Source organism: Lactuca virosa, chromosome 6 (genome assembly GCF_052849685.1).
Source record: "Lactuca virosa cultivar CGN04683 chromosome 6, Lactuca_virosa_CGN04683_v6, whole genome shotgun sequence".
Taxonomy (NCBI): domain Eukaryota; kingdom Viridiplantae; phylum Streptophyta; class Magnoliopsida; order Asterales; family Asteraceae; genus Lactuca; species Lactuca virosa.
Genome location: NC_136431.1, coordinates 255,748,796 through 255,820,884, shown reverse-complemented (window position 1 = coordinate 255,820,884; position 72,089 = coordinate 255,748,796). Strand labels below are relative to the sequence as shown.

Sequence of the window (72,089 nt, the reverse complement as noted above, 5' to 3'; positions counted from 1 at the left end):
CTTCCTTTTTGCCTTCCCAAGACCACATGTTGACTTAAAATGCTTTATAAAAAGATTCCCTCATTAAAATATGAATAAATGACCTTTGCGGTACCATTTTTCATGAAAAAATAGCATTTTTCGTCACCTGTTCAGCCCTTTCCGGACCCCAGAACCGCAGTCAAAAGCTGCCTACCGGAGTCTCCTTAGAAGCGTACCCGCAGCCACTTCTTAGCCATGATCCGCGGTCCTCTCAGGTCCCTATCCGCAGCCGACAGACTGCAGTCATTTGCTTATTCCGGACCGAAGCCATTAGCAGCCTCGGACCGCAGCCTCGTCCGTAGGCACTCGCTGAATTACTCTCGGACCGCAGTGGCTTCCCGGCTCGCACCGCAATGGCTTTACTTCCCTTGCACCGCATCGCCTACTGCAGCCAGCCCCATCCGCACCTAGCTCACCATCCGCGCCCAACCCTCCTTCGACCTCCCTTCTCCACCCTCCTTCAGCCTTCGACCTCCCTTCTCCACCGTCCTTCAGACCCCACCGCACCCACCTGCTTACCCTTCATCCGCAATCACCTCCCACCCAAACCACCTTCCCCCATCCGCAACCAACCATGACCCGCAACCACCCTTCTCAGACTTCGGATCCTCTCTCCAGCGCCCCCCCTTCTCCACCCTCTCTTCAGCCCCCCTTCGTCCTTCTTCTTCCTTCAGCCCCTCCCTCCTCCTCCTCCCCCCCTTCATTCCCTCCTTCTTTTTCCTCCCCTCCCCTCCTTTTCTTTCCCTTCCTTTTTTTTAAAACCCTTTTTTTTCTAGATTTTTTTTATTATTCAGATTTTTTTTTCTACATTATTTTTTTTAATTAAAAATTTTTTTTCACCAATTTTTTTTATTTAGCCATTTTTTTATTATTCAAACCAATTTTTTTTATTACGCCAATTATTTTTTTAACACCAATTTTTGCCACAACCGAACCTTGGATTGTCACATTGGTTCATTTCATGCCGATTATTATTATTGGAAGAATATTCCTACCGCAGTCGGACTTCATATTATTTTTTGTGATAGTTGCACCGCAACGGCGATTGATCAACAAAGTTGTTTCGCATTCTTCACTTTATGAGATTTTATGACTTGTCGCTCTTGATTTTTGGTTGACGAATCATGTATCTTGAGCATGTGGACTTTATTCTCTATTGAAGACCACTTCAAGTGTTCCGGCACCGCAGTTTGGATATTTGGATATATTTTTGGCACAACAGATTATTCTCAGCACAGCTTCAGCAAGTATGTCACCACCTTCTCATGACCGCAAGAGTATCTCTTTTACTCTTTCTCGTTTCTTATCGAGACCCTTCATACATCTAGGGAGAGCTTCTCTGTTAGCTCTTGGTATCCGACACTCTCCATCCGATGATTTGTTGATTTTTGATATCCGGTCATTGATTATCAAAAATAGGGAGAGAATATCATCCGGATTTGGTTATTATGATTGTTTGAGTTTGGATTTTGAAGACTTCTGAAGACGATTATTTATTTAGTGATGCGATGTGACACTTCTTTTTGGTCCTTACGGATCAAATTTTTTGTATTACTCGATGTTTTCCGATTCAGATTATTTATTATTCGGACTCTACCACAGGATGATTTTGTGTTCGCATACGGTTCAGATCTTATGGTTTCGCAAGTTTGGATTTGTGATATGTTGAAGACGAAGATTATTTTGGCAATGTGACGTGGCACTTATTTTTGGTCCTTGGATCAAATTTTCGGCATTGCTAGACCGTGTTTTTGGACTCACATTATTTTTATCCGGACTTCATTTTATGGATGCTTCACTTTTTTAGCAGGTTATTCTTTGAAGAATTTCGGTGTATTATGATTCGAGAACTCGAGATGTTTTTCAGACTTTTGAAGCCGAAGTGTTTCTTTTATTGGATCTTCTACTTGCTCATGGTGACCTCCTTCTTCGGGTGATTATGATTGGTTTGAAGATTTGGATCTTATTTTTTCTACTTCATTGGTTGTGCTTTGAAGCCGAAGACCTTCATTTCAGAGATTCATGACCAGTTTCAGACTTCACAGACACCTCAGAGTTTCAGAGACATTTCAGCACTTGATTTCATTTTATTACCACACTTGCTAGTCGGATTACTGTATTATAGCATTGTATCACTTATTGGATCTCTCATCATTTGTAAGCATTTAGGGAGAGAATGTTGGTGCATGGAAATGCTCCACAAATAATGAGTGTTTATTAGGTTGTATTTTCCCTTTATTATATTTTAGGTGTAAATACTCTCCCTCCTATATAAAGGGAGAGTTGGTCATTTATTTATAAAAGCTAGCTTATCTTTTCCTTAGTTAGAGTTACACTTTTCTCACAATGTAATCTCTAGAGAGAAAAAGTTGGTGGGTTCTCCCACCCAGGGAGAGTTTCTCTCCCACCATGATCTTCATGAATATTATTATTATTCTCTCTTGTTCTTGGTCTTTTCTTATGAACTCATAGTATGTTCATGGTGTTTATACTTACAAAAACACGATTAATATCGAGATATCCTTCTTCCGCATTCACCGTTCGTTATAAAAATGGGTCTCTACAAGCGGTCCAGATAGACTGAGGACCGGGATTCGGTCCAGTCAGACTGATGGCTCATTACGCATGCTGTATTGTTTGCTGCTATGTTTATATGATATGATATGGTTATATCTGTATGGCGTTGGTATTTTGGGGGTAACTCACTAAGCTTCCGGACTTACAGTTTCAGTTTATTGTTTCAGGTACATCAGGGGATCGCGGCAAGGCGAAGGCATGATCTTACAGCTCCTCATATGATGTTTATATTTCTAGGAATACTCTGATAAATAATATTTTAAAACAAAGTTGTAATGTTTTGATGAACTTGACATGTTTTAATAGTTTAAATTGGTTCGAAATTTCTGGGTGTTACAAGTTGGTATCAAAGCCTTGGTTTGAGTGAACTGGAGGGACACTCATGTAACTCCCGTCTCAAATCAAGGGAAGGATTTTCAAAATGATTTTTCAAAAAGGTTTTCAAAATAAATAAGGGAGGATGCAGGATGTACGATCAGCCGGAGCCAGTTAGTAGACCCCAAAATACCATACAAGTGATTTGATTATGTAATATGTTAGAACAACACGTTAGTACTAGGCTAGGGATCTTCAGAAATTGCACGATAAAATTGTCTGATTTCATGATACCTGCTAGCCTAGGGTTTCCTTTATATGAAATTGACATCATTATTGTAGTTGCTTAGTGTATGCATCACGGTTGTACATAAGAAAGATCTTATAGCCTGAGAATGTTTGATTTGGCCTTATGTTCTGTTCTTGTTTGATTGGGAGCTTAGGGAAGGATTGGATATTCGAAAGTCTATAGGGTCCAGCGTTATATATGGCTAGCATACACTAGTGCTGCAGGGTTGGTGGAAGTTTCATGAATAGGTGGGTTGAGTGAGGCCGGGAGGCCAGTTATGAGATGTTTATCATTCCTCTAGGGTGAGGATTGAGCGCTCGCCATGTTGCGTATTCAGTTAGGGCATTGTGATGATGCTCGAGACAAATATGGGTAGGTGTGGAAGGTAGTATGGGCCCGTACTACTGAAAGCACAGGACCCATACGCGTGTCAAGTAAGTCACAATCCCTAGGGTTAGTAGGGAGTTGGTTCCCAGTTATTTATATGGATTGTCTGATACCTTGTGTTATGTTTCAGAATGGTGATGACCAGGCGCTTTGTGATTAGATCCGGTTCGGAATCAGGATCAGTAGAGGGAGAGGGCGGACAGGGGGCGCCTACAGTGCCCAGGACTATCGGCCAAATGAGGTCAGATAAGATGGATGACAGGATCCGGGAGATCCTGCATGATGAGGTTGTTGCTTTGTTCCGGGCCGAGTTGCCAGAGATGTTCGGGTCTATTAAGACCGCTATGGTGGAGTATTTTAATGATCGCTACGCAGCCCTCACCAAGGCGGCTGCCGCAGCAGCTACAACAGCTGTATCGACGGTAGGGATGGGAGCCGGTCGGGCTCTTCAGTATCGGGACTTCGACAACACGAAGCCCCTACTTTTGATGGGACTCAGGACCCCATCAAAGCCATGAGGTGGCTGTATGACGTGGAGGGATGTTTCTTCACATGCTTGTGTCCTACTGACCAGAAGGTCAGATGTGCCCTGAACTTGCTAAGGTCCGGGGCAAATGACGGTGGAGGCTGATGACTGGGTCGCATTCAGACGAGAAGAGAGCTGCTGTTACTTGGGAGCAGTTCAGGGATATGTTCCTTGCTCGCTACATTCCTCGAGTCGAGCGGGAGCGGTTAGCTTAGGAGTTTCTGGAGTTGAGACAGGATCGGGAGCCGGTGATGGAGATCATCCGTATGTTCACTGAGAGGGCGATGCTCTGCCCGGAGTTTGCTTCTGAGCAAGCTCAGATCACTCGTTATCTGAGCATGCTCAAGACGGATATTCGACAGTTTGTGGCGACTCAACGTTGTGATACGCTTCTGGAGTTACAGGAGGCCGCCAGGCGGCGGGAGCTTGAGATTGAGTTACAGCTGAGAGAGCAGGGTCGGGCCCCGGCACAGACACAGCCGGCGCCAAAGTGGTCTAAGACCGCTGATTCCAGGACAGGGGGACATCAGAGCCGCACTTGTGGCAAGTGTGGAAAGGGGCACGCGGGGGTTTGTAGGTCCTGTAGCGGATGCCACAAATGCGGCCAGGAGGGGCATTTTGCAAGGGATTGTCGTCAGACGACCCCAGTTCAGGATATGAGGATCTGCTACCACTGTCATCAGGTTGGTCACGTGAAGACCAACTGTCCACAGCTTGCAGCCAGGCCGGCACAGGCTCCAGCTCCGGCTACATTGAGGATTACCGACGGGAGTCAGGGTCGAGCGATGCCCTAGAGGGCCCAGGGGCGTGCCTTCCAGCTTACTGCCAAGGAGGCCAGGGCAACACCAGATGTGGTTGCTGGTATGTTTCTATCTTTTATCTCGTTTCTATATCTGTTGTATGCTTATTTGGTGTACCTGTGATTAGGTACGTTTTTAGTGAACTCCTTCCTTCTTTGGTCTTATTTGACTCAGGGGCGATTCGGTCCTTCGTATCTCAGTCTTTTAGTAGGGAGTTCAGTACGCCAGTGGGTATGCTAGAGTGTCCGTTGCGAGTGTCTATCGCCAACGAACACGGGGTTTCTGCTTCTTCGGTTTATGGAGGGTGTGACCTGGAGATTTTCGGGGTGTCCTTTCCGATAGATTTGATTCCGATCCCCACGGGGGAGGTGTGCGTGATTGTGGGCATGGATTGGCTCAGTCGGGTCGGTGCTATGATTGATTGCGAGGGCCAGCGAGTGGTAGTTCGAACCCCAAGTGGGGGGGGGGAACTGATTGTATATGGCGAGGGCACCAGAGTGGGATCAGGGTTTTGTTCAGCTGCCAGGGCGAGACAGTACATTCAGCACGGGTGTGCGGGTTATCTAGCGTATGTGGTGGATACGCGAGTCAGGGATCAGATTTCGGTTTCCGATGTATCGGTGGTCAGGGAGTTTGCATATGTGTTTCCAGAAGAGTTGCCAGGGATACCTTCGGAGAGGCAGGTCGAGTTCAGGATCGACTTGGTGCCAGGTGCGGCCCCTATCGCTAAGGCGTCGTACCGATTGACACCACCAGAGATGCAGGAGCTGTCGTCGCAGCTAGAGGAACTGTTGGGCAAGCAGTTCATTCGACCTAGCAGTTCTCCATGGGGAGCACCGATACTTTTTGTCCGGAAAAAGGACGGTTCGCACCGGATGTGTATTGATTACCGGGAGTTGAATAAGTTAACAGTGAAGAACCGTTACCCACTCCCGAGGATAGACGATCTCTTCGATCAGTTGCAGGGCGCATCTTGGTTTTCCAAGATAGACTTGAGGTCTGGGTATCATCAGGTCAGGGTCAAAGAGGAGGACGTGGAGAAGACCGCGTTCCGAACTCGTTATGGACATTACGAGTTCGTGGTGATGCCGTTTGGGCTCACCAACGCTCCAACAGTGTTCATGGACGTGATGAATCGGGTCTGTAGACCGATGCTTGATCGCTCGGTCATAGTGTTTATAGATGATATTTTGGTGTATTCCAAGACTCAAGAACAGCATTAGGAGCATCTGCGAGAGCTGTTGGGAGTTCTGAGACGAGAACGGCTGTATGCCAAGTTCTCGAAGTGTGAGTCTTGGTTACGAGAGGTCCAATTCCTGGGACATCTCGTTAACCAGGAGGGGATTTTGGTCGATCCGGCCAAAATCGAGGCGGTTATGCAGTGGGATATTCCGAAATCTCCCTCAGATATTAGGAGTTTTCTGGTGTAACATCCAGATTCCCAAGTATCTTATTTTAAGTATTTATCTTGAGTTTTAGGGAGGGACTCGACGCGTAGGCGCTCAGACTCGCCGAGTAGGATCACGCATTTCTTGTCTGATTTAATGAAGGACTCGACGAGTCGATGCGTGGACTCGGCGAGTCCGCGCTGTTAAGTGAAACCCTAAATCCCCAGGCCTGTGCCCTATTTAAAGGCCTTTATGACCTCCATTTACGGCCACTTCATCCCAGAGAAACCCTAGAGAGAGCAGTAGGAGAGTTTGAGAGCAAGAAGAGGTTAATACATCACTTTTGGTGTAGTTTTGCTAGAAGGAAGAAGGAAACACCAATCTAGAGCGTGAAGGGGGCTTGGATCTGGGCTAATCATCTTGAGATTTCATCTCTGGAGGTATAATCCTTTCTATTTCATGTTGATATGATAGATTTCATGATTTTAGGGTTTTTACCCCCATTATATGTAAGAACTAGTGAGTAGGAGGTCTCCTTTGTGTTAATAGCATCAGATCTGGACCATGAGAGGTCCATAAAGTCACTATCCCTCAGCTTTATGCAAGCAAATGAGAGATTGGAGACTAGGTTGCCATTTTTAGAGTTATTTCTCCATTTATGACTTGATGTGGGTTGCATGCACATAAAGGTTGCACCTTTACGTGACATATGAGCACTTGAAGGGTAGATCTGATAGTTAGGGAAGCAGATCTGACCTTAGAAGGTCATTTGAGTAAGAACATGGAAGCAACTCGCCGAGTCCATAAGTGGACTCGACGAGTCGAGTCGGGGTTGCCCCGCGATTCGTGACCGGAGGAACCCGTCGAGTGGAAGGATGACTCGACGAGCCAAGAGAGGCTGGAAGGATTCAGAGGACCCGCATGGACTCGCCGAGTCGCCCTTGTGCACTCGATGAGTCGGGTCAAAGTTTGACCGTTGACTTTCGTTGACTTTAGGGTTCTGGTCAAGACTGATTTAAGAGAGTTCAGGGAAGGATAGAATGGCCTTCTACCCAATCTATAGAGATGAGGCTATGAGAGAATATTGATCGGGAATGTTATTTGAATAATAGGAGGAGGCTAGGTCGGGACGTTGAGCACGAGAGTTTATCCGACTTCATTGAGGTGAGTCTTCTCACTATACTGTACCTGGAAGGGTACCTATGTGTGACCGGAAGGTCTTATATGCTATGAGATGTATGAGCTGTATGTTGTTATGTGATATGTATGTGTTATGTATGTTATGTACGATAAGGACCAGAAGGTCAAGATGATATGGAACAGAAGGTCAAGATGATATGGACCGGAAGGTCAAGAGGTTACGGACCGGAAGGTCGATACGGGTATGTTCCTCCGGTGGAGAGGGAACGGCTGGCACAGGAGTTATTGACCCTCAAGAAGGGTACTGATTCTATTACTGTGGTTACCAGGAAGTTTCATGAGAGGGAGATGTTCTACCCTGAGCAGGTGTCTACTGAGCAGGCACGCATGAGCCGGTATTTGGGCGTTTTGAGGAGGGATATTCGGGAGTTCGTGTCGAACTCGACTTACCGGACATTTGCTGAGCTCCAGGAAAATGCCCGGAAGAGGGAGATTGAGTTGGAGACTCATGCCAGGGAGGAGGCCGAGTCTCAGAGGATGGATCGGCAGCCGGTACAGTCTCAGCCGGCAGCCAAGCGGGCAAAGTCCGCTGATACGAGATCTGGAGGCCAGAAGGGCCGCACTTATGGGAAGTGCGGAAAGGGACATGATGGGGTCTGTCGATCAGGTGCTTGCTACAAATGTGGCAAGGAGGGGCATATCGCCAAGGATTGCCCCAGCGGGTTTACGGTTTGCTTTCATTGCAACCAGACTGGCCATCGGAAGGCCGAGTGCCGCAGTTACATCACGGATCAACACAGGGATCTGGACCTGCTGCTAGGGTTACCGAGGTTCGGCCAGCGAAGGCCGAGGCACCGAAGGTTCGCGGGACAGCTTTCCAGTTGACAGCGGAGGAGGTCCGCTCAGCACCTGATGTTGTGGCTGGTATGTATTCTTTATTTATTTATGCTGAGTTGAGACATTGTGCTTATATTATGATATGTGTAGGTACTTTTCTTGTGAGTTATGTACCTGCCTTAGTGTTATTTGACTCGGGTGCGAGTCGATCATTTGTGTCGATAGCGTTTAGTCGGCACATCAGTAGCCGACGAGAGGCATTGAGACGACCTCTACGAGTTTCCATAGTTGACGAGCGAGCGGTGTATGCTACGGATGTGATTCGAGGATGTGTACTCGAGATCTTCGGTGTTGAGTTCCCGATAGATCTGGTCCCGATAGCGATGGGGGACATGTGTGTCATAGTGGGCATGGATTGGTTGAGCCGATTTGGGGCTGTTATAGACTGCGAGCGACAGTTGGTGACGATACGAGACCCTAGTGGGGGGGTACTTATGGTGTACGGAGAGGGTACCCGTTCTGGTGCAGCATTTTGTTCAGCTGCCAGAGCGAGACAGAGTTTACAGCAGGGCTGCAGCGGGTTTGTAGCCTATGTGATGGACACACGAGAGGCCGCTGGGAGGCCAAGTTCGATGGATGACGTTCCGATAGTGCGTGAGTTCCCGGATGTTTTTCCCGAGGAGTTGTCGAGTGTGCCTCCCGAGAGGCAGGTGGAGTTTCGCATCGATTTGATTCCGGGGGTAGCGCCTATCGCCAAGGCGCCTTATCGCCTTGCGCCGCGAGAGATGCAGGAGCTATCCTCGCAGCTTCAGGAGCTGCTGGGGAAGGGGTTTATTCGACCGAGTAGCTCGTCATGGGGAGCGTCGATCCTTTTTGTCAAGAAAGAGGATGGTTCACACCGGATGTGTATTGATTACCGGGAGTTGAATAAGTTGACGGTCAAGAACCGTTACCCATTACCGAGGATCGACGATTTGTTCGATCAGTTGCAGGGAGCGTCTTGGTTCTCCAAGATTGATCTGAGGTCTGGATATCATCAGATGAGAGTGCGTGATGAGGATATTCAGAAGTCGGCTTTCAGAACTCGTTATGGGCATTACGAGTTTGTGGTAATGCCTTTTGGGCTCACCAATGCACCGACAGCGTTCATGGATCTCATGAACAGGGTGTGCAGACTGATGTTGGATCGTTCGGTGATCGTGTTCATTGATGATATTCTGGTGTATTCGAGGTCTCGAGAGCAACATGAGGAGCATTTGAGGGAGACCCTCGGGGTTTTGAGATCGGAGAGGTTGTACGCCAAAATTCTCCAAGTGTGATTTCTGGTTGCGAGAGGTTCAGTTCTTGGGGCATCTCGTCAATCAGAAGGGGATATTGGTCGATCCGGCCAAGATTGAGGCAGTGATGAGTTGGGAGGTGCCGAGATCTCCCACCAAGATCAGGAGTTTTCTGGGGTTGGCCGACTACTATCGGAGATTTATCAAGGATTTCTCCAAGATCGTCGTGCCTCTCACCAGGTTGACCCGGAAGGGCGTTACTTTTTCGTGGGGTCCGAAGCAGCAGACCTCGTTTGAGACACTTCGCCAGATATTATGCGAAGCCCCGGTGTTAGCCCTCCCGGAAGGGATGGAGGATTTTGTGGTGTATTGTGACGCATCGATATCGGGGTTGAGTGCGGTGCTTATGCAGAGGGGGCATGTGATAGCATATGCATCGAGGCAGCTGAAGCCTCATGAGACGAGGTATCCCACCCACGATCTGGAGTTGGGGGCAGTGGTGTTCGCCCTCAAGATCTGGTGCCATTACCTGTATGGGGTTCGGTGTACCATATACACGGACGACAAGAGTTTAAAGTATCTGATGGATCAGCCCAACCTGAATATGCGCCAGAGGAGATGGTTGGATGTGGTAAAGGATTACGATTGTCAGATCCTGTACCACCCGGGCAAAGCTAATGTTGTAGCTGATGCGCTGACTCGTAGGGCGGAGAGTGCCCCAATTCGAGACACTTGTATGCGATTGACAGTGATGACTCTGGTGTTGGACACCATTCGGGAGGCCCAGGCAGAGGCCGTGAGACCGGAGAACCGCAAGAAAGAGCGGGTGATTGGGCAGGTACCTGAGTTTGTTACCGATAGTCGTGGGCTTATGAGCTTTCAGGGTCGGATTTGGGTGCCGTATGTAGGCGGGACGCGCACCACTTTGATGGAGGAGGCGCACCGATCGAGGTTCTTGATCCATCCCGGGGCCACTAAGATGTATTTGGACCTGAAGAAGGACTATTGGTGGCCCTGTATGAAGAGGGATGTAGCATGGTTTGTTGAGAGGTGCTTGACCTGTCGCATAATTAAGGCCGAGCACCAGCGTCTGCATGGCAACTTGTAGCCACTTGAGGTTCCCCAATGGAAGTGGGAACAGATTTCTATGGATTTCATCACCAAATTGCCGAGGACCGCGCGGGGTGTCGATGCAATTTGGGTGATCGTCGACCGGCTGACGAAGAGCACGCGTTTTCTTGCTATCAGTGAGAGCTCTTCTACTGAGAGGTTGGCAGAGTTGTATGTGAGGGAGGTGGTATCGCGGCAGGGAGTGCCGATCTCGATTGTGTCAGACCGAGATGTACATTTCACTTCCAGGTTTTGGAAGAAGTTCCATGAGGAGTTGAGTACGAGGCTGCATTTCAGTACCGCTTACCACCCACAGACGGACGGGCAGAGTGAGCGGACGATTCAGACACTCGAGGACATGCTTCGAGCATGTGTGTTGGAATTCGGAGGAAGTTGGGACACGTACTTGCCGTTGGCCGAGTTTTCCTACAACAACAGCCACCATTCGAGTATTGGTATGCCTCCCTTCGAGTTGTTGTATGGGAGGAGGTATCGGACTCCCATTTGCTGGGGAGAGGTAGGGCAGCGTGTGATGGGTAGCACTGAGGTACTGCTCCAGACGATAGAGCAGATACAGCAGGTTAGACAGAGGTTATTGACGGCTCAGAGTCGTCAGAAGAGTTATGCGGATAGGCGACGATCCGAACTTGAGTTCCAGGTGGGAGACTTCGTACTCCTGAAGGTGTCTCCTTGGAAAGGAGTGATCCGATTTAGGAAGAGGGGCAAGCTGGGGCCCCGATACATCGGTCCGTTCAGGGTGACCGCGAGGGTGCACAGGGTAGCATATCGGTTGGAGCTACTTGCGGAGCTGAGCCAGATTCATGACACCTTCCACGTATCTCAGTTGAGGAAGTGTATAGCCGACGAGTCAGCAGCGGTACCACTGGAGGATATTCAGGTAGATGCGAGCCTGAATTATGCTGAGAGGCCAATCGCGATCCGGGGTCGGAAGATCAAGGTTCTGAGGAACAAGGAAGTGTCCCTGGTTCAGGTCCACTGGCAACATCGGAAAGGGTCTGAGCTGACTTGGGAGCCGGAGTTGGAGATGCGGGAGCAGCATCCAGAGTTGTTTGCCGAGCAAGACTTCGAGGGTGAAGTCTGATTCTAGTGGGGGAGAATTGTAACATCCGGATTCCCAGGTATCTTATTTTAAGTATTTATCTTGAGTTTTAGGAAGGGACTCGGCGAGTAGGCGCTCAGACTCGCCGAGTAGGATCGTGCATTTCTTGTCTGATTTAATGAAGGAGTCGACGAGTCGATGCGTGGACTCGGCGAGTCCGCGCTGTTAAGTGAAACCCTAAATCCCCGTGCATGTGCCCTATTTAAAGGCCTTTATGGCCTCCATTTGCGGCCAGTTCATCCCAGAGAAATCCTAGAGAGAGCAGTAGGAGAGTTTGAGAGCAAGAAGAGGTTAAAACATCACTTTTGGTGTAGTTTTGCTAGAAGGAAGAAGGAAACACCAATCTAGAGCGTGAAGGGGGCTTGGATCTGGGCTAATCATCTTGAGATTTCATCTCTGGAGGTATAATCCTTTCTATTTGATGTTGATATGATAGATTTCATGATTTTAGGGTTTCTACCCCCATTATATGTAAGATCTAGTGAGTAGGAGGTCTCCTTTGTGTTAATAGCATCAGATCTGGACCATGAGAGGTCCATAAAGTCACTATCCCTCAGCTTTATGCAAGCAAATGAGAGATTGGAGACTAGGTTGCCATTTTTAGAGTTATTTCTCCATTTATGACTTGATGTGGGTTGCATGCACGTAAAGGTTGCACCTTTACGTGACATTTGAGCACTTGAAGGGTAGATCTGATAGTTACGGAAGCAGATCTGACCTTAGAAGGTCATTTGTGTAAGAACATGGAAGCAACTCGCCGAGTCCATAAGTGGACTCGACGAGTCGAGTCGGGGTTGCCCCGCGATTCGTGACCGGAGGAACCCGTCGAGTGGAAGGATGACTCGACGAGCCAAGAGAGGCTGGAAGGATTCAGAGGACCCGCATGGACTCGCCGAGTCGCCCTTGTGCACTCGACGATTCGGGTCAAAGTTTAACCGTTGACTTTCGTTGACTTTAGGGTTCTGGTCAAGACTGATTCAAGAGAGTTCAGGGAAGGGTAGAATGGCCTTCTACCCAATCTGTAGAGATGAGGCTATGAGAGAATATTGATCGGGAATGTTATTTGAATAATAGGAGGAGGCTAGGTCGGGACGTTGAGCACGAGAGTTTATCCGACTTCATTGAGGTGAGTCTTCTCACTATACTGTACCTGGAAGGGTACCTATGTGTGACCGGAAGGTCTTATATGCTATGAGATGTATGAGCTGTATGTTGTTATGTGATATGTATATGTTATGTATGTTATGTACGATAAGGACCGGAAGGTCAAGATGATATGGACCAGAAGGTCAAGATGATATGGACCGGAAGGTCAAGAGGTTACGGACCGGAAGGTCGATACGGGTAGGACCGGAAGGTCTACCGAGATTCGGGACGGAAGTCCCTTGAGACATATGGATCGGAAGATCCTACAGAGTTATGGCCTGGAAAGGCGTATGTGTTGTATGTGGTATTTTAGGGAACTCACTAAGCATTTATGCTTACAGTTGTATGTTATGTGTTTCAGGTACTAGCGAGGATCGCGGGAAGGCGCCGGCATGATCCGTACACACTTATGGATTTTATGTTATTGAGATTATGGGACATGTTTTGTTATGACACAGTGGATACATTATGTTTTGTGATTATCGTGTGATTGAAAGTATGATTTATAATTGAAAATTTGTTTTGAAAATTACGTTCTTACATATGGGTTTGGCAGGGTACTACCGGAGGTTCATACGAGATTTCTCCAAGATTGCAGTACCCCTCACTCGTCTGACGAGGAAGAGGTGGATTTCCGGTAGGGACCCTAGCAGCAGAGGGCGTTTGAGACCCTCCGTCAGCGTTTGTGTGAGGCACTAGTATTGACACTCTCGGAGGGAGTTGAGGATTTTGTGGTGTTCTGTGATGCATCCATCACAGGTTTAGGGGCGGTCCTCATGCAGAAAGGACGAGTGATCGCCTACGCGTCGCGGCAGCTGAAGCCGCATGAGACGAGATACCCTACGCATGACTTGGAGCTGGGGGCGGTGGTGTTCGCCCTCAAGATGTGGAGACATTACCTCTATGGGGTCCGCTGTACCATTTACACAGATCACAAGAGCTTGAGACATATCATGGATCAGCCGAACCTGAACATGAGGCATCGCAGGTGGCTGGATCTAGTCAAGGACTACGATTGCGAGATCCTTTACCACCCTGGTAAAGCGAATGTGGGTGCGGATGCTTTGAGCCGCAAGTCGGCTGGGTCTTCCACCCACGCGGTATGTATGAGGATAGCGGTGGATTCTCCGCTTGTGAGTTTGATCAGAGATGCCCAGGTAGACGACATGCGACTGGAGAATTGGAAGCTGGAGAGGATCAAGGGTGAGAATACCCGGTTCGTGCGGGATAGTCGGGGATTATTGACCCGATGCGGTCGGGTTTGGATTCCGATGTCTGGTGGGGTTAGGCAGACGGTCATGGAGGAGGCTCATAAGTCTCATTTCTCTATTCACCCAGGGGCCACCAAGATGTACCGGGATTTGAGTTTGAGCTATTGGTGGCCGTGCATGAAGCGAGAGATCGCTTGGTACGTCGAGAGGTGCTTGACCTATAGGATGGTCAAGGCCGAGCATCAGAGGCCGCATAGAAAGTTGTAGCCTCTAGAGATTCCCATGTGGAAATGGGAACATATCACGATGGATTTTATTACCAAGTTGCCGAGGACGGCGAAGGGGTTTGATGCTATATGGGTCATCGTGGATCGATTGACCAAGAGTGCCCACTTCTTGGCTATACGGGAGAGCTCATCGGCCGAGAAATTGTCCGAAGTGTACGTTCGCAAGATCGTGTCTCGCCATGGGGTTCCTGTTTCCATTGTCTCTGATCGGGATGTCAGGTTTACCTCCCGCTTCTGGCAAAAGTTTCATGAGGAGTTGGGCACGCGGTTGCACTTCAGAACAACATTCCACCCGCAGACAGACGGCCAGAGCGAACGGACTATTCAGACCCTCGAGGACATGTTGAGGGCATGTGTCATTGATTTCGGTGGGAGTTGGGATACTCACCTACCGCTTGCGGAGTTTGCCTACAACAACAACTATCATTCTAGCCTTGGTGCCCCGCCATTCGAGCTGTTGTACGGGCGGAGATGTCGCACCCCGGTTTGTTGGGGGGAGGTTGGCCACAGGGTAAGGGGTAGGACGGAGGTGGTCTTTCAGGCTACCGAGAAGATTCGGCAGATTAGGCAGCGGCTGCAGACCGCTCAGAGTCGGCAGAAGAGTTACGCCGACCGGCGCCGCTCCGAGTTAGAGTTTCAGGTCGGTGACATGGTTCTCCTGAAAGTCTCGCCCTGGAAAGGCGTGATTCGCTTCAGGAAGAGGGGAAAATTGGGTCCCCGATATATTGGGCCATTCAGGATCATTTCCAGGGTTGGCAAGGTGGCTTACAGACTAGAGCTGCCAGAGGAGCTTAGTTGGATACACAACACTTTCCACGTTTCGCAGCTACGAAAGTGCATTATGGATCCAGAGGAGGTGGTGCCGCTGGATGACATTCAGGTTGATGAACGCCTGAATTACGTAGAGAGGCCTGTGGCCATAATGGAGAAAAAGATGAAGATTCTGAGGAATAAGGAGATACCTTTGCTGAAGGTACAGTGGGAGCATTGGAGGGGGTCCGAGTGGACGTGGGAGACGGAGGCTGAAATGCGGGAGCATTACCCGGAGTTATTGGCTGCAGCAGACTTCGAGGACGAAGTCTAGTTCAAGTGGGGGAGAATTGTAATGCCCGGATTCTCAGGTATTGATTTAATGTGTGAGTTCTTAATTTCAAGGGCTACTCGACGAGTTGATTGCCCTACTCGTCGAGTAGCAGCGGGGTGGTCCACGTATTTTAATGACCTACTCGCCGAGTCCAAGAAGGGACTCGACGAGTAGGAGCTGGCAGATGAAACCCTAAATCTCGGGGTTTTGCACCCTATTTAAAGGATCACTGGCCTCCCCCAGCCTCCCCTTTACTGTTTCTTGTCCCTCTCAAACCCTAATCGTGTGTGTGTGTTCCATTTGTGTATTTTGAGCTTGGAAGAGGATTTTGTGGAGAAGGGAGCTTGGAGAGCAAGGATTTAGAAGCAAGGAGCTTGTGGGATCTGAAATCTACCTTATTGGGCATCTTCTGGAAGGTATAAATCGTTACCCTGACCTCATTTCATTCTAGATCCCCTCTTTGGACAATTCTAGGGTTTTCATGTTATGTTTGGAAGCTTTTCTTGTGTGCAAGCTAAGAACTGAAGTTGTAACTTCAGAACTGAGCTCCCTTAGGCTTCTTAGTCCATAAAGTTGCCAGCTTGTGCAAGAATGAGACTCTCCCAAGGTGCAAAGCTCCATTGGAAGTTAGATTGGTCATTTAGGGCCTGTAGAGCCTTGCATGTGCATAAAGTTTGCAACTTTACGTAATAAACATGCCTTAGGAGCTTGGATCTGTAATCTGGAACCTTGCCATGGCTTAAAAAGCGTTTGCATGGATGAAGGTCTGCAAGGACTCGGCGAGTTGGAGGAACAACTCGGCGAGCCCGTTGAAGATGGTCATGAACTCGACGAGTTGGATGAACAACTCGGCGAGTCCGTTGAAGATTGCCTTGAACTTGGCGAGTCGTTCGAAGACTCGACGAGTCGGCTAGGGTTTCTCCCAATTCTTGGACACGTATGAACTCGGCGAGTTAAAGGGGAACTCGACGAGCCAATCAAGGATTTCACGACTTCTCGAGTTCAGGAAGGACTCGACGAGTCGGTGAACTGTACTCGACGAGTCGAGTCAACATGGACTGTTGACTTTGACTGTGGACTTTGAATTGGACCAAGGGTTGACCAGTCGACTTTTAAGGGTATTCTGGTAATTTGGAAATTTATGAAAAAGGGTTTTATGGTAACTATAGGTGGTGGAGTTCGTGTTGGTGATCCGGGAGTTGAGCTTTCTAGTTTCAGACGTTAGTTGTGAGGTGAGTTCTCCTCACTATATCAACAGGTTCTACGACACCAAGGCCGACCCCTTATTATTTACATCCTGGGTTAGGATGGTCGTTATGTTAGTGCTATGTTATATTACATTCTGGTATATGATGATTACTATGTTATTGCTAGGCTAGATTTCATCCTGGTTTAGGATGGTTCCTATGCTAGAGATCGGTTAGATCGGAATCTTGGTTATAGGATGGTTGCCATGTTAGTGAACTGTTAGATCTGCATGTTTACTTGTTTATATGTATGTGCACATGTTTGTTGGTTTGGGGAAAGGGTTGAGGCAGATCCTGCTGTGTGCAGTAGGCCAAGACACCCCTGGCGGACCGGGTAGACTGCAGGCCCGAGTCGGGCAAATCTAGTCAGGCCGAAGGCCCAGCGAGCGGTCCGGATAGACTGAAGGCCCCGAGGAGGGTGGTCCAGACGTGCCGAGGGCTCGGAGAGCGGTCCAGATAGACTGAGGACCGGGATTCGGTCCAGTCAGACTGATGGCTCATTACACATGTTGTATTGTTTGCTGCTATGTTTATATGATATGATATGGTTATATCTGTATGGCGTTGGTATTTTGTGGGTAACGCATTAAGCTTCCGGGCTTACAGTTTCAGTTTATTGTTTCAGGTACATCAGGGGATCGCGGCAAGGCGAAGACATGATCCTACAGCTCCTCATATGATGTTTATATTTCTGGGAATACTCTGATAAATAATATTTTGAAAACAAAGTTGTAATGTTTTGATGAACTTGACATGTTTTAAAAGTTTAAATTGGTTCGAAATTTCTGGGTGTTACAATTCATATATATGTTTGACTAAATTTGATTAAAATCTCACAATCTAAGCTTTTAGATTGGAAATGAAGTATGAGTTTCTCTCCCTTAATTATAGCAAAACAACTTTTCAAACTCTGTAACTTTACGAATTGAAAATTTTCTTTTTTATAATTAACATTGCTAACTTGCAACACTTACCATAATGATTATGCTCCCACTAGCATAATAATCATTTGTTTAATAGCATAACACTTATGCTCCCACTAGCTTTGCGTGTACCCAGAAATAAGTTGGACTTCTAGAAATCAATACTTGTTGGATTTCTTACCAAAGTTCAAATTTCTTATACAAAATGCTTCGATAAGACTTTATCTAGGCTTCTCAAACTCATACACATTACATTAGATATCTCACATGTGTGTCTAAACAATTTTAGAACTTACAGCAATTAGTCTCAAATGTTTAGACCTTTTGCCATTTCTCATAATTCGAACTATGAAGAGGGATGCCGTAATCATAATCGAATTTGAGAATGAAAATATCACAAATGCTATCACCTTAAAATCTACTTAGTGAAAATGTTTCCGCACAATCATTTTCATGAAGCGGAGAGAAACCTTTGTCACTTAGATTAATGGTGTATGTGTTCCTATCCAAGTGAATTTGTCATAACCATAATCACAAGACAAGGTTACTGACAAATCCAAACTCATATGGACTGAACTTGTTCAATCTTAATTTCTTGCCACCTGGCAGCACAAGGGCCTACCATTGCTTCCAGGTTGTTATGAAAACAATTGAGAACTCATAGAACTCACATGTGTAGTCAACTTAACTGGAATGGGCACAGAAACAAGAATATGTCAACACCATAGGTTACAAACCTTAAGTCGTGTGCTAGTGATTAATAACAGGTTTATTCTTGATTAGTTCTTGAAATTTTCAAGATCTTTAAGACTGCCACTGACCTCTTGACATATAAGATTCTCTTTGTCAAGAAACATTACTTGACAAACAAATATTCAAGAGTTAGTGCTGGTTCTTATCAAGAAAAATACTTCACACAATTGGTCTTAGTTGGTGTCTGTCTTATCCAAGACATCACAACATACCAATTTCAAATATGCAGAAGTAAGAAAACATTTTTCCTATTCCACATTTGATGAGTGTGTTATAAACCTTCTTAAGATCATGTCACTCAATGTACAATCTTGGAGTATGACTCTAAGACTTGATATTGGAACAAAGTATGATTCTCCTTAATTAATTTAACCATTTCAACAATTCCCGATACCTCTTCTTAGCCATGCAAATGTACTAAGGTGTCCTTAGAGGATCAATTGTGATATGGTATTCATAATCATTAAGATGATCATAAAACACAATACTAAAGTACTCTCCTTTCCTTTCAGGTTGGAGAAACTTTTATCTTTCTGCCTAATTGATTCTTCTTATTCGTTCTGCCACATTGAATATTTTCAAAGTATCAGAATTATACTTTAACTTGTAAGCATAACCATATTTACTAAACTTTTAGTAAATCATGACGAATAGTCTTATCATTCTTTGTGGTGGACCCGACCAGTGCACAATAGACTGTACTAGATCCCCTAGTCCTTCACTTGACTCATATCTATATGTGAACAAGGAATTAGTCTCAATTTCCCAAAGACGAAGGTTCTCATTCATTACACAATACAGGTTGCATGATTTCAAGTTTCTATCCAATTGAAACTTGGGTGATGAGAATCTTTCCTTATTTGGTAAATTTTTTACACTACCACAAACGAAAGAATCAAATCCATTTTCCAATATTGCTAACAATAGAAATATACAAACATCAATTTTCACAAATGCCATTGCAGGGATATATAAAACAAGATAAAATCAAATTTTTATTTATTTATAAAACGCGGAAAACTTGTCCTTACAATGCAAATACATATGAAAACTATGTTTCTAAATTTTCCTAAGCAATCTATCATAACTCCTAAGAAGCATCTCAAAACTCTGATCATTGAATCATGCGATCGAAATCCATCTTTTCGTGATCAGACTCATCCTGTTCTTTCTTTAAGCTTCCTTTCTCTTCTTCGATCCTACAAAACATCAAAATGTAATCTGATCACATCATGTATTAAGAATCTAGAAAGAGGAACTTAGTAGAGTTGTTGGAATTACCTGAATTAGAGTGAAACATTTTGACTTTACCATCCTTGTGGTCCTTCAGGTAGCTACGGCAGCTTCGCACCCAATGCCCCTTCTCTTGACAATAAAAGCAAACGGACTCTTTCGGAATGGTACATAGGACAATCTCAGACTTAGCCTTTACCTTTCCCTTGGAAAGAGAAATCTTTTCTGGACTTCTAATGTTTACATTGTCAATGTCCATGGAAGTTTGGGAAGTAGATCTTCCAATCAAATTTGCTTGACCAGTGCGCCAAATCATTGTTAATTCAGCAGGAATTAGCAAATAGGTAAGATCGATAAGGGACATGTCGCGGTCTGTCATATAGTAATCTTTAATGAACTCACCATATGACTTAGGAAGTGACTGCAGAACCAAGTCAACAGCCTACTTCCTCGAGACAACGACTCCTAACATTCCCAGCCTGTCAATGTGTGACTTCATCTCCAAGACATGTGCACACACAGACCTTCCATCTTAGTGTTTTCTTGCCAATAGGGTTTGAGTGACCTTGAACTTTTCAAGTCTTTGAACATGTGGGTTAGGGAGAATTATTGAAGGTTGTGGAGGAAGTGAAACATGATATCCATTTCCACGATCCAATCGTGGGACATCATCTTCATAAGGAAAGCGTTTTCCAAAAGATTCGGGAAGACCATAGTTGTCAGAACTAGACACTTATAAGGGAGAAATTCAAGTTAGTTGATTTACGTCCTTAATATAACACCCAAAATGAAATATTAAGGCTAGCACCCAACACAATATTTTACAATTCGGAAGAGGGATGCCGTAATCCAATTGTAAAATATTTGAAGGTAGGTAAATGACAATTTACCAATTTCCACCATGAAAAACTAAAATGAATTTTAGGTTTTAAATGAATTGAAATTCCTAGATTCTTTTAGATTCATTGAATTTTTCAATCGCATGTTTAAATCTCGATTATGCCCTTCAAGTTTTTGACTGGGATGCCGAGGATCACAAACAAGGTGTGAATAACCATGAAAATTAGCTTGGTACACTTAATGTTTGAAATCACCTAATCAATGTGCCTGTTAACCACACACTCTACATTGATCCATGATTAACATCAAGCTACCCTTTGCCACACATTTTCAGTCCCAAATTAGTGTGACGGTTAACCACACATGCTCCACTAACGACTTAACAAGGTGCAAAGTGCAATTTCATGGGTTAGCACCAAATTCACATTTTTCCTAAGTAACTAAGATTGGGAATTTATAAAAGTTTAGTTACTTTATAATATCATTATACTTATTAATGAAGTTTAATGTCCTATCCTACCCGTTCGACTAACGACCCTCCACCAGTCACGGAAGCGGTGGGTGAGAGTGGACACCCATTAAACCACCATTTTATAGGCAGTATCCTTATACCCCCCTTATAGACCGGCTTCGTGAATTAGGCCTACTAACGGTAAGACTGACTTTTAACTTATACATATATAATATATTAGACTTTTAATTTTTATATAGTATAAGGGTGTATTTTAAACTTTTAAAATACTTGATGGTTTAATCTATTAATAAATTATACTCTTAATCTAATTAAACTTAAACCATATGATTATGATTAAACTTAACTATTATGGACTTTATTAATAGTTAATTGAACTATTCAAAAACATCAAATTAAAACTATTTAATTAATTTTAAGTTATGAACCCATGAGTTACATTTTTGAAAACTTTTCAAATTACTAGGGTTTCTATGAATTCAATGTTTCTTAATTGAGATTTTTCAACTTTTAAAACTTGACTGCAAGTTTTATAGGTCTTGAAAAACTTTTGAACTCCATAACTTAAGGAGTTAATTTGTTTTATGAAGATGAGACTTTTCAAGTTCCATAACTTATGGAACTCTTCAAAAACATTAAGATCAATTTAACTAATATTTAATTGTAACTCCTAAAAAAAACTTTTTGAGTTACAAATTTGATGACAAAATTTGTAATCCTTAAGAAACTTTTTGAGTTCCAAATTTGATGAAAAAATTTGTAACTCCTTAAAAACATTTAGATCAAATTATAAACTTATATAATAACCATTTTTATCTTTTACCAATTTGATCATAATACATCTCTTGTAGTAAGATAATTTCAAATAAAAAATTACAAATAATTAGGTTTATCATATAAACTAGTATTTATCTTAAAATTTGACAATTTATCTTTTAATTGGATGAGAATAATCACTACCATATCAGAAAAACAGATTTTATGATACAAAACAGTTTGTGGTAATGATTCTAATCCAATTGAGGCCAAAGAACCCGAAAAACTGCCAACAGATGATCCAACTCGTCGAGTTGGATAATGGACACGACGAGTTCATCACTTATGAGCATGGACTCGACGAGTTCATGTATGGACTCGCCTAGTCCTCCTGTCAGAGTGCAGTTTTTCGACTTTTCCAACTTTGAACAATTAGCTATGCATCTATATAACAGAAAATACCCATGGCTCTGATACCACTATTGGGTTTTATGTACTATAACACTCCTATGGTGCACATACAACCCTAATAGCTTTTGATCTAAGTTTTCTCTAACTATACATGCAATAAAATTTCCAAAGCATGAAGCCTACAACTAGCATACAATTTTGACATATGAATCATAAAAGTAAGTTAGAAGATTACCTCTTGTTGTAGCATGTTGAATTTGGCCTTTCAAGAGCTTAGCACCCCAAGTGTTGTGCCTCAAACAAGTCACAAACATCATGAACAATTGGAAGACAAATGAGAGAGAAGTTAGACACCAAAAATCGTCCATACTCATGTAATGTTACTCTTAGGTCCAATTTTGGCTAAAGGGGTTACACATATATAGTTTGGAATTTCTAAGGTTTAACTTGTAAACCCTAGTCAATTTACTTAAGCCTTTAAGCAATCCAATATTCCATATGATGGGCCTTATGGACTAACTCTTCATGGACTCCCACAAAGAATTAGTCCATCCTAATCAATATGGATCATTGGTCCAAACTATAAATATTACTGATTGACTTAACCAGTCCCCGTTAACTTAATTAGTCTCTTTTGATCATTGAATTAATTCCAAATCAATTCTTGATCAATACTAATTAAATAATATGATTTCTCAATTAATATATTATAATTATAATATATTAATAAATCATAAATAACCTCTTACTCAAATATCCATCCTATCAAATTGCCCTGATGAAGGCAAACCGAAATGGACCATGCTACTCTCGGGTCAAGTACATACCAATTATAGTTATGGGCTTAGACACATAATCCAACACTATTATCATCTTACTGCTGAGTCATTTGTTGCATCATTTTCCTCATCATATCGAAGAGTTCAGCAGTGGTGACCTGAGCAGTCGGATCCTGGAGTCCTGAAGATCCCAAGCTGGGAATGTTAGGAGTATCAGGCGCTTTCCTCTGACCAGGGGGTCCACTTGGAGGAGGTGGTAGGTTTTTGGTTGGAATGGAAGGAGCAGAGGATGAAGAAAGGATCGATTATGTAGACATGATCTTACGAGGATTTTGAACACCACGGCCCCACGGTGGGCGCCAAAATTGTTTTGGTCGAAAAATTACATAAGTATAAATCAACCAAATTGAATGAGAGGTTGTGATGTTCGAATTGTGAAATAGAAAAAGGTAAAAAGAATGACACGGTTGTTTACAAGGAAAGCCCTTGATCCTTGCTAAGATCTTCGGCACAAAACCTTGGGAGGTGATAATGATCACCTACCTTGATGATTTTATTAATATAAAATGACGATTACAAAGAGTATTTCACTAAGAACCAGTGAGAAAGGTTGTAGAGTAAGCTAGGAGTAAGTAGAGTGTGTCGTGTGCAAGATACATGTATCAATTTATAGTCTAAACTAGCTAACAAGATGTCTGATATTCCTGGGATTCTCTATGACCAGCTTTGTAAATGTTTATTGACTTGGTATTTTGGGTCTTTAGCATAGTTGAGACGGAACTCTATTGAGAATAAGTCTTCTTTTGACTATTTATGCACATGTGTTTGTTTATAATGATTTATACCCGTTATAAATGTTAGTAAATAATTGTAAAACCCTATTTAAAGTATCAATCGAAATCACAATAATTAGTGCGGAATCCCAATCAAGTCATTAATGTAAAATAGTTATTATGAACTAAGAACACAGTTATCAATCTTCAATGAAAACTATATTGATAATAGTCTAGTATATAAGATTCTTAAGTTGCTCTCAGTTCTCTCTTTCTCTCTCAAACTCGATCTCAGCCCCTTGGAATGACTAACTATTTCATGGCTGAAACAATAAGATATATATACCGATACCTAATTACAAAGGCCCAACCCAAACCCAACCGAAATCCTTATTAGGCCCACCGAAATCACAAGGTGATTTCGGTCCAATCAATACCGAATTCATGGAGTTTTTGGTCTTGGACCAAGAACACTAAAAGCCAACAAAAGTAAAGTATAAGCCATTAATTATGTCCTAACAATCTCCCCCTTGGTTTATAGCTTTCTTTTCTTTTCAAACTCTCTTTATTCTTGACTTTCAGCTTTTATCTTCAACTTCTTCACGACTTCAAAATGAACATATGAATTTCTACATGAATGATTTCATCTTGAATAGTTGGACTTCCTTTAAATTTTGACTTTGAATGCACATTGGGTATAGAGGCTTCTTGTATAGGTTCTTGTAATTAACACTTTCGTCTTTGAGAAACTTCAGAGATAATTATAAAGAGACCGATTCTTCTGGATCACTTCAGCAAGTTCATAGATAGCAGAAAATTGATTGAGGAGGCTTCAATGCAATTCGACACATAACTTCAAATACAGCTTCACCTTGCTTTTGGGGTAGAAAGATTTTGTTTTGAAAAATAATCTTCACTTCTTGTTCCTTCGAATGGATATTCTTTAACGATCACAAATGCGTCTTAAAAGAAACCACGACTAATAAATCCTTGTGGATCACATAGTCATAAAGACCCTTCTCACCACAGTTGTTTAAGGACCCGACCTTGGCTCAGATGGAGACTACTCGCAGTATCTGTGTGAACACGGAGGAACGCACTGCGATTTGTTGAGTATCAGAGAACTACTCGTGGCTATTTTTGATGTTAGCCCCTGCATATCCTCGAGCAAAGATCTCAATACAGTTTTTCAAGTTAACAAGTTAACTCGGCCCTTGGCGAGACGTTCAATGGTTTCTGAATCTCAGCTGAGTGTACCATTCTACTGTCACTGAGAGTTAATTAGGAATAACTCAAAAACTGTCATGTGACAAAAATATCCGAAGACATATTTCTACAGTTTAGCATGACACGAGGTTAAGGCCCTTTGGCGGGACGTTCAACGATAATCGTGCCTTGCGAGGTGCATCGCCTTAGTGCCAATAACCGTTAATTCCTTACCTGCCAAGAATGTATCCAGAAATACATTTGAGTCTCCGCAGTTTTGCATGACAAATAGATTGTCAAGACCCTGGGCGGAATGTATCCAAATGGACAGTTTGTACAGTTTCATCCCTTCAATTCCTTGTGAAAGTAGTGTGAAGTAAAATCCCGTCAATTCCTTTCAAGATCTATTTTTGCACAGAAAATTCCGACACAGTCTCCTTGAGTCTCTTCTTCTTTTGAATTCACGTTTTAAGACAAATTAAATTTTTGAGATAAAAATAAAAATAAAATAAACTTAGGACACAATAAAAATAACTAAGAATAAAATTAAAATTAAAATACGCTCAAAAATAGTAAAAATATTTTTGGATTTTTGATTTTATGATTTTTGTTTGATTTTATTTCTCCCCCTAAATTTGTGCATAGAGGAAAAATATGAACAAATTTAACAAAAACAAAAATAAAATACAAAATGTATAAAACAAAAAAACTTTTAGTCTTCAAAACGAATCATTTTAAGAAAACTCACAAGCACATCAAAACGAGCTTTTCCAAAAGGTTTTGTAAACAAATCGGCCACATTATTATTAGTGTGGATTTGTTCCAAATGAATGAGTTTACGCTCAAAACAGTCTCGTATAAAATGAACTTTAATATCTATGTGCTTGGTTTTAGAATGTTGAACTGGATTTTTAACAATTTGAATAACAACATCATTATCACATAAGATAAGAGTGTTAAGAAAATTCAAACCATAACTTGTAGTTGATATTGCATCCAGATAATCTGAGAACAGTAAGCAGATGCAGCAACATATTCAGCCTCAGTTGTTGAAGTGGACACAGTTTGCTGTTTCTTGCACTACCATGAGATCAGTCTGTCTCCCAAGAATTGACAACCAGTACTTGTTGATTTCCTGTGAATGTAACAACCTCCATAGTTGTTGTCATTAAAAGCATACAGATCAAATTCACGATTTTTGGGATACTAGAGACCCAATTTAGGTCTCCCTTTAAGGTACCTAAAATTTCATTTGACAGCAATTAAATGAGAAAGTTTAGGATTAGCCTGATGGCGCGCGCATTGACAAACTGCAAAGAGTATATCTGGTCTTCTAGCAATTAGATACATCAGAGAACCAATCATGGATCGATATAGAGTTTGATCAACCGATTCTCCATCCAGATCTGATTTCAACAGTGGTCGTTCAGCCATGGGAGTTAAAGCAATTTTAGCATCCTTGAACCCGAATTTCTCCAACATGTCATCAACATATTTTCCTTGATGCAAAAGAATGCCCGAAGAATCCTGACGCACTTGCAATACTAAAAATATCGTCATTTTGCCTAAAGAACTAATCTCAAACCTCATCTTCATGACCTTTTCAAAATCCTTGCATAATTTATCATTTGTTGACCCAAAAACAATATCATCCACATAGATTTGAACAAAAATAAGGTCCTCCTTCACTCTTTTGATGAACAGCGTCTGATCGATCGTGCCTCTTGTGCACCCATGAGTTAAAAGATGTTTTGTCAAAGTGGCATACCAAGCTTGAGGGGCTTGATGGAGACCATAAAGTGCCTTGTCCAGCTTGTACACATGATTTGGAAATGTTGAGTTGACAAAACCTGGTGGTTGATCAATGTAGATTTCTTCCTTTACTTCTCCATTCAAGAAGGCAGTTTTGACATCCATTTGATATACAGTAAACCCCATGTAGGAGGCGTATGCTAAGAAGATATGAATTGCTTCTAGTTGAGCCACGAGAGAATATACCTATGTGTAATTGAGACCTTCTATCTGCCTGAAACCACGAACAAACAAACGCGCGTTGTTTCATACAATTACCCCGCTATCATCTTGCTTATTTCGAAAGACCCATCTAGTGTCAAGGGACTTCTTTCCTTCAGGAAGTTCTACCAGTTGCCAAACCTTCAGCTTCTCAAATTGATTCAGCTCTTCATGCATGGCATCTACCCAACTTGGTTCATTAAGAGCCATCTCAACGTTCTTTAGCTCGATTTGGGATATGAAGCACGAATATAGACATTCATTAACATATCCGCTCTGGCTTCTGGTTTGGACTCCATCAACCAGGGAACCTATAACATTTTCGATTGGATGATCTCGCTGAACCCTTGAAGAAATCTCATGACCCACCACTTGTGAAGAGACTGGAAGATTCGTGATGTTCTCTACCCTGCCTGTGGCTGAATCATTGCTATCAGTTGATCAGAAGTCATAAGAAGTACTTGCCACATACTCATCAGGAATTCTCTCAGGAAAGAGAAAATCCATAAAAGTATAATCAAAAGTTTCTGCAGAGTCAGAGGTGACATTATCAGTAGAGGTGACATTTTCTTCTAGAACTGGTGAATCGTCAGCCTTTGCCGGAGATTCAGCAGGTGTGTCATCATTTGTTGGTTGGGAATCAGGAGAGTCACTATTTGAGCTTGTAGATTCATCCTGCAATATTAATGTCTTGATGGGTTCAACAATGATCACATCTTCTTCTTCATCCCTACTTGACCCACACGAGTTTGGACGGGAACCTGAAACATTATCAGAAAACACATAAAATGGTTTAAACAATTCAGCATAATCAAATAACCAATCTGGGCCGACTCGAGCGTCTTTCTCGTTTTCTTCTAGCTAGCAGACATCAAAGGACTCCACGATTTGCTTGGTAGCTTTATTGTAGACCTGATAAGCAGTGCGTCCAGCATACCCGATGAAGTAGCAGTCGTCAGCCTTTGAACTGAACTTTGGAGTGGATTCGAGATGAAGAAGAGTGCATGGGAAGCCAAAGGTGCGGAAATAAGCAACCGTTGGTTTGTGACCATAGAACATTTCTGATGCGTATTTAATGTGTATATATATTTGTCCAAGTTTTAAATTTATAAAACTAATGTTTCTTTCACTAGATTATTAAACACACTAGGTAGTGTACCTAATCGTGTAATAGTATAGCTATGGTAAGAACAAGTGTCGAACTCAAGGACCGGTGTTTTAATTGACTTTATTCTACTACTAACTAATTACTAATGAAATTAGAAAAGGTTTTGTTTTTCTAGTTTTGCAAGACTAGAAACATAAATTACGAAACTAACTATTATCAATTAATTGAGCTAACACTAAACTAAGGCAAGAGAACAACGATGAATTAACCAATGAGATTAAGAGACTTTCGTTTCGCTTCGGATTTACTTGTTATTATGGTGAATTTATGGAAGTGAAATGGATTTTAGTTTCTTCAGTTACCGATTCCTAAGATGACCAAATTAGTATTCACTAAGTTAATCCTATAACAAACTAGCTTATTTATTCGGTGATCAAGCGGACAAACTTACAAGTTCACTAGTGTTCGGTTCGAGTTAATTAGACTTATAATAAATTGATCAATTTATTTATTTGATTCAATTCAATATATGATTTGTCATATATTAGCTACTACACTCTTTTAACCACTTTTCTACTTAACCCTAGGTTTTGTTCAAAACTCTAGTCCTACAATTTTGCAATTCACAAGATCATAAGATTCGAATTCAACTAAGGAATATAGTCATATTAACTTAATCAAATTCGGCAATAAGCAGAGAAAATAGTTATCAAAAGCATGTGAGGTTCTTTAATAAGCTAAATCAACAAATAACTAAATAACTAAATCCAATCCATAAATTCAACCATAATTAAACAATCAATCCAAGGCTAAACGAAAGTCATGAGTTTTTAGCTCATGATTTCAGCAAACAAAGACACAAAATCGAAATTCAAATAGTTTGTCATGATAGATACTAATGAAAATTCAAAGTGTAAAGATTGGTTGCCTTAATTCTCATACTTCCAATGATATGATCGAATTCCTTGCTTCTAAACCTTAGAACAGGTGTTTTTCCTCCAAAAGCGATGATTTCTTCTAGAGCCAAAAGTTCCCATTCAGAGAAGAATGAGATCTATATATAGTTTTCCCGAACTCAGAGCAGCACGACGTGGTAAGGCCACCACATCGTGGTCTTCGTGTTTATCCCGTAGTCTACAAGTCTTCGAAGCAAATCGGGATTCTTCAAGTCACCACGTCGTGGGACATCCACCACAACGTGTTGGGTATTTTTCATCATTTTAGAGCTTTAATTTTGTACTTCCATCTCCAAAGTCTAGCTTCCTGCTTCCTTTTTTTTTTGCTCCAAACATGTCTTTTATCCCTACAACATAATTCATAACAAATTAAGTATCTTTTGTTCTAATAAGGGCATAAAAGTAATAAAAATATTAAGTAATAATGTATAATTATGTGTATAAATATGCACATATCAAAATACCCCACACTTATTCTTTGTGTGCCCTCAAGCAAATTGATTTCTTATTTTACCAACAAAGTATAAAACAATCCATTTCAAATCCAGCCATTATCCGAAGACCTCAATGCATGTATTTGTGTCCATAATTCCTAAGAACTTCCCACTGCTAAATACTCACAATCCTTATGAACCTTCACCCATTAGCTTATATAACACTCATTTTTGCAACCCTCCGAATCAATCCTTAGAAATCTTTCTTACCCTCAAGGTATTTTTGGCTAAACAACCAAGCATACATAAATTCTAGAAATTACAACTTTGATACCACAATGGAGCTCATTGAATTATTCATTCTCTTTGTTCATTTGATCTTTGATTACTTTGAATTCACCACCTTTCTTGTTTGATTTTTGGTATCTTCAACTTTTTTGGATTTCTCTAGAATCTTGATCTTTGAATTTCATAATTTGATTGCTCCAAAACTCTTAAACTTTTTAGTAATTTCTCTATTTTTTGTTTCATGTAACTCACTTTTTTTTCACTAAAATCCTACATGCTTAAGCAAGGAGCTTAGCTTCAACCTTTATTGGCTAAGGTATTAGTCTAAGTGCAATGACTAACTCAGTTTTCCTGGATAGATTTCAGGTTTAGGCTGCAAAACATATTATGACATATAAGCTACCAGATTACCTTTCATACCTCATGACTTTTCACTAGGAAATGGGAAGCCACAAATACATTGTAACATGTTTTGGCTCGGGTAAACATTTGGGTTCTCATCTAATCATCCAATACAATGCTAGCAAATATTTTAATTAGCTAAATTTCCTATGTTAAACTATTATTTCAAGTTTTTGTGAATGAAAATTTGAAAACTAGCAATGCAAATTTTTAAAAATCAAATGCTTTTCTTATGCTATACCCCCTACCCCACACTTATATAATGCAATTCCCTCATTGCATGCTATGCATAATAGATAATTAAAAAGAGGGAGAAAAAGAAACAGACTCCCCTAGGATAGCAGATGCATCTTGAATTGTGTGGAAATGTGTGGGTAAATGTCACACCCCAAAACCGGAACGACGGAAACGTTCGTGGGTGGAGGACGTCATGTACAGTATCACAACAATGCAAAGTAGTAAACAAGCAACAACATCATCCATTGCATTAATAATATAATTTAATGCAAGTGTGTTCTGTCAAGTTTAATAGACACCAAAAATATGAATCAAAATAAAAGATGAGTCTTGAACGAGCTCCATCTTCTCAAAACCTGGCACCGGTACCTGTCTACTGGTGACCTGAGAATACAAGTTATTTTGAAAGAGTTTATCATCTTTAAAGCTGGTGAGATCATAAGTATTTTAGTGTCTGTATTTGTATGAAAGTGTTTGTAAGTATGTGGTGTATAAGTTTGTAATTGTTTGAACTCTCCTAGAAAACCCTATGTTTTCTACTAAAAGTAGCCTTCTACCAAGGCATCTAGTATCTATGTGTGTGTCTCTTGTAAGAGTATGTATTTTCCCAAATCTGACTATCATTAACCAAAAATATAGTTTTTACATTACTGTTTATTGTGTGAATATCACAAATTGAATGCAATGGGAAAATGAAATAGTACTGTAGTGTTGTATTAAGTAACTACTGCTGTACTAACTACCTTAAATCAATTGTTATTTAAAGTACCATGTGATCGGCCTGTATCCTGCTACCGACTATAAACACGACGACGTAAGACGTCGGAAGAAATGACGTTTGGCACCCGTAGACTTGTAAGTCCCACTGTAGCGAGCAGCAAGGTGTAGGATAGTCAATCTAGTATAGATCTATACACAAACTCAAACGCTCCCCACTTAAGGAGATTCTGGATACAAAACGGGCCATGACAGGTGATGTTATGCCCCGTTACGTGGCTCACATAACTGTAGTAATGTTCTTGTATATGTATGTGCTAGCTATGTTGTGTGTTCTCTCCCTGTCTAGCATGTATGTATGTTCTCTCTGTATGGTATTGTTTGTTTCTCATCATAGTATTCTCTATTTGTATGTTATGACTCATGTATGAACTGACTCTTTGTTTGTTTCACTGTTCTAGTAATAGTATTAGTACCTCCCTAAACTATACCTCTTATAGCTTACTAGTAATGTTGTTTGAATGTATGAACATGTGTGTATACCTTTGCTACCCAAAGGTATTGAACTGAATGAAAGAAGGAACCTTTATACCTATATACATATACATAATATATAACTAGGATTCAATACACCTTCAGACAAATAACCTGAATACCCTAAGTCCACAACCAAACAAGGAACGAGAAGTAAGGTGAGCTATCAGTCCTAAGTCCTTTCAATCCTACTTATATAACTATATCTATATAGATACACTTTTAACAAAATATAAGTTGTTGAGAAAAAACTTGGAGACACACTTGAACAAAAGTTAGAACAAGTATAATGCGGAATGGTTAATCTCAAAGGATCTAAAAGCTCAACAATAATATAGTTAGATAGTTAGAGAGTTAGTTGCGGAAATGTAAAGGAATGGAAATGACAGCAATTGTTATATCAAGAAGACACTTAAGCTGATTCATAACAAGGAATGCATTCACTCCAAGTTAATAAGGAAGATCAAGCTTAGTGATTAAGTCTTAAAGACTTGCTCCGAAGAGGGATTATGATCAGCAGAATTATGATAAGATTTAAGTAAGAAGAGATGAGTGAAGAAAGATAGAGAGATAACTTCAGAATGTCTATTCAGATAGAATTCATAAGTTATCGGTTCTTCTTTTTGAATACAAAGAGAATATGTCTCTATTTATAGAGACTTAGAAACTACACTAGATTACAACTCTGTAAGCAGCCGTGCAAGGCATACTGGATAATAGAGTGTATTACATAAAAGACAAATAAAGTAATCTAGCTAAGTTGACTGCGGTAGCTGACTCCGGTTGCTGATGAACAAGATTGACTCCGGGTGCTGAACCGTTGTGGTAGAAAGATGGTTGCGGTAGCTGAGTTTAAGAGGGTCACTTTTATGATTCAACAATTTCCCCCTAAGTGACCTCTTTAACTCCGGTTCAGCTATTAAGTTTGAGGAACTTGATCAAAATCCACCAGAACTTCCTGACGTTTTCCAATGGGCGATATGCAGAGAATACACATTTGAATAGAGTAGAAACTGGAACAACGTCTGTAAATGCATCGAATCGACCAATCAGAGGGTGGTTCCTGAGAAACTTGATCATAAGCTTGATGGGAGCATTATATGAAGGATGATCTTCAAATATTGCTCTGAAATTACTTGAAGCGATTGTTGGAGAGTCGGAACCTGTTGGATTTACAGAACCTGAAGCCTTGGATTGCTTCTTTGATGCACCTGATTTCACCATTGTTGAAGATTTGAGAGAAGAAAACAGAGTTCTTGAAAGTTTTGAAGGTTTTGAGGAATTTGGGAGAAAGAATCGATATTCAGAAAACGTAAAGTATTGTTGGGGAAGAATATGGGTTTATAAAGGGGGGGTGAAAAAGTGTTTAACCCTAGGTAAATGGTAAAGATAGGGTAAAACGTCGATTGGGGTTTTGGGGGGAATCTATGAATTTTGGATTAAATCTCAGCCACACATAATTAAAACGGGTTTGAAGAGATTTTGGGAGATTTCCAAAAGGGGTTTTGCATTTAATGTAAAGTCAGACGCATGTCAATACGTCAGGTGATCGTGGGGGTGATGGGAGAGGAAGTTGTAACGGATGGGACGTATTAGGGAGAGGAAAGGACAAATTAAGGATGAGTTTATTGAAAAACGTTCTTTTTGTCATCATCCCTAAAATAGGTCTGATACAAGGATTATTCAGAAAGAGAATGTGACAGTTTCTAAAGAGAATGTTTTTTGTCTTTAATGTTTAACTTAATGAAGGATCATTAAATAGCACACAAAGATTCAAGAGTTGATAAAACAGTTGAGAAATTATCATGATGATCGCGGATGGAAAATTCATTGCAGTTGGAAACGTCATTGCGGATGGAACTTTCATTGCGGTTGAGAAACGTCATTGCGGATGAACAAGGAAAGACTGCAGTGAGAAACTGAGAGAAAAACACTTGTACAAAGATTAGTAATAACAAACCATAAAGACCCATGAGAGATACGTATGATATATGGTTGCGGTACCTAGACAGCGGTACCAAAACCATCTATCACATATAATTCTCAGTTAGAACCGTAACGGAGACCAAGGATGGTCTGCGGTAGCTAACAATTCAAAAAGAATTGTGGGTCTGGATTCATCATTCCTAACATTTGCAGGAAGATGTTAAGCTTTGTTGAATCGAGTGCTTTTGTGAACACATCAGCAATCTCTTCATGAGAAGGGACAAAGATGAGTTCAATATTACCTTTTAAGATGTGGTCTTTGATGAAATGATACCGTAGTTCAATGTGCTTAGTCTTGGAGTGCTGAATTGGATTGTGAGAAATAGCAATAGCACTTTCAGAGTCACAATAGATCGGTATCCGCAACATTCTATACCCGTAGTCCATTAGTTGAGTTTTCATCCAAAGGACTTGAGAGCAATAGCTGGCTGCGGCCACATTCTCGGCTTTTGCAGTTGATAGAGAGACACAACTTTGTTTTCTTGAGGACCAGCTAACTAGTCTTTCACCCAAGAATTGACATCCTCCTAAAGTGCTTTTTCGATCGAGCTTGCATCCGGCATGATCCGCATCTGTGAAAGCTTGCAGGCTGAAGTCATTGCCTGCGGGGTACCATAGACCAAGAGATTTGCTTCCTTTCAGGTACAGTAGTATCTGTTTGGCTGCGGTCATATGTGAGACTTTTGGGTCAGCCTGATACCTTGCACATACACCAGTTGCAAAGACAATGTCTGGCCTGCTTGCAGTGAGGTACATCAAAGAGCCGATGATGCCTCTATAAGTCTTGTGATCCACAGATTCGCCTGAGGGATCAGCAAAGATCTTATAACCGAAGGCCATGGGGACCTTAGCAGATGAACAGTTGTCCATAGAATATTTCTTCAATAGTTCAGTGGTGTATTTTTCTTGATGAATGAATATGCCTTGCGGTACTTGTTTCACTTGAAGACCTAGAAAGAAATTAATCTCTCTATTCATACTCATTTTGAACTTGTTGGTCATGAGCTTAGCAAATTCAACCACCATGCCTTGATCAGTCGAACCGAAGATGATATCATCCACATATATTTGTACCATCATGAGGTGGTCGCCTTTTGCTTTTCTGAATAGTGTGGGATCAATCACTCCTCTCTTGTACCCGGATGAGACAAGGAATTCAGAAAGAGTCTCATACCATGCTCTTGGGGCTTGCTTCAGACCGTAGACTGCCTTTTCAAGCTTGTAGCAGTGGTCTGGGAATTCAACTTTTTCAAAGCCTGGAGGTTGCTGAAGATAAACCTCTTCTTTTAGTTCCCCATTGAGAAAGGCACTCTTAACGTCCATTTGGTGTACCTTGACGTTTTTGTGGGCTGCGTATGCTAGAAAGATCCGGATAGCTTCTATGCGTGCTACCGGAGCATACGTTTCATCGTAGTCAATGCCTTCAAGTTGACTATACCCCTTTGCAACTTGCCTTGCCGTGTTTCTGACTACCGCACCAGATTCATCCAACTTATTTTTGAACACCCATCTAGTGCGAACAATGGAGTGACCACGTGGCTTCGGAACGAGCTGCCAAACTTTATTTCTTTGAAATTCTTCAAGCTCTTCTTGCATTGCGGCTATCCAGTCAGGTTCAAGCAATGCTTCTTTGATCGTTCTGGGTTCTAACGAGGAAATAAATGCTGCATAGTGGCAGTGATCAGATAGGTCCTTGGAAGATCGAGTCTAGATGCATGCGGATGGGTTCCCAATGACTTGACCTGGTGGGTGGTCTTTCGTCCATACATGAAGACGTGGCAGCAGATGATCAGCAGCTGCGGTAGAGGGAATATCTTGAATGTCAGAGGAATCTGCGGTTGGAGATGACAGTTCCCCCTGGACTTGAGAACATCCTGCTGAGTCATCTTGATCTATTGGAAAGGAATTTTCTTGAGCAGTTGGGAGAGGTTCCCCCTGGTTTGTAGATAGGAGTTCCTCTGGAACCTGAGAAGGTTCCCCCTGGACTGCGGATGGGAAAGTGACAATCCTTGGATCAGTTCTAGTGTCGATATTTTCTATGAGTTCATCATCCGAATCCAAAGATACGTTTGATGGTAATGCTTCTCTGCGGACAAGAATTTGAACAACATCAAGTACTGGAACCTCGACGGTTGCGGCTAGATCCGGAGTAGATCTTTCCCCCTCAACCGGAGAGGTGGAAGTATTGAGAGAGGCTACTTCAGATAGAGATGGTCCAGAAACATCAGCATGTTGTTGTTAAGCTGCGGGTGACACAAGAACTTCGGATAGTTTCGCCGTTTCAATAGGATCGAAAAGATCCTCATAGTTGACTTCAACTAGATTCAAGGGACCTGAAGAGGTAGGAATGTCACTTTACATGATTGCGGTGGTTTCAGTGGATGGAGGGGCGTCGCGGATGTGAGAATCATCAAATTTCACATCGAAGCTTTCAATGATCAGCCTTGTACGCCTGATGAGCACTCGATAAGCAACTTTGTTAGTGGAGTAACCAAGGAATATGCCTTCGTTGGACTTCGGTGCAAACTTGTTGAGCTGATCTCTGTTGTTTATCACGAAGCATCTACACCCAAAAATATGAAAGAAGCGAATATTGGGCTTGCGGTTGTTAAGGCCCTCATATGGTGTTTTATTGAGGCGTTTGCGCACGATACTTCGGTTTTGGACAAAGCATGCGGTTGCTACTGCTTCAGCCCAGAAGTAGAGAGGAAGTTGGGCGAAGTTAAGCATTGATATGGCTGCTTCTACCAGTGTGCGGTTCCTTCTTTCTACTACACCATTTTGTTGCGGTGTGTAGGGTGCTGAGAAGTTGTGAGAAATGCCTTTGGACACCAAGAAACTGTTAAGAAGATGATTAGTGAACTCGGTTCCATTATCACTGCAGATGCATCTAACTGGAAGCTTGATCTGAAGTTCGATTACTTTGATGAAGTTGATGAAGATCTGCGGTGTCTCTGATTTGAGTCTGAGGAAGAAGACCCATGTGAAGCGTGTATAGTCATCAACAATAACCAGTATATACTTCTTGTGGTGGAGGCTGGCTACGGTTGATGGACCGCAGAGATCAATGTGCAATAGCTCCAGTGGTTCAGAAATAGAAGAGTCCATTATCAGAGGGTGACTTGCTTTAGACTGCTTACCACTTTCACAAGCCGGACAGAGTATCAGTGCTAAATTTGAGAATAGGGAGACCGCGGACTAGTTCTCCAGTGACTAAGTTGTTGATGTACCGGAAGTTGAGATGAGCTAGCTTACGGTGCCATAGCCAGCTGACTTCGGATACAGCTTTGGACAAGAAACACAATTGCGGTTTACCAATGATTAGAGAAACATCCAAAGGGTACATGGTACCTTCGGATCGAGATTTGATCAGGCAAGTGTTTCTATCACTCGTCATTACGTAGCAAAACTGATCATCAAATTCAACACGATGTCCTGCTTTACATAGTTGGCCAACACTGATGAGATTGTGTTTAAGGCTTTCTACATAAGCAACCTTCTGAATGGAAAAGTTCCCCGTAGTGAGAACACCGTAACCTCGGATGACACCGTTTGCATTGTTACCAAACGTGACATTTCCACCATTGCATATAGGCCTGAAATCCCGAAGGTACTCTAACCTTCCGGTCATGTGCAAGGAGCAGGCACTGTCAATTAACCACTCTTCTTCTTGTTCCTCCTTGCACAAAGCCTAAGAATTACACGGTTAGTTTAGGCATCCAAACAAGTTTGGAGCCTGGGACAATTGATGTGTTTCTGAGTGATACATGGTCCGAGGTTGCAGGGACAGGTCTCTTGTCAACTTTTGAGCCTAGTCCTGGGTGTTTGAGTAGATTTGGAGTGTTGTGATTTTTTGAAAAAATACGAGGTTTCTGTCTCTGACTCGATTTGACATGAGATAAAACCTTTTGACAACTACACTAACATTTACAAAAGGATATTTTGTCTTTTGATCTAACACTGTGATTGGTCAGCAGTTTTAAGGATGTTTTGGATCTGTTACCGGTCTGAGATGGGTAATTCCTGACACGAGTGTTTTTGGGTTTTGAAAAAGTCTGTTTATGAAAGGTTTTAGCACGTGTAGATTTCTGAATTCTTTTTGATGGATTTGGTAAGATACCCTTCCATTTGAAATTTTGACGTGACTTTAAAAGTGTTGGAGTGGGTAAAATACCTTTCCATTTAGGATCATTTGAAGAATAGACCTGAAAAACATAGTTTCGAAAAGATTGAACACCCTTTTGGGTTGTGTCAGAAGGAGTAGGAATGACTTTTGAAACTGAACTTTCCTTTTTGTTTGTTTTATTGAAAGAAGAGTTTTTTGAAATGTAGTGAGAGAAAACAAATTTTTTAGGACTTTTGGATTTAGGAAATCTGACTTGCTTCTTGTTTTTTGAAAAAAAGTTTATCCATTAGTACCGCGGGATCTGATTTCTTCTTTAAAAGCCTTTTTTGCCAAAGATTTTGGTGAACCGCAGTCATTGTTGTTCAACTGCGGTTTCCTGGAATTCTTAGAATGATTTTGAAAACACGGACTTGAGTCAGCAGTGGCCAGCATGCAGATTTTCCCTCTTCCTTTGACACTGCTGATGGCCTCATCTTCGTCTCCGGATGACCAGACTTGATGGTCTCTTTTGACATGGGCCACGTATGCCCTTGCCTTTTCAGCTTTTTCTTTGTCTTCCAACTCTTGAGCCATTCTAAGGTAGAATGCTCTGTCTTTTACTACATTGGCCTTACAATCTCGTGCAAAGTGATTCTCTTTGTTGCATTTGTGACAAATTACAACATCAGTCTTGTCTTCTGAAGGAGTACCAGAGTCAGTGATTTGAGGAGACTGCGGTACCTCCTTTGGTTGAATATTCTGAGATTGCGGTGGTGGATGAGAACTTTTGGGAAATCGAGAGTGGTTATTCTGAGAACCGAAGTTACGGTTGAATGGAGGTTTGTTGAACTGCTGATTCTTGCGGAAGGAAGGAGGTGGTAGAGGGTTGAACTGTTGGCTAACCAGAGCAATAGCCTTCTGAAAATCTTCTTCATCATCATATTTAGAATCCGCTTCGTATGACTGCGGTAGAGTGTCATACGAGGAAGGGTAAGGTGACTGCGGTGGAGCTTGTGCTATGAGAGCAAGTGGTCCTCCGAAGTCAGCACAGTCTTTGAGTACGGTGGATTCTTGAGCTTGCAGCTCTCCATAGAGCTTGTAAAGTGACAGGGAGTGAATCTTTCTATCGCCTTGGACTATCATCTTGGCCGTAGTCCAATGTCTGCCCAAACCCTTAAGAAACTGAAGATTGATTTCATGGTTACTGCGGATGGTGCCCGCATTGATTTCATGAGCTTTGAAGTTGTTGAAGTCGTTGAGTGCGGTAGTAAGCTTCTTATCTTGTTCTTGTTCTGAGCCTTCGTACAGGTTTTTGAGAACATCCCAGATCTCTTTCGCTGATTTGCAATTTATGATAATATCGAAGTTGTCAGGAGCAACTCCGCAGGAGATTTCATAAAAAGCAACAGCATCATTTTCCATTTTATCGAGATCATCCTTGGTGGGACGGCTCATGGCTGGTTGACCTCCTCCTAGCCTGGTTGTAGCGCCGTCAGTTTGGACTGGTGTAAGGACTGGAACATGTGGTCCTTCTTCTACGGATCGCCATACATCTCTACCCAGTCTTCTCAAGTACCTTTCCATTCTTTGTGACCAGTGATGATATTCATTTGCGACTAGTATTGGGGCTCGGTTAGAACCACCGACACTGTTGGAAACATTCAGAGATAATGATTGTGCCATTTGAAATTGTTTTTTTTGTTTGGAAGAAATGAGCTTTAGTGGTATAGAAGGCTCTTTGAAAAATCAGAGTTCCGTTTTCAAAAAGCAACCACTTTGGCTCTGATACCAATTGTTGAGAAAAAACTTGGAGACACACTTGAACAAAAGTTAGAACAAGTATAATGCGGAATAGTTAATCTCAAAGGATCTAAAAGCTCAACAATAATATAGTTAGATAGTTAGAGAGTTAGTTGCGGAAATGTAAAGGAATGGAAATGACAGCAATTGTTATATCAAGAAGACACTTAAGCTGATTCATAATAAGGAATCCATTCACTCCAAGTTAATAAGGAAGATCAAGCTTAGTGATTAAGTCTTAAAGACTTGCTCCGAAGAGGGATTATGATCAGCAGAATTATGATAAGATTTAAGTAAGAAGAGATGAGTGAAGAAAGATAGAGAGATAACTTCAGAACGTGTATTCAGATAGAATTCATAAGTTATCGGTTCTTCTTTTTGAATACAAAGAGAGTAAGTCTCTATTTATAAAGACTTAGAAACTACACTAGATTACAACTCTATAAGCAGCCGTGCAAGGCATACTGGATAATAGAGTGTATTACATAAAAGACAAATAAAGTAATCTAGCTAAGTTGACTGCGGTAGCTGACTCCGGTTGCTGATGCGGTTGCTGATGAACAAGATTGACTCCGGGTGCTGAACCGTTGCGGTAGAAAGATGGTTGCGGTAGCTGAGTTCAAGAGGGTCACTTTTATGATTCAACATAAGTTTTAAAAGAGTTTAAGTAAAAGCATTTGGTATGTAAAAGAGTTTGTAAAACAGTTTGAAGTAAAACAGTTTGGTAACATAGTTTGAAAAGTAAGAAATCCACTTGTTTGGTTAGTTATTAATCACATGTGATTGATATAATAACTATAATTAAGGGGTATGAACTCACCTGTAGTGAGTGGTTTGGATGAACGGATGGTATAGGATGCTAAGTGTCAAGTGAAGACTTGAACAGACAGGCGGATCCTATTTAACATATAATGATACATATATGAATATAGTTAGTGCTTATAATAACTAATTATTGAATTGAAACCACCTTAGGGACTAGTAAACACTTATTTTGAAGTGTTACAACCATATATGATTGTATATAAGGGGTATATGGCTACACAAGGGAGTGTATGGTCAAAATGCACACTATTTGTGTGTGTGCGGCCAGGGTGTGCGACCAGGGTGTGTGTGCGGCTGCACACTCCCTATAAAATGTGCCAAAACGTGTTTTAAGGCTTTAGGACTCATCTAGGAAGGTTTCTTACTTCATGCTTTAGCCATATATGGAGTTCATTGCCATTTTGGACCTAAAAAGGGTGTGTGCGGCCACCATGATGTGTGCGGCCGCACACCCTTTATGAAGATGATAAAATTGTGTTTTTCTAGTATATCATCAAGTGTTCTTAGCATATAACAAGTTATGCTAAGTGTATACACGTTATAGAGGCTTGAAAGGGTGATTAAGGTCCAAAACTAGTGTGTGTTCTTGGTGTTCTTGGTGATCTAACACCAAATAGGTGTTTTCATGGATCAAAGCAAAGGGTTTTGCTAGTTAAGGTCATGTATCAACAATCAAAAGAAAGAATTTCTACCTTTTATGAAGATCAAGATGAAGTTTTGGATGATACTTGAGAGGATTTCGAGTTCTAGTCATGAAGAAGTGAAAAAGTGTTCAAAAATGACAAGTGTTGAATATATATGGGAGAGTGTGCGATTGGGATGGGTGTGTGGTCGCACACTCTTATGTGTGGCCGTACACACAAGTGTGTGGCCGCACACTCCATATGTTGGAATGTTTGGCTCATTTTCAAGGTGTTACACTCACAAAACTCATCCCACGAGTCATACCTTGATTATACTAGGTTTTAAACACTCTAATTGACTCTAAATAGTGCTAGAAAATAGCAAAAACGAGTCTAACCTTCATTGATTTGAATAAGTGTATAAGATAAAAATTTCGGATTGTCACATCATCCCCCCGTTAGAGAGAATTTCGTCCCGAAATTAGAGTTTAAGCAATTAAGTAGTTACAAATAACTAAGCAAAAAGATGAGGATATTTTAGTTTCATCTGATCCTCTCGCTCCCAAGTGAATTCAGGTCCTCGCTTGGCGTTCCAGCGAACCTTCACTATCGGGAAGCGGCTTTGCTTTGTTTGCTTGACCTCCCGGTCCATGATTTCTACAGGTTCTTCCACAAAGTTTAGGCTCTCGTTGATCACGATCTCGTCGAATGGGATTACAAGAGTCTCGTCGGACAGACACTTTTTCAAGTTCGAGACGTGGAAAGTAGAATGTACGTTACTGAGTTCGTGTGGTAAATTAAGTTTGTAAGCTACAGGGCCGATTCTGGCAAGAATCTCGAAAGGCCCTATGTACCTTGGATTTAGCTTTCCACGCTTTCCAAAGCGTATCAAGCCCTTCAGGGTGAGACTTTCAATAGAACACGGTCTCCCACTTGGAATTCCAACGGTTTCCTTCGTTTATCTGTGTAGCTTTTCTGTCGGTCTCTAGAGGTTTTCAATTGTTCACGAATCTGAACGATCTTCTCTGTCGTTTCCCGAATGATCTCCGGACCTGTGAGAGTGCTTTCAGGAACTCGCCCTTTAGCTAACTGGGTATCACCCACCTCAGCCCAGCACAGAGGGGATCTGCACTTTCGGCCATAGAGGGCCTCGAATGGAGCAGCCTTTATGCTCGTGTGATAACTGTTGTTGTAGGAAAATTTGACAAGGGGTAAATGAGTATCCCATGCTTTCCCAAAGTCGATCACACAGCCTCGCAACATATCTTCCAAGGTTTGGATAGTCCTCTCACTTTGTCCGTCGGTCTGTGGATGGTAGGATGTACTCATGTCCAGCCTAGTTCCTAGGGAACTTTTAGCGACTGCCAGAACCTTGAAGTGAACCTACTATCTCTGTCCGAGATAATGGATATGGGAACACCGTGCAATCGTACAATCTCCCAAATGTAAGTTCTTGTAAGCTTCTCCATCTTGTCTGTTTCTTTGATCGGCAGGAAGTGTGCGGACTTGGTCAATCTGTCAACGACGACCCTTATGGTATCAAGTTCACCCGTTGTCTTGGGCAACTTGGTTATGAAGTCCATAGTGATCCGCTCCCACTTCCATTCCGGTATCTCCGGTTGTTGTAGTAGACCGGAGGGTTTCTGGTATTCGACCTTGACCTTGGCGCAAGTAAGGCATTTACTCACGAAGGTAGCGATCTTTGCTTTCATGTTAGGCCACCAGTATAGCTTTTTAAGATCCAGATACATCTTATCTGAACCTAGGTGGACGGAATAACGAGTATTGTGCGCCTCGTTCATGACCAAGTCTCTGAAACCACTGGGTTTCGGGGTCCAGATCCGATCCATGAGATAATAAGCTCCGCCACCCTTAACCTCCAAGTTCTTATCCATCCCCCTCAGGGATTCACCCGCCACATTTTCAGGTTTCAAAGCGTCGAGCTGAGCCTCATTAATTTGTGTGGACAGGTGTGAATGGATAGTCATAGTCAAAGATTTGACTCAACGACCAGAATATTCTTTCCGACTTAGGGTGTCAGCTACTACGTTGGCTTTACCCGGATGATAACGAATTTCACATTCATAGTCACTGAGTAGCTCGACCCACCGTCGTTGTCTCATGTTGAGCTCCTTCTGGTCGAATATATGTTGTAGGCTTTTGTGGTCTGTAAAGATAATGCTTTTCGTACCGTACAGGTAGTGTCTCCAGATCTTCAGAGCAAACACAACTGCTCCTAGCTCAAGATCGTGTGTGGTGTAGTTGACCTCGTATGTCTTTAGCTGTCTCGTTGCATCAGAACACAGCCGAGTCCTTGATTTGACGCATCGCAATAGACAACAAAGTCTTCTATGCCTTCGGGGAGGGATAGTATTGGTGCGGTGCATAAGGCTTGCTTGAGCGTTTGGAACGCTCTCTCCTACTTCTCTTCCCAGTCAAAGGCCACGCCCTTCTGGGTCAGTGTTGTCAGAGGTTTCGCGATGCGGGAGAAGTTCTGAATGAACCTGCGATAGTAGCCAGCGAGGCCTAGAAATTGACGAATTTCTGTAGGCGTCTTTGGTGCTGACCAGCACTCAATGGCTTTGATTTTGGAAGGGTCCACGTGTATTCCCTTTTTGCTAACCACGTGCCCTAAGAATTCGACTCTTCGGATCCAAAATTCGCATTTCGAGAACTTCGCATAAAGCTTCTCCGAACGCAGTGTTTCTAAGACCTGTCGAAGATGTTGACTATGCTCCTCCTTACTACGAGAGTAGATAAGTATGTCATCGATGAAGACGACGACGAACTGATCCAAGTAAGGACGACACACCCTATTCATTAAATCCATGAATACAGCGGGCGCGTTTGTTAATCCGAACGGCATCACTACGAATTCGTAGTGCCCATAACGAGTTCGGAAGGTTGTCTTCGGAACATCCTCCCCTAGCACTCGTAGTTGGTGATATCCGGACCTTAAGTCGATTTTTGAAAAGAAGTTCGCCCCTTGAAGTTGGTCAAATAAATCGTCAATACGAGGCAAAGGATAACGATTTTTGACGGTCAATTTGTTGAGCTCCCTGTAGTCGATGCACATACGAAACGATCCGTCTTTCTTCTTGACGAACAAGACTGGAGCTCCCCAGGGTGAGAAGCTTGGTCTTATAAAGCCCTTGCTGAGCAGTTCGTTAAGTTGACAGGACAGTTCTTGCATCTCTGCAGGTGCTAGACGATAGGGCGATTTGGCTACGGGGGTAGCCCCTGGAACTAAGTCGATTCTAAACTCGACTTGACGTTGCGGAGGTAATCCTGGGAGTTCTTCCGGAAAGATGTCGGGAAATTCGCGTACTACAGGAATATTCTGAACGTCTTTCGTTTCTTGGCTCACATCGACCACATGAGCAAGGAATGCGCGACATTCCTTTCGCAAGAATTTCTGAGCTTGAATGCTCGAGATGATACGAAGGTTCGTGTCGGGTTTGTTGCCAGAAACTACTAGAGCTTCGCTAAACGACAGATTAAGGCGTACAGCCTTTTCGTAACACATGATGTCGGCACGATGAAGACTCAACCAATCCATGCCGATAATGATGTCGAAACTTTTAATTGATACCGGCATGAGGTCGATCGAAAATGAATGGCTATCTAGTGTTAGGGTACACCCTATGTATATACTGCTAGTGCTCTCCGTCTTTCCATTAGTCATTTCTACAGTGAACGTTTCTTTAAGTGCTCGTGATTTTTGCTTAAGTAAATGAGCAAATTTTTGGTTCATGAAGCTCCTCTCCGCTCCACTATCAAACAGAATGCATGCATAAGAGTTATCGAGGAGAAACGTACCCGTGACCACTGTGGGGTCGGCAACCGCTTCCTCATGGCCTATGGACAGAACTCTTCCCACTCCACCGGCATTCCCTGCCTTTGGGCAGTTCCTTTTGTAGTGGCCCACCTCGCCACAACCGTAGCAAGCTTGGCCCACTCCTGCGTCGGGGACTTGGTTGAGTGGCCTAGCCGGAGCTATGCAGAAACGGGCGGTGTGCCCCTTCCTGTTGCAGTTCGAACACTGCATTTCCCGGCAGGCTCCAATGTGGTGGAAGTTGAACTGGTTGCACCTAGGCAAACTTCCAGCGTACTGCGTTACCGGAGCAGCAGCAGTGGCAGGTGCTATCGCAGCATGAACTGCCACGATCTGCTGCTTTTTGGCAGCCTTCTTCTTCTTTTTGTCATCCCAGAACTCCCGCTTGGAATCAGCGATTTTGGAAGGTTCTAAGATGGTCAGGGTTGTTGTTGCGGCCGGGGTACGAGCCCCCGGTCTATAAGCCGCTGTGCCAATCGCTTGGCACTATCGAATGTAGTGGGGTTTGAAGCCAAAACATTTCCCTGGAATGGAGGCACCAGCCCCCATATGAATCTCTCTATCTTCTTCCCCTCTGTATGAACCATGTTGGGACAGAGGGCCACCAGTTCGCAGAACCTGGCGGTGTAGGAGACTGTGTCAGAGCCCTTCATGGTCAGGCTCCACAATTCTTCCTCCAGTTTTTAGATTTCGCCCCTGGGGCAGTACTCCTCAATCATGAGGTCTTTCAAAGTTTCCCAGCCTATAGCATTAGCCACCACAAGAGATAGTGACTTGACATGGCTATTCCACCATGTCAGGGCTTTGTCTTCAAAGGTGAAAGCGGCGAACTTGACCTTGCTCCCTTCTGGACAAGAGCAGATTTTGAAAACCGATTCGGTCTTCTCGAACCATTGCGAGAGGGCAATGACTCCGCCAGTCCCTCTAAAGGACTTGGGCTTGCAGTTAGTGAAGTCCTTATAGGAGCACTCTCTCAAGCGCACAGGAGCTTCACCATGAGTAGATTGAACAGGGGTTCCTCCCCCAGTGGAACCAGAAGAATGATATTGTGCCATGGCTGTAGCCACAGCCGCAACTACAATAGAATTTAGAGTTGTCGTATCTATTTGAGGAGCAGGGGGTGTTGCAGTTATCGGAGGATCGCGTCTCATTGATCGACGTGGAGGAATCTTTCAACTATAAGTTTACAAAGATGAAGATATTGATAAGAATTTAATAGGAACATTGATGAGAATGACTCATGGACTAACTCTCCATAGTCCAACAGCACAATTGAATAGCACGATTGAATGTAGATCTAGAACTAACAGATGATAGCAGTTGGATAATAATTTCCGTGAGATTAGATATCTATCAATAATACTGGAATTACAGATGTAATGAGTTCGGGAAAAATGGCCTAGAAGCAGGCCTTACATCAACCAAGATGGAAAAATTTTGACAGAACTACGACCTAATCAAGACCTAACATGTCTAAGATTTACAAGGATAGGAAATTAGACTAGAGTTTTTTTTTCTTACAGAAACTAGGTTATATCCAAAAGAGAAGTCGATGGGATTCTATCGGCGACGAGAACTACTAGAGTGAGTTCTTGACTCCGACAGAAGACGTTCTATGTCCCTCATACGCCTTTCAGATCTTTCTTGCTGAGCTCGAAGTTCTCTGACTTCAGCTTTGGTTTCAGCAAGTTCCCTCTGCAGAGCTGCGTTGCGGACCTGAGTCCTTTCATGAGCAGACTCTACCTGGCGAATGCGGACCGTGTTAACGCCAGAGTTGGCGTCAATCTCTATGACTCGGTCGATAGTCTCTCGACCTTGTTCGGTGTTCCGAGAAATCCTACGAACCATGATGGGTAGGACCCTGTCAGCTGAACCTCCCTCAGCGAGGTTGTAGAAGCTTCTATCTCCATTGTAGGGCGTGGGTTGGCCCTGTTCCTAACTCAATCTATTCAAGTTTGTGGCCCACAAAGGTGTGAGTCCTTGAAATGCTGGACGAGGATTCAGGTTTGGGTCTTGAGCAGCTGGGGGTAGGTTGTTGACTTCTGGCTCCGAGTCAGAATCATCAGAAAAGCCTTCAGCTTCGTGATCATCCAATGGGATTGGGTGATCATCTTCTGGCTCTTCTCCAAGCAATCCTGCGTTGCCGTGGTTGGGATAGTACGGGTCTCCGGGAAGATGGAATCCAGCCATTCTATCTACGCGAGAAAAGGGATGAAGAAATAATTAATAGACGAACTATCTAGATAATTATAAGATGATCTTTATCAGTTACTTCAACATTTGCGTAGTGCATACCAGTTATATGTAACCAAGACAGGATAGACCTTCGAATAAGTGACCCTAACTCTAAGCCCAAAACCAAACAAGGAACAGGAAGTAAAGCAAAGATCACAGATTCTAAGTCTATGACATCCTAGTTACATATAACCTTATTGTATCCACCCCGCAACTATTGACATACTAATAAAGACCTTTTTAGTTCTCAGATAAGTAATTATAGTAACACAAAATACTCCTATAGTATTTTAAGTTTATGTTCTGTTCTACTGTTCTCTTTGTAGTAGTGTTGGTAAGTTTTTAGACTTGTTGCAACCTCACAACCACACTTAGGCGCATGCTAATCACTCCTCGGATAATATAGTTGATCAGGCTATATCTTCCCAGGGTTGACCATATGTCTCTAAGTCTACTTGTGCTGCCCAACAATCGAAATACTTTTGTTCTGTCCTAGTGACACTGATTTTAGTATGAATGCAGGCATGTATACTTAGTTAAATATTTTATTATTTAAAAGTATAAACTGTTTATCAGAGTATTTTAATCCCATTGTGTTTATAGTTCGTATATCTTTTATGGGTTGATACACTCGATTCACTATAAACAATGATCTGATACCAATCTGTCACACCCCAAAACCGGAACGGCGGAAACGTTCGGGGGTGGAGGACGTCATGTACAGTATCACAACAATGCAAAGTAGTAAACAAGCAACAACATCATCCATTTCATTAATAATATAATTTAATGCAAGTGTGTTCTGTCACGTTTAATAGATACCAAAAATATGAATCAAAATAAAAGATGAGTCTTGAACGAGCTCTATCTTCTCAAAACCTGGCACCGGTACCTGTCTACTGGTGACCTGAGAATACAAGTTATTTTGAAAGAGTTTATCAGCTTTAAAGCTGGTGGGATCATAAGTATTTTAGTGTCTATATTTGTATGAAAGTGTTTGTAAGTATGTGATGTATAAGTTTGTAAAAGTTTGTAATTGTTTGAACTCTCCTAGAAAACCCTATGTTTTCTACTTAAAGTAGCCTTCTACCAAGGCATCTAGTATCTGTGTGTGTATCTCTTGTAAGAGTATGTATTTTCCCAAATCTGACTATCATTAACCAAAAATATAGTTTTTACATTACTATTTATTGTGTGAATATCACAAATTGAATGCAATGGGAAAATGAAATAGTACTGTAGTGTTGTATTAAGTAACTACTGCTGTACTAAATACCTTAAATCAATTGTTATTTAAAGTACCATGTGATCGGCCTGTATCCTGCTACCGACTATAAACACGACGATGTAAGACGTCGGAAGAAATGACGTTTGGCACCCGTAGACTTGGAAGTCCCACTGTAGCGAGCAGCAAGGTGTAGGATAGTCAATCTAGTATAGATCTATACACAAACTCAAACGCTCCCCACTTAAGGAGATTCTGGATACAAAACGGGCCATGACAGGTGATTCCACGCCCCGTTACGTGGCTCACATAATTGTAGTAATTTTCTTGTATATGTATTTGCTAGCTGTATTATGTGTTCTCTCCCTGTCTAGCATCTATGTATGTTCTCTCTGTATGGTATTGTTTGTTTCTCATCATAGTAGTCTCTATCAATATGTTATGACTCATGTATGAACTGACTCTTTGTTTGTTTCACTATTCTAGTAATAGTATTAGTACCTCCCTAAACTATACCTATTATAGCTTACTAGTAATGTTGTTTGAATGTATGAACATGTGTGAATACCTTTGCTACCCAAAGGTATTGAACTGAATGAAAGATGGAACCTTTATACCTATATACATATACATAATATATAACTAGGATTCAAACGACCTTCGGACAAATAACCTGAATACCCTAAGTCCACAACCAAACAAGGAACATGAAGTAAGGTGAGCTATCAGTCCTAAGTCCTTTCAATCCTACTTATATAACTATATCTATATAGATACACTTTTAACAGAATATAAGTTTTAAAAGAGTTTAAGTAAAAGCATTTGGTATGTAAAAGCGTTTGTAAAACAGTTTGAAGTAAAATAGTTTGGTAACACAGTTTGAAAAGTAACAAATCCAATTGTTTGGTTAGTTATTAATCACATGTGATTGATATAATAACTATAATTAAGGGGTATGAACTCATCTGTAGTGAGTGGTTTGGATGAACGGATGGTATAGGATGCTAAGTGTCAAGTGAAGACTTGAACACACATGCGGATCCTATTTAACATATAATGATACATATATGAATATAATTAGTGCTTATAATAACTAATTATTGAATTGAAACCACCTTAGGGACTAGTAAACACTTATTTTGAAGTGTTACAACTATATATGATTGTATATAAGGGGTATATGGCTATACAAGGCAGTGAATGGTCAAAATGCACACTATTTGTGTGTGTGCGGCCAGGGTATACGGCCAGGGTGTGTGTACGGCCGCACACTCCCTATGAAATGTGCCAAAACGTGTTTTAAGGCTTTAGGACTCATCTAGGAAAGTTTCTTACTTCATGCTTTAGCCTTATATGGAGTTCATTGCCATTTTTGGACCTAAAAAGGGTGTGTGCGGCCACCATGATGTGTGCGGCCACACACCCTTTATGAAGATGATAAAATCGTGTTTTTCTAGTATATCATCAAGTGTTCTTAGCATATAACAGGTTATGATAAGTGTATACACGTTATAGAGGCTTGAAAGGGTGATTAAGGTCCAAAACTAGTGTGTGTTCTTGGTGTTCTAACACCAAATAGGTGTTTTCATGGATCAAAGCAAAGGGTTTTGCTAGTTAAGGTCATGTATCAACAATCAAAAGAAAGAATTTCTACCTTTTATGAAGATCAAGATGAAGTTTTGGATGATACTTGAGAGGATTTCGAGTTCTAGTCTTGAAGAAGTGAAAAAGTGTTCAAAAATGACAAGTGTTGAATATATATGGGAGAGTGTGCGGTTGGGATAGGTGTGTGGTCTCACACTCTTGTGTGTGGCCGCACACTCCATATGTTGGAATGTTTGGCTCATTTTCAAGGTGTTACACTCACAAAACTCATCCCACGACTCATACCTTGATTATACTAGGTTTTAAACATTCTAATTGACTCTAAATAGTGCTAGAAAATAGCAAAAACGAGTCTAACCTTCATTGATTTGAATAAGTGTATAAGATAAAAATTTCAGATTGTCACAGTAAAGTAGGTTGCGTGAAAGTGTTGAAGTGGAATTGGAAAGTAGAATGGCATCCTCGTAATGTGATGAGAAACTCTCCCACGACAAAGGAAAGTGTCAACCATGTCGTGGCAGCCGGGACAATTCGTCAGCATTTCATGATAATAAAATTCCAAGGTGTGGGAACAGCTCATCCAGACCATGAAATTGAATATAAAGTTATAAATGCCACTCTCGAACACCTAGACTTCTGAAAGTACGAGATCAGACTTGTAAAATGGACTCGAGAGGCACCACCCCGTGGTGGATATCAACACCTCTTGGTGAATCAAACAGATTAATTTTGAGGTGTTCTGACTGCGACAACACGGTGTGGTGGGAATTACCACGTCGTGTTGGTCTTGAAATTACAAAATTTTGTGCCCGAATGTACTGATTCTAGAAATATAAGTGGCACCAAGTAACATATGAAGCTGTTGGACGTGACTCCTCACTCAATGACTCAAATAAACACCCGAAAAATTGCTCAAATCTCGCCTCTCTCGTCGTCTCCTAAACGTGCTCTATAAAGAACCTTCTTTTGCCACTAATACCCTTACTTGAACTCTAAAATAATACCCTGAAACTAAAACAAGGAAAAGTAATAAAAGAAGGAAACATTCGTCAAACAACGAAAACCAAAAGGAAATAAGTGTTCAAAAAAAACCACACCAAAAAAAACAATCATAAAAAGAAAAATGATAAAGAAACAAGTCTTCAAGCCACTAAATCAAAAGGATAAAACTCTCAATCTTCGTCTTCTCCATCATCACCTCCTCCACCACTACCGCCCGTTCCACCTTGTTGCTCTCTCCACAATTCCTCCCAACTTGGTATGTAAGGATATGATTCGGGGAAATGAGTGGGTCGTGTGATATGCATTTGCACCATAACATGATCTAAAGTCATATTGGTGTAATTAGAACCCCTTGCCAAGTTATCTTCAAACCTTCTCCTAGCAATGCCATAGGGATCCATGGGAAACTTATCATTGGTTGGGATAACTGGTGGCTCCTCTCCTTCAGGTTCATTTCCCCTTTGTCGTACTCGGCCTCGTGGAGTGTCATCAGGAATACCAAAATTACCAAATCCATGATCAACAACAATATCCGCCCTCTTATAAAGAAGTGTAGAAAAGGGGTTTTGTGGCTCCACAGTCAACATCATGGCTTCGCGTTTGTCAAGTCTGCCATATCAAACCCGCAAGCCAGGTAATCAACATACCACCATATAACGGAGACCCTCGCCTATCTTTTCCCACTCGGACCTCAAGAAAATCCACCAACAGAAATGGCAGGTCCACATGAGTATTTTCGGAAGTAAGATCCCATAAGAAAAATACGTCTATAGTTGGGCACTTATCCCCTTCTTGTCATTGATTAATAGTGTTGGTGATTAGGCGGTGCAGCAATCTATGGACAGGAGAGCGGATGTCACTCTCTTGCGCAGTTCCCTTATCATAAACTCCATTTGCAATTGCATTCCAATGCGTTTCTGCTTTAAACCCATCTGTATTTCTCACACAACCTGCAATATATTTTTGATAAGGTTCGAAATGAACTTCGGACGGAAGGTAAATCTCCGTCCTTAGTGCAAAATCCGCAAGGCTAAGAGTGCGCCTCTCGCCGCCGAGGCAAAAAGTGAGGTTGTTGTCAGCATAAATGCCATCCTTCCGTGCAAAAGAAATTGTGGCTAGAAACTTGATGACTAGTTCCTTGTACACGATCTCTTGAATGTGGAATATCCGTCTCCACCCCAGACAAAGAAATTTCCCATGAATTCCATCACACGTTTTATCAAGATAAGGTTCAATTGCTTCCAACAATCCGGTTTCGCTAATCCACTGCCAATCGACCACTGTAGGCACATGAACTTTTCGTTGCTTTAGCCAATCAACCTTTGCATTCCATCTTGTGTAAATCTCGGGCCAAACATTTTGTGGAAAATTGTACCACGGAAAGTCGGAGCGACTCCCGGGTTGGTTTCTTCTTGGTCGGCTGGCCATGTCTACAAAATAACCACAAAGAACACACAAAGAACCATGTGCAATATTACAACCAAAATATAACAGAACAGGCCTTAAAATACCCCACCACGACAAGTCGTCGTGGTCGACGTACTGTCCGGATTTATTGGTAAATCGGTCCTTAATCCATACCATTTCAACTCAATACAACTTCAGGGTTTGTTCTACGCATAATACAGAGTAGAATGGTAACAAAATCGAGGGGGAAAAAACCAAAATCGGGTCCGATTTTCGCAAAAATCGGAACCCTAAGCTCCTAACATTGGCCCTAAATGTGTTCTAATCAGCAAATATATACCCTATACTAACATAAATAGTGATTTAGAGCAAGGAAATCACAAGCAAATCATACCTTTTAGTCTAAAATTGCTAGAAATCGGAGGAAGAAAACGTGAGTTCTTCGTGGGGGTAGGCTCGCGACGAGAGAGAGAGGCGGTGTAAAAATGTGAAAGTGTTTTGACTTAAGTTTAAAAACCCTAAATTTAATGCAGTTATTTCGTCGCCACGAGGTGTTAAAATCATCACCTCGTGTTGTTTTATTTATGCCCGGTATTTTGTTAACTGCCAAAACACCACCTCGTGGTGGGTAAAAAAAAATTTGTTTGTGTCAAAAATTTATTAAAAGTATCCACCCACACTTGTTTTATGCCATACCCCACGTCGAATTCCATAGAAAATCAGAAGAATGAGAGAATAAAACATAAATAAAACATAAACAAACAAAAGAAAAATAAAGGAAAATAAAAGAAAAGGAAAGAAAAATGCTAACTCAAAATCACAGGTTGCCTCCTGCAAGCGCTTCTTTTTGGGGAGTCTTAAGTCGGACTCCTTCCCGCTTTACGTGGTTTCAGCTCGCGTGAATTTGACGATTTCCCCCTCTTTTTCTTCAATTGGTAAACCTTCTTCATAATGCTTCACTCTATGCCCATTAACTTTGAAATGGGTTCCATCTCTTGATAAAAGCTCAATAGATCCATGTGGAGAAACTTGTTTAACTACGAAAGGCCCGTCCCACCTGGTTTGTAATTTGCCCAGAAAAAGTTTTACCCTTGAATTGAAAAGTAACACCTTTTGTCCTTCATGAAAGTCCTTATGACCTTTTAGTCTCATGTCATGCCATTTCTTAGTCTTGTCTTTATATATTAAGGAGCTAGTGTATGCTTCATTCCTTAGTTCCTCAAGGGCATTCAATTGCATCAATCGGTTGGCACGAAGTTTAGTGAGTTCAAAATTACATAACTTCAAGGCCCAAAATGCTTTATGGTCGATTTTAACATGTAAGTGGCAGTTCTTTACATAAACAACCCTATATGGTGTGGTCCCAATAGGTGTTTTAAAAGTTGTTCGAAATGCCCAAAGTGTGTCATCAAGCTTGTCTGACCACTCTTTTTTATTGCTTCCAACTGACCGCTCCAATATTCGTTTTAATGCCCGGTTTGTAACTTCGGTTTGCCCACTTGTTTGTGGATGATATGATGTTGAAAATCTATGGTGTACACCATATTTTTGCAACACCTTAGCCAATTGCTCATTTGCAAAGTGAGTGCCCCGATCACTAATAAGAGCTTTCGGAACACCAAATCTCAAAAACAACTTCTTAAGGAAGCGCACCACCACACGCGCATCATTAGAAGGTACCGCTTGTGCTTTCGCCCATTTGGATACATAATCTACCGCCACCAATATATATTTATTTCCTTTGGACATTGGTAAAGGTCTCATAAAGTCAATCCCTCATATATAAAATATCTCACAAACTTGAATGCTATTTTAGGGCATCTCGTTTCGGGATGAAATATTTCCCGACCTTTGGCATGAATCGCATTCCTTGATATATTGAGTGGCATCTTTAAAAATTGTAGGCCAATAAAAACCCATATCAAAAATCTTTTTAGCCGTATATTGTGCTCCATGATGTCCTCCGGTGGGCCCGCTATGACAATGTTTCAAGATTTCTCGACTCTCCTTCCCGAATACACATCTTCTTATCATACCGGCTGCGCAGCTTCGAAAGACGTATGGCTCATCCCAAAAGTAATACTTAATTTCAGAAAAGAATTTCTTCTTTTGTTGTCTCGTCAATCTTTTGGAATATAGTCACTTGCTAAGTAGTTGGCTAAATCTGCATACCAAGTTATTTCTCCTGCTATAACCATAAGATACTCTTCGGGAAAATCATCTCCAATCTTGTTTTCTTCTAATTCTTCCAAGTGCGGGTTCTCTAGTCGCGATAAGTGATCAGCTGCTACGTTTTCTGTTCCCTTTTTGTCTCCAATCTCAATGTCAAATTCTTGTAAAAGTAATACCCAACATATTAGTCTTGGTTTAGCATCTTGTTTAGCAAAGAGATACTTAAGGGCAGAATGGTCGGTAAATACAATTGTCTTTGATAAGACTAGATATGGGCGGAATTTATCAAAAGCATAAACCACCGCGAGCAGCTCCTTCTCAGTAGTGGTGTAGTTTTCTTGAGTTGGGTTCAAGGTTTTGCTAGCATAGTAGATAGGTTGAAAATGTTTGTCAATTCTTTGGCCCAAAACAGCTCCCGCCGCATAGTCACTAGCATCACACATGAGCTCAAAAAGGCTCCAATTTGGTGCTATCATAATAGGGGTAGTGGTCAACTTTTCCTTTAACAATTGAAAAGCTTCATGACATTATTTAGAAAAGTCGAATGGGGCATCCTTTAAAAGAAGTTGAGTCAAAGGCCTCATGATCTTCGAAAAGTCTTTAATGAAACGACGATAAAATTCCGCATGTCCAAGAAAGCTCCTTGCCCCTTTTACATTTGTTGGGGGTGGTAGTTTAGTTATCGTGTCAACTCATGCTCTATCTACCTCTATCCCCAACCTTGAGACTTTGTGTCCTAACACAATCCCTTCCTTTACCATGAAGTGGCACTTTTCCCAATTTAGGACTAGATTTGTCTTCTCTCATCTTGCTAACATTAGGTCTAAGTTGGTTAAACAATCTTCAAAAGAGGACCCAAAAACTGAGAAGTCATCCATGAAAACCTCCATAAATTTCTCGATCATGTCGTGGAAGATAGCCATCATGCACATTTGAAATGTAGCCGGTGCATTGCATAACCAAAAAGGCATGTGTCTATATGCAAATGTCCCACTTGGGCAAGTAAAAGTGGTCTTTTCTTGGCCTTGTGGTTCAATCGGAATTTGGAAGTACCCCGAGAAACCGTCAAGGAAACAATAGAAAAGATATCTGCATAGTCTTTCGAGCATTTGATCGATAAATGGTAGCGGAAAGTGATCCTTGCATGTAGCATCATTAAGCTTCCGATAGTCGATGCAAACGCACCATCCGATTACTGTTCTTGTTGGGATTAACTCGTTATCTTCATTGGTAACCACCGTCATTCCTCCTTTCTTCGGAACCACGTGTACTGGACTTACCCATGGGCTATCGGAGATTGAGTAAACGATACCAACATCTAAAAGTTTAACCACCTCCTTTTTAACCACTTCTTGCATATTTGGGTTAAGTCTTCTTTGGCGTTGAACTATGGTTTTAGCTCCTTCTTCTAGGTTGATCTTATGAGAACAATAGGTTGGACTAATCCCCTTGATATCGGTTATCTTCCATGCTATGGCACCTTGTCTTTTCTTTAGTACTCCCACGAGGCTTTCTTTTTCATGTTTAGCTAGATCGGATGCTATAATTACTGGTTTTTGTTGCCCATCCTCCAATAATGCATACTCCATGTGATCGGGTAAGGCTTTAAGCTCTAATTTTGGCTTTTCGTCAGTCACCACGCCGTGGGCTTCTTGCCACGTCGTGGTGTCGCAACTTTTATTGTCAAATTGCGAAAAAAAAATTTACCACTGCGTGTTGTTTTCACTACGTCGTGTTGCCTCTTCTGCCTCTTTTATTACTTCATTATATTCACTTTCTTCCAATAGCTTCTCTAATTCTTTCAGATCTAATTCGGCATCAAATCCCCTTCTTCAAGCACCATAAATCCCTCGGTTTCCTTTTCCTTCCATCCTCCTAGCTCCTTTTCAAATAATTCATCAAGCACATCGACAAAAAAGGTCGTATCATCACTTGCTCTTGAATGTTGAATTGCCCGATTAACCCCAAAAGTGACTGCTTCTTCTCCTACTCGGAGAGTGAGTTTAGACTCTCTAATATCCACTAAGTCTCGGGCGGTGCTCAAGAAGGGCCTTCCAAGGATGATTGGTACTTGTTCGTCTTCCTCCATATCTAGTACAATGAAATCCACAGGAAAGACAAACTTGTCCACTTTTACGAGCAAGTCTTCACATATACCCCTTGGGAAGGTCACGGTTTTGTTGGCTAAATGTATGGCCCTAAGGACCGGTCTTGGTTCGGGGAGATCAAGCTTCTTGAAAAACGAATAGGGCATCAAATTAACACTCGCTCCCAAATCGGCTAGAGCATGACTAGTTGCTAGATTCCCGAATTGGCACGATAAGGTTATGCTTCCCGGATCTCCCATCTTTTTCGGTAACATGTTTAGCATTGCAGCGGAACAAGTTTCATTTAATACCACCTTTGATAGTCCTTCCATTTTCTTCCGGTTTGTTATATGGTCCTTGAGGAACTTGGCATATTTTGGCATTTCCATTAAATCCTCAAGGAATGGAATATTTATTTCAAGAGACTTTATGTGTTCTAGAAACCTCTGATAGTATTCAGCATGCTTCTCTTGAATTGCTCTACTGGGGAATGGCAATGGTGGGCGGTAGGGCTTTACGGGTTCATCATTTTTCTTTTCAACTTCTGTCTATGTCGTGGCATTTGTACCAAGTTGTGGGGATTATTCAGAACCATGTCCTTGAGTTTCTTCTTGAACCTCCTTCTCCCCGTCCGAGTTGTTTCTGTCTATGGGTGTTAAATGAGTGATAATTTTTCTGCTTCTAGTGGTAATAGCTTGGATGTGAGCTCCTCTTGGGTTTTGTTCAGTGTTTCCTGGAAGTCCTCCCGTAGGCCTTTCATTGAATTGCTTAGCTAGTTGCCTGAGTTGTTGTTATATGTTGAGGATTGAAGCTTGTTGATTTCTAAACAGTGCTTGCTGGTTTTTCATCATCTCTTATTGTTCCTTCATCATTACTTGTTACTCTTTCATCATTATTTGTTATTCTTTAATTGTTGCTTCAGTTCCCTCGTTCCTTTTTTCAGATGCGGCTGCAAATCGGGTGAGCATTGTCTCAAAATCAGATTTCTTTTCAACCGGTGGCTCTTCTCTTTGGTAAAACCCTTTCCCTTTTTGTTCATACTTTTCTTCCTTGGCTTTTTATATTCATCATAGGGTAACCACTTTTTCTTGGGCTTTCTCCAATCTTCATCAAAACAATCACCACTTGAGTAACAAGCTTGAACCTTTCGGTTTCCATTCTCATCTAGGTCACAATCTCTAGTCAAATGCGGCCCGTTGCAGTTTTCACACCAACCCGAATAGCATGGATTGTTTGATCCATCTTAGTCATTCTTATATCCATGTTTTGCAACATTTCCAATACTGCCGACATATCTTCCGAGGAAGCATTCGCAGATCCCCTCGTTACATCATTCCTCGGATTATGGTATTCTCTAGAGTACTTAGAGAATTCTTCAATGAGTTCCTTAATTTCTGCCAGATTTGTCTTAGTTAAGGGGCCTTGAGAGTCGAGGAGTTGTCTAGTGGTGACGTTTACCCCATCATAAAAGATCGACACTTCTTGTTTCACATTGAGGTCATTTTGTGGGCAATTCCTAAGTATACCCTTGTAGTGCTCCCATGTTACAGACAGCGACTCCCCCATTTGTTGTTCAAAAATGGCAATGGCCTTTTTGAGCTTAGCCACCTTGGATGGTCGGCAAAACTGTTCCAAAAACAATTCACGCATCTTTTCCCATGTCGTTATTGCGCCTGGTGGAAGTGCCTTCAGCCAATCCTTCGCGGCTCCCTTGAAAGTGATAGGGAGCATCCTTAACAACACCATTTCTCTTGGTACATTTGGAATGTTAAAGTAGTCGGCGATGTCGTTGACTTCATATAGATGCTTATAAGAGTCTTCATGATCCTTTCCGGTGAAAGGAATCTCCTTTAATGCAGTAAGGATGTGCCCCTTAAGTTCAAATGTGGCAGTGGCGGGTATGGTGGGTTGCACAAGCCCCGGACCGGTGTCATCTCGAACTCTCTTTTTGTACACCTCCATCGAGAGGTCGGCAATGTTCGCCATTGTGTTGTCGGGTTCTTTGTTTAGCTCGCTTTTTGTTTCAGATTCGGTTTCGCTTCCATTCTTTTCTGTTTCGTACTCGGTGTCTTCCTTCGTTGGATTGCTCTTTGTGTCTTCGTCCTTCAGTGTTTTGCTGGATTCTCCCACTTTTCCCTTCTTTTTGCCAAAAACCAACTTGAGATTCTTAAAAGGTGACTTCTTTGGTGTAGTAGGCTCTCCTACGGTTTTGTCTTTGTTTTTGCGAAAAGCGGATTTCGGGTCTTCAAGTGGTGGAGTCAAAGATGACTTTGATCCACGGGTCATAAACAATCTGCAAATAAATAAAGGAAACGCATAAAAAGAACAAAAACGAAAAATAAAGTCCTACTGTTACGATGCCACGACGTGGTAAAATTTACCACGTCGTGGCGAGTCAAAAGCAAATAAAACCTAGAATAAAAAAAACTTACTAAACAATAACTAATCCTAATAAAATAGCAGAATAAAAGTAACTAAGATTGCACTGTTCCCCTGCAACAGCGCCAAAAACTTGATGCGTATTTAATGTGTATATATATTTGTCCAAGTTTTAAATTTATAAAACTAATGTTTCTTTCACTAGATTATTAAACACACTAGGTAGTGTACCTAATCGTGTAATAGTATAGCTATGGTAAGAACAAGTGTCGAACTCAAGGAACGGTGTTTTAATTGACTTTATTCTACTACTAACTAATTACTAATGAAATTAGAAAAGGTTTTGTTTTTCTAGTTTTGCAAGACCAGAAACTTAAATTACCAAACTAACTATTATCAATTAATTGAGCTAACACTAAACTAAGGCAAGAGAACAACGATGAATTAACCAATGAGATTAAGAGACTTTCGTTTCGCTTCGGATTTACTTGTTATTATGGTGAATTTATGGAAGTGAAATGGATTTTAGTTTCTTCAGTTACCAATTCCTAAGATGACCAAATTAGTATTCACTAAGTTAATCCTATAACAAACTAGCTTATTTATTCGGTGATCAAGCGGACAAACTTACAAGTTCACTAGTGTTCGGTTCGAGTTAATTAGACTTATAATAAATTGATCAATTTATTTATTTGATTCAATTCAATATATGATTTGTCGTCATATATTAGCTCCTACACTCTTTTGTCCACTTTTCTACTTAACCCTAGGTTTTGTTCAAAACTCTAGTCCTACAATTTTGCAATTCACAAGATCATAAGATTCAAATTCAACTAAGGAATATAGTCATATTAACTTAATCAAATTCGACAATAAGTAGAGAAAATAGTTATCAAAGGCATGTGAGGTTCTTTAATAAGCTAAATCAACAAATAACTAATAACTAAATCCAATCCATAAATTCAACCATAATTAAACAATCAATCCTAGGCTAAACGAAAGTCATGAGTTTTTAGTTCATGATTTCAGCAAACAAAGACACAAAATCGAAATTCAAATAGTCTGTCATGATAGATACTAATGAAAAATCAAAGTGTAAAGATTGGTTGCCTTAGTTCTCCTACTTCCAGTGATATGATCGAATTCCTTGCTTCCAAACCTTAGAACAGGTGTTTTTCCTCCAAGAGTGATGATTTCTTCCAGAGCCAAAAGTTCCCATTCGAAGAAGAATGAGATCTATATATAGTTTTCCGAACTCAAAGCACCACGACATGGTAAGGCTACCACGTCGTGGTCTTCGTGTTTATCCCGTGGTCTACATGTCTTCGAAGCAAATCTGGATTCTTCAAGTCACCAGGCCGTGGGACATCCACCACGACGTGTTGGGTATTTTTCATCATTTTAGAGATTTAATTTTGTAGTTCCATCTCCCAGGTCCAGATGTCTTTTATCCCTACAACATAATTCATAACAAATTAAGTATCTTTTGTTCTAATAAGGGCATAAAAGTAATAAAAATATTAAGTAATAATGTATAATTATGTGTATAAGTATGCACATATCAATTTCATATGGAGTCTTCATGTGATTTTTGTTGATTAGAACTCGGTTCTGAACATAACATGTCGTATTGATAGCCTCAACCCAGAAGAACACCGATAATTTAGAATCACACATCATTGTTCTAGCAGCGTCAATTAGGGTTCTATTCCTTCTCTCAACAACACCATTTTATTGAGGTGTGTGAGCAACACTGTATTGGCGTTGTATCCCTTTTTCAGCACATAAATGGTCCAAAATAGCATTCTTGAATTTTGTCCCATTGTCACACCAGATGTCTTTTACCTTTTCATTGTTCTGATTCTCAATCAGGATGATAAACCTCTTGATCAGCTCTGCAGTCTCACTTTTGGTTTTCAGAAAGAATACCCAGGTAAAACGTGAGCAATCATCTATTATAACCAGACAATACGAGCTTTTGTTGATGCTAAGAACATTGACTGGTCCAAAGAGATCCATATGAAGCAATTGAAGAAGTCTGTCGATTAAGTTGACCGGTTTTGGCTTGTGCGGTTTTCGATGATGCTTTCCCTATGCACAGGTCACACACTTCTCGAAGGTGACAAAATCTTTAATAGGCAACCCTCGAACAAGATCATTTTTGGCAAGACGATTTAGATTCTTTGCATTTGCGTGACCGAGGCGACGATGCCAGAGTATGGCATTCTATTCAGAAGTCTCTGAGAACAAGCAAGTAACATTCTATGGGATGTTGTTATTCATGTCTATGATATAGGCGTTGTTTTGACGTTCTAATCTCACCAAGATCCATTCTTCTGGTCTGATGATACTAGGCTTTAGAATTAAACACTCCTTCTGTAACGTCTGGTTCCTGCTAGAAGAAGGAAGCAAGGACTTGGAGTTGCAGAAGGAAGGCTGAAGATCCAGAGCCAGGGACTCATTTCTATCTTGATAGAGTTATAAATCTTATACCTTGGCTTCTATTCATTTAGATCTTCATTTGAGCTTGTATATTGTTACTTTTGGGCCATTTCCAAGGTCATTCCGAGATTTGAACTCTTGGAGATGTAAGGACTTCAGATCTGGGCACTCTTGAGCTTTAGGAGCTCAAAGTTGCCACCTTTATTCATCCATGGCCCTATTCCATGACTTAGACCTCCATTTTAGCTTGTGGTGGGTGTTTTAGCTTCATAAGACCATGCATGCATGTAAAGTTAGCAACTTTACGTGTAATGCTGGTCTAAGGAGTCCAGATCTATGAGTTGGAAGCATTGGAATTTATTAGAATTGATTGTATGGATTTGGCATATGAGGGATTCGACGAGTTGTTCTTGTGACTCGGCGAGTCGGGCCGTGGATCCCTAACCCTTTTATGGTTTGAGTGAAACCGTTGAGTGTAGGAGATGACTCAGTGAGTTGGGCAAGATTAGGACTCGAAAACTGAAGAACTCGACGATTCCAAGGAGGGACTCGACGAGTTAATACGTTTTGTGTCGATGTTACGACAGGAAGAACTCGACGAGTCTGGGAAGGGACTCGACAACTTGACTCGGTTAACCACGAGTCTGAGTAGTACATGAACTAGCCGAGTTAGGAGATAACTCGATGAGTTGGGGTTGACGGGGAGTTGACCTTAACTTTGACTTTGACCTGGTTGTTGACTTGGATCAAGGGTAAAATGGTCATTTTACCCTAAGAAGGATTATCGGATTTTTGACAAAGTATTATTGTGATATTGGTAGCCGGGGAGTCGTTGGAGCAGCTATCAGATATTCCTCACTGCGAGATTTTTTAGATAGCTTTGCGAGGTGAGTTTTCTCCAGTAGGAACGGGTCTAAGGCCACAATTCCGACCCGTTTAGATGTTAGTAGTTCTGGCTACGGTCTGATGTCGGGCATGGCCTGATGTAGGTTATATGCTTTTCGGATTACGATCCGATGTCGGGGCGGGCCCCAGGATTGTTTATGTATGCTTGATGTCTTTGTGATTCTTGCATGTTATGTGTTATGTGTTCTGGGCTTCGGTCTGATGTCGGGGCAAGCCCGATGTATGATAGCCTATATGTTATGTGTTATGTGTTCCGGATTCCGTTCCGATTCTGGGGCAAGCCCGATGAATGTTTATGTGCTTATGTATGTCCTTATTTTATATGATATGTTGTATGTCGGGGCAAGCCCCATGTCGGGCAAGACCGATGAAAGTTATATGCTTATGTTATTTGTTTATGATATGTTGTATGTCTGCCGGGGCAAGCCCGATGCCAGACGCGGTCTGATGCAGGGGTAAGCCCAATGTCGGGCGGGGCCCGATGCCGGATAAGCCGATGCCGGGTTCGTCCCGATGCAGCTGGGTGGTGTCCCAAAGTTATGTTATATGTTATGTGTATGGTATGTGGTAGTTTGGGGAGCTCACTAAGCTTCGTGCTTACGGTTTTCAGTTTTGGTTTCAGGTACTTCCACTAGCAAGGGGAAGGGCTCGGGATGATCACATGGCACACACCACAGTTTTAGCCTGGGATTGTTAAGACTCTGATATTTTTCTCATATGATTTTGATACAATATTTCACATGACATTTTGAGATACATGATTTATGATTTTCTTTATGAAGATGGATGACTTATGGTTTTATTATAAGTTTTTAAAATGTAATTTTTGGTCTGTATTTTTAGGATTTTCACCTTCTTTGTGAAATGAGTGGAAAAGTCTCTGTCGCAGATTTGAGAGACACTTAGCAAACTATGCTTCAATTCAGGAACGAAGTTGACGTTTTCAAAGTTCAACACACCATTTGTAACAGTCCCCATTTGAGTGATCTTTCCATTTTCTCCTCCCGCAAAGTAGACATAACCACCATTAATGTTTTGAATGTCGTGTAGTTGTGATATGTCTCCTGTCATGTGCCTGGAACAACCACTATCATCATACCAAGGTCTGATGATATTCCTCCATAGCTGTTCCTGCACATGTTGCGAGATTAATAAGTTTTGGGAACCCATTCCGTTTTGAAATTGGATTGACCATTACTATCAACTTGGGATACTCTTTCCCATACCATATCTTGTTTATCAAATAATGATTTCAAAGAATTTTTAAAACTTTTTGGACCAATTGATGATTTAGAATAAAAGAATTTTTATTTTAAGTTTTTAAAACGTAATTTTTAAAACTTTTTGGACCCATTCCATTTTGTAATTTGGTTTATGTACTTTCTTGTTGGACCGAATGGGACCCTTTTCAATTACCTTTGGGATGGGACTACCTTTTGATTTAAACTTGTATTGTGAGTGTGAGCTAGCAGATGACCCTTGAGATGACTTTGACCTCACCTGATTTGGTTTGGTTGAGCCATCTCTCAAGTTAGCTTTTGTTTTGTCCTTGAAGGCCTGATTCTTAGCCTTGTCATCATTCCAATTATTATCACGGGGAAGTGACCTCGAAGGATTTCTTTTGGAAGATCTCCCCCTTGGCACATACGTTCATCCAAATTCAGAGAATGGAGCATGTGAATGATGTGGACAGTTTCTAGCAATGTGACCTGGAGTCCCAAAATTAAAACAAGTCTGTCTTTTCAAGAAAGTGTTATTAGAGCTTGGTCCTGGTCCAAAAGAATTTTGTTTCAAAGAATTTCCACACGCACATTTACATTTATCAGATTCTTTCACAACTTTACGTGGTTTAAATTTTTAAAAAACAAGACTATTTAAGTTTTAATTAAAAGCAACATCATCACAATTTTCAAAAGAATCCAAAACAACAGTTTTAATATCTTTGTTCACACAACTATTTGAAACATAAAAAAATACGTTAGTCTTTGAAATGTTTTCAACAGAGCTAGCATTATTAAAGTCCTCCTTATCCTCATCTTCCACTAATACTTGATCTGCACATGAGTTAGAGACGTATGTATCGTTCACCTCAACACTTTTAGTGGGGCCAGATTATTCAGCCTTAACTGAATTTGATACAGGGGCTGGCATATTGAGCAAGTCTTTCTATTTTCTACGGTCTCACAGGTAGAAACATAGTTCTCATTAAGTGGAGGTGGAATATTATGATACCCTAAGCCATTTTTCTGATTATCTTACCATTTTAATTGCTTCGCTATCATAGATTCAACTATCTCACTTGACACATCAAATTTCTTAAAGTTAAATTACGCATCTTTAAATTTAGCTTTGAACGCATCATGTTCGACAGTTAATTTAGCAATTTACTCTTTAGCATAACGATGGTGAACACAGTTTGTGCTATATTCCTCCCTAAGCCTAATTAAATCTTTATTTTATCATCTAGTTTTTCTTTAAGAGGCTTGTTTACTTTCTTGATTTCATAGATTTCATTTTTAAGATCTAAAACTTCTCTAACTAGTAACTCATTTTGCTCACGATATTTATTAACTTTATCTACGCAAGATTTAGAGCATGAAACTTCACTAACCTCTTTGGTGGTAGGAGTGGTGGAGACCATGAAAGCAAACTACAACTCCATCATCTTTTCCTCAGCCAGATCAGCATCATCACCATCTTCAGTCAGGGCAAGATTAGATCTTCCATCTTCAGCAATATTGAGAGCTTACATTTGATCTTCCCACGAGAACTGATGTGCCACCATAGCTTTCTCATTATTCTGAGGCACTTCTCTGTTGTTTCCAGCTGGAACCAAAACCCTCTCAGCATTATTCTCCACTCTTTGCTTGGTGCACTCACGAGTAAAATGACCTACCTCGTGACAGTTGTAACACCTCAGCTTGCTTTTGTTGAAACCCACCTTCTTATCTACATTCACTCCCTAGTTGTTCTTTCCAGTTCGATGAGTGAACTTTTTCGCTCTGAACACCACCATAGCAATTTGCCATGATATATCAATCTCTTCAATATCCTCAGGATGAATTTGATCCAGTTCTCCAATCATAATTGGAGGAACAAATTAACCAACAACAAAGGCATTGTAGCAATTCATGAATCCATCCATCAGAGCCACATTTTCTTCGGCTCCTTTGGTAGCGACCGGAATCTGCGAGGTGGATTTCATGGTGGAACTGGTCGCGGAAGAGTTGGGAGAAACCATTGGTAGACCAAAGGATGGAGGAGCATGATGTGACGATACATCTGAAAATACATTGTTAGAGGATGCTCCTAAGCTTGCAGTTGAGTAGGAAGTAACATGATTAATTTCTCTCTGTTTGTCATCCAAATCACATGCCTTGATGATAGCCATCACTTCAGCAAGAGAGAGTTTGCTCAGGTCTTTTGTCTTCTTAATTACAGATACATTCATATCCCAATTCCTAGGAAGTGAATTGAGCAGCTTTTCATTTATCCTAGAGCGAGACAACACAATTCCAGCAGTGCTCATTTCTGTGTTGAGAGTGATAAAACGCTGCAACTGAACTTCCAGAGTCTCCCCAAGAACATGATTGAACATGTTGAATCTTTGACGAAGCAAATCCTGTCTGCTTTGCTTCATATCCTCATTGCCTTCATACACCTCAATCAAGGCTTCCCACAGAGGCTTAGCAGATCTATACTCCCTGAAACCTTTAGCAATGTCAGGAGACAAGGCCATGGTAAGAATAGCCAGAGCTTTCTCATCATCTTCGATCTTGTCAAAATCCTCATTAATGTAGTCCTCTATAGGCTTATCAACCACAGTCTTATCTTCATCATCCAGAGTGGTTCTTATCTTGAATGGACCTCTCAGGAAGCTTCTCCACACTTTGATATCCTTCAATTTAACATATTTCTCAAATCTGAATTTCCATTCAGGAAATCCTTCAGCATTCAACAGCCGGGGAATTCGAGTTGTTGTCCCCATAACTGAATCAAGATCACTTTGCATTGTAGAAAGAGAAGTGTTGTAGGAGTCCACCGTAAACCGAAAAATATGAGATTTAACCGAAAACTACTAAATTTGACCGAAAAATCAAAGGTCAAAAATTGTTGACCGAAAACCCTTCAACCGAAAACGTTGATCGGGAATGAGATCGAAGACCCTGTTTTCACCGAGATCTTTGACCGAGACTACAGGTAGCCGCCGAAATCACCTTAAACCTAGTCGAGAACTTTAACCAGCCGCCGAAAACGTCCAGATCAGTTCGAAAAACTTCCAAAAATACCGGAAACACGAAATTGGTAATTTCTCAAAACCAATTTCGATCACGGTCTCCAATAAATAAAGAACACGAAGAACAGTACCAACATTTTTTAGTAAAAAAAACTTAAAATACCAAGAGAAATTCCAATAATCGTTTAAAAATCCTGCCAATTCGATTGACATAAAACCTTGCTCTGATACCAATTGTAGAACCCTATTTAAAGTATCAATCGAAATCACAATAGTTAGTGCGGAATCCAATCAAGTGATAAATGTAAAACAGTTATTATGAATTAAGAACATAGTTATCAATCTTCAATGCACACTATATTGATAATCGTCTAGTACATAAGATTCTTAAGTTGCTCTCGGTTCTCTCTTTCTCTCTCGAACTCGATCTCAGCCCCTTGGAATGACTAACTATTTCACGGCTAAAACAATAAGATATATATACCTATACCTAGTTACAAAGGCCGAGCCCAAACCCAACCGAAATCCTTATTAGGCCCACCGAAATCACAAGGTGATTTCGGTCCAATCAATACCAAATTCATGTAGTTTTCGGTCTTGGACCGAGAACACTAAAATCCAACAAAAGTAAAGTATAAACCATTAATTATGTCCTAACAATAATAATAACGGTGATAGTTGGGATCCTAAGATAGTTGAGGATCCTGAATATTTGATGATGTTTGAGGATCTGAAATGTTTTGAGGATCCTGGCCCTAACAGTACGTATACGAAAAATTTATACTAGTTTATTCGTAACAATATGGTAAGTTGTTAAATAATAATATTTTAGAAACTAGATTTATTGTATTTTCGCATAAAAAGGAAATTGATTTGTATAAACAAAATATTTAGGCACATGTATCCCCCCCCTCCCCCCCCTCTCCGAAATAATGAAAATATTAAAAATGGGCCGTAAGCACTCACTTTGAAGCGTGAGTTCCAATCGTTCGAATTCGGTTTCAATGAGAAGCTTGACGTGAGAAACCGTAAATCCACAATTCTTGAATTTGAAACACTTTTGGGTCCATTTCGTAACAAATTTAAACCATAAGGATTGTTTTGTAACTTTACTAAACTATAGGGGCTTTTTGATAATTTAATTAACCAAAATAGGACTGCTTTGGTTAAAATAATTCAAGGGAGGGACTGAAATGGTCAACATGGGATTAGTGTTTGAGTCTTGGATTGGTATTGTTAAGAAATCTCCATGGGAGGGGATATTTTTTTTTAAATAAACCAACGTTTTTGAAAAAGGGCTTATTTTAAAAGAATGTTGCGTCTGGGGGGTTTATGGGTTATTTTATCGAAGTTAAAAGGATGCTAGGGCTTTTATGTTTGCGTCTTTTGTTTGATCGGGGATAACAGAAAGGAACGGCAGTAAATGAAGGAAGGGGATGACTGCGAAGATTCATCGCGATGATGGAGGGAAAGGGACAATCGCTTCTCCGGCGACCCCTTTTTGGTTTCATACTCGATGTCGGCAACCAAGAGGACCGAGATGAACAGCAGCAAGGTCGATGGGAGAAGAAAGGAGGAGGCAGCGAGAATTCAAGTCCGATGATTTCTCCCTGGTTCGTGCGTCCTGTAGCCGACAGAAGTCAAGCAAGGAGGTTGCACCTCCGGAGTTTGGTTGGACCGAAGAAACGACGAGAAACGGGGCAGCGAAATCGTTTCTTCTCTACTCCAGTCATGAGGTGCGAAGTGGAGGGGATCAGAAGAGGCATTCGTGAGGAAGTAGACACCAGCGACGTCTCAGGTGTGGGGCTTCGGTGATGATTCTGTAAGGCAAGGAGAGAGAGCACCTCCGGTCTTCATCCATCCGAGAGTTGATCGGACCAAGGCAAAATCGAAGGGATTTTTTGCAGCTCCGGTAATTCCTTGTTTCATCTGTTTTTTTTTATTAATATTATTAATATTATTATTATTATTATTATTATTATTATTATTATTATTATTATTATTATTATTATTTTGTGATAGGAATCAATGTAGGATAAAGATGGATGTTTGGATTTGTTATTGTCAGAAATTGATAGAGATGAAAAGAAGAACAACGAAAATTCCTTTTTCTTTGTTTGTTTTGATAGAAACTAATGAAGGAATGGATATTTGGGTGTTGATGTTTTTACAGTGAATCGATGGGTGTTTTTTTCTTGATTATCCATACCTCACAAAAAGATTTTATCATTGTATACATTGATTTTATAATGGACTGTCGATTTTGTTTGAGTGTTAATCTTTGCTTGAGTGTTCCGGAGGTAGAATAGCTGCAATGCAATGGAAGGACCAACAAGAGAAACAAAAGTTTTTTAGTGTGATTTTGGTGAAGGTGAAACTTGGAAGTAATCTATTATTTAGCTGTTATATTTTACCTGTTAATTGATTTGGTTTTGATAGAGTTTATGTATCATGTGTATAATTTGTGCGTTGATTTGTACTTTTGATTCAGCATCTTTAAATTTAGCTTTCAACGCATCATGTTCGGCAGTTAATTTAGCAATTTTCTCTTTAGCATAACGATGGTGAACACATTTTGTGCTATATTCCTCCCTAAGCGTAATTAAATCTTTATTTTGAGCATCTAGTTTTTCTTTAAGAGGCTTGTTTACTTTCTTGATTTCATAGATTTCATTTTTAAGATCGAAAACTTCTCTAACTAGTAACTCATTTTACTCACGATATTTATTAACTTTATCTACGTAAGATTTAGACCATGAAACTTTACTAACCTCTTTGGTGGTAGGAGTGGTTGAGACCATGAAAGCAAACTGCAACTCCATCATCTTTTCCTCAGCCAGATCAACATCATCACCATCTTCAATCTGGGAAAGATTAGATCTTCCATCCTCAGCAATATTGAGAGACTGCATTTGATCTTCCCACGAGAACTGATGTGCCACCATAGCTTTCTCATTATTCTGAGGCACTTCTCTGTTGTTTCCAGCTGGAACCAAAACCCACTCAGCATTATTCTCCACTCTTGGCTTGGTGCACGCACGAGCAAAATGACCTGCCTCGTGACAGTTGTAACACCTCAGCTTGCTTTTGTTGAAACCCGCCTTCTTATCTACATTCAGTCCCTAGTTGTTCTTTTCAGTTTGCTGAGTGAACTTTTTCGCTCTGAACACCGCTATAGCAATATGCCATGATATATCCATCTCTTCAATATCCTCTGGTGAATTTGATCCAGTTCTCCAATCATAATTGGAGGAACCAATTCACCAACAACAAAGGCATTATAGCAATTCATGAATCCAGCCATCAGAGCCATATTTTCTTCAGCTCCTTTGGCAACGACTGGAATCTGCGAGGTGGATTTCGTGGTGGAAATGGACGCAGAAGAGTTGGGAGAAACCATTGGTAGACCAAAGGATGGAGGAGCATGATGTGATGATACAGCTGAAAATGCATTGTTAGAGGATGCTCCTAAGTTTGCAGTTGAGTAGGAAGTGACATTATTAGTTTCTCTCTGTTTGTCATCCATATCACATGCCTTGATGATAGCCATCACTTCAGCAAGAGAGAGTTTGCTCAGGTCTTTTGTCTTCTTAAATACAGATACATTCATATCCCAATTCCTAGGAAGTGAATTGAGCAACTTTTTATTTATCTCAGAGCGAGACAACACAATTCCAGCAGTGCTCATTTCTGTGTTGAGAGTGATAAAACGCTGCAACTGAACTTCCATAGTCTCCCTAAGAACATGATTGAACATGTTGAATCTTTGACGAAGCAAATCCTGACTGCTTTGCTTCATATCCTCATTGCCTTCATACACCTCAATCAAGGCTTCCCACAGAGCCTTAGCAAATATATACTCCCTGAAACCTTGAACAATGTCAGGAGACAAGGCCATGGAAAGAATAGCTAGAGCTTTCTCATCATCTTCGATCTTGTCGAAATCCTCATTAGTGTACTCCTCTATAGGCTTATCAACCACAGTCTTAGCTTCATCATCCAGAGTGGTTGTTATCTTGACTGGACTTTTCAGGAAGCTTCTCCACACTTTGATATCCTTCATTTTAACATATTTCTCAAATCTGAATTTCCATTCAGGAAATCCTTCAGCAGTCAGCAGCCGGGGAATTCGAGTTGTTGTCCCCATAACTGAATCAATATCACTTTGCATTGTAGAATGAGAAGTGTTGTAGAAGTCCACTGTAAACCGAAAAGTATGAGATTTAACCGAAAACTACTAAATTTGACCGAAAAATCAAAGGTCAAAAATTGTTGACCGAAAACCCTTCAACCGAAAACGTTGACCGGGAATGAGACCGAAGACCCTGTTTTCACCGAGATCGTTGACCAAGACTACAGGTAGCCGCCGAAATCACCTTAAACCTAGCCGAGAACTTTAACCAGCCGCCGAAAACGTCCAGATCAGTTCGAAAAACTTCCAAAAGTACCGGAAACACGAAATTGGTAATTTCTCAAAACCAATTTTGATCACTGTCTCCAATAAATGAAGAACAGTAGCAACAGTTTTTAGTAAAAAAAAAACTTAAAATACCAAGAGAAATTCCAATAATCATTTAAAAATCTTGCCAATTCGATTGACATAAAACCTTGCTCTGAAACCAATTGTAAAACCCTATTTAAAGTATCAATCGAAATCACAATAGTTGGTGCGGAATCCTAATCAAGTGATTAATGCAAAACAGTTATTATGAATTAAGAACACAGTTATCAATCTTCAATACACACTATATTGATAATAGTCTAGTACATAAGATTCTTAAGTTGCTCTCGGTTCTCTCTTTCTCTCTCGAACTCGATCTCAGCCCCTTGGAATGACTAACTATTTCATGGCTAAAACAATAAGATATATATACCTATACCTAGTTATAAAGGCCGAGCCCAAACCCAACCGAAATCCTTATTAGGCCCACCGAAATCACAAGGTGATTTCGGTCCAATCAATACCAAATTCATGTAGTTTTCGGTCTTGGACCGAGAACACTAAAATCCAACAAAAGTAAAGTATAAACCATTAATTATGTCCTAACAATAATAATAACGGTGATAGTCGGGATCCTAAGATAGTTGAGGATCCTGAATATTTGATGATGTTTGAGGATCCTAAATGCTTTGAGGATCCTGGCCCTAACAGTACGTATACCAAAAATTTATACTAGTTTATTCGTAACAATATGGTAGGTTGTTAAATAATAATATTTTAGAAACTAGATTTATTGTATTTTTGCATAAAAAGGAAATTGATTTGTATAAACAAAATATTTAGGCACATGTATCCCCCCCTCCCCCCCCCCCCCCCCCCCCCCCCGAAATAATGAAAATATTAAAAATAGGTCGTAAGCACTCACTTTGAAGCGTGAGTTCCAATCGTTCGAATTCGATTTCTTTGAGAAGCTTGACGTGAGAAATTTAAACCATTTCGTAACAAATTTGAAATACTTTTGGGTCCATTTCGTAACAAATTTAAACCATAAGGATTGTTTTGTAACTTTACTAAACTATAGGGGCTTTTTGATAATTTAATTAACCAAAATAGGACTGCTTTGGTTAAAATAATTCAAGGGAGGGACTGAAATGGTCAAAATGGGATTAGTGTTTGAGTC

General features: G+C 41.2%; 1 non-coding gene across 1 annotated transcript; it reads left to right on the top strand.

The window, feature by feature from the left end:
- The first annotated feature begins 57,999 nt into the window (after nt 1-57,999).
- Nucleotides 58,000-58,106, top strand: LOC145123110 (small nucleolar RNA R71). Its single transcript, XR_013714988.1, has one exon. It is a non-coding gene; the product is annotated as a small nucleolar RNA R71 (small nucleolar RNA).
- The last annotated feature ends 13,983 nt before the right edge of the window (nt 58,107-72,089 follow it).